At 41.0% G+C, this 51,125-nt stretch overlaps 1 protein-coding gene across 2 annotated transcripts; it reads left to right on the forward strand.

Moving 5' to 3' along the window:
• Positions 1 to 15,776: 15,776 nt before the first annotated feature.
• Positions 15,777 to 42,884, forward strand: ZC4H2 (zinc finger C4H2-type containing). 2 transcript variants are annotated; one of them, XM_062183590.1, is made up of 5 exons: positions 15,777 to 15,939; positions 37,746 to 37,917; positions 39,234 to 39,406; positions 40,195 to 40,357; positions 41,432 to 42,884. In XM_062183590.1, exons 1-5 carry the CDS (start codon positions 15,887 to 15,889, stop codon positions 41,543 to 41,545), a joined length of 675 nt encoding a protein of 224 aa, XP_062039574.1. In that variant the 5' UTR covers positions 15,777 to 15,886; the 3' UTR covers positions 41,546 to 42,884. The 2 variants fall into 2 exon arrangements, with proteins under 2 accessions (XP_062039574.1, XP_062039575.1); XM_062183591.1 differs by lacking the exon at positions 40,195 to 40,357.
• Positions 42,885 to 51,125: the final 8,241 nt, after the last annotated feature.

The raw sequence follows: 51,125 nt of genomic DNA on the forward strand, positions 1-51,125 counted from the left end.
AAGAAACTGAGACTGTGAGAGTGACACATCCACACTCTCACAGTGAGTGAGTTGCTGAGCCTGAGTTAGATACTAGGACTTTCAATACCTGGTATAGGCTTCTTTCCACTGCAGTGGGCTCCTCATATGCCTCTGAAAGAGGTAGAAGATTGTTGATATACTTGGGCTCATAAACTGAATCCAGGCAGCCTCAACAATGTTGACAGTTGATTATGAATGTTGCAAGGGGAGAATAAATATGCAGAAGAGGAGAGAAGGCATGTTGTCTCTCCCTGTGAACATAGCATGACTGAGAATAATTCATCTACAAGGAAGACTTTCAATGTGAATTCACATGTATAGCATGAATTCACTAAGGACTTCGTCTATTCTGGGCCCTGAAGTTACAGAAGAGAAGATGCAGGGCTAAGCAGACAGTGCCATGCCAAAATCTCAGTAACCAAGATAAATGTATTTTCTCAATTAAATATTTTTCACTTGTAGATTTATAAGTGGTTATAAACATGATACAGTACCAGGAATCAAACTAGTGCTCTGATATGGGATCCCGGTGTTGCAGGTGGAAGCTTACCCACTGTACCACAATGCCAGCCCCAGCTTTTTTTACTTTAGTCTTTCTGACAGATATGTAATGATATCTCATGGTAGACTTAATTTGCATTTTCCAAATGGCTAATGCTGTTGAAATCTTTTCAGGTACTTGGTTGCCATCTGTATATTCTCATTAGTGAAATATCTCTTCATAGCATTTGTCATGCTCTAAATTGGACTGGTTGCTTGAGTGCAGGGGCCCAAGCACCTGGGCCATCCTCCACTGCTTTCCTGGGCCACAGCAGAGAGCTGGACTGGAAGAGAAGCAACCGGGACTAGAACCCGGTGCTCATATGGGATGCTGGCACTGAAGGTGGAGGATTAACCTAGTGTGCCAATGGCTCTGGCCCCTCTATATACTTTCGATACTAGTGTTTTATTGAACCTGTAATTTCAAATATTTTGTCCCAGTTTATCACTTATCTTTTCCATCATTCACACAGGAAAAAATTTCCAATTTTAATAAAGTCTTTTTATCAATATTTCCATTTATAGATTATGCTTTTGGATCAACTATAATGCCACTCCCTCATCCAATAGCCTGAAGATATTATCCTGTACTTTTTCTAAAAGTTTTTGCAGTTTTATAGTTTATAGTTAAGTCTATAATTAATTTTTAGTTATTTTTGCACAAGACATGAGATCTTCACACTGGGATTCTTTTTCATTTTTTCCAGCGTATCTTCTTCCTCTAGGATCTTTGTTGAAAAGATCATCCTTTCTTAATTGAATTTTTTTTTTACCTTTGTCAAAAGCCAACTGAGTGTATTTACGTGTTCTATATCTGGGGTCTCCATTGTGTTCCATTGATCCATATGTGTATTCCTCCACCATCACCACAGTCCTGATTACTGTAGCTTTTCTAATAGATGCTGAAATCAGGTAGTGATTCCTCTCATTTTATTTTCTTTTAAAATTGTCTTTGACTATTACAATCCATAGCTTTTTTTTTTAAATCATCTTGTTGAAATCTACCAAAAATATTCTGGATTTTGATATCAATTGCCATTAAACTTGTATGCTAATTTGGATATAATCAACATTCTGCTCCAGTTCTGATCATTAGGCTCCTTCTGTAATCCCTATGCCCTAAATTGCTACCCAGGTTGCCAGGTTTCTCTAAAAGGAGACCTGCTTTTCTCTCACTGGACAATCTACCTACCTTCCTTCATGCTTCATCTAAGATATTAACTGAAGTCTGATGGCTGGAGCCCTTTGTGTCTAAAGACACCCAACCTAGGAGTCAGTTGCCTGCTATGGCCCTTCCACATATGACTCCCTTAGAGCTCTTTTCATTCCAGATCTCCTTCCTGTGAGGATTGCCCTGCTAATTCCTGTCACATTCCAACTGACTTACTGGACTCTAGTTTGTCAGTTAATGTATGCTAGTCCATCCTGCTACTTGGAGCCTAAGTCTTCCTGAGCACTCACTTAATTCAATGTGAATATGCAGTAGCAGGGCAATGCAAGAACGCCTGGTCATAGATTCTGTGCCCTTTCAGCCTGACCTGCCCTCCACTGCTAACAAGGCCATTCTAGGGTCATATCTTGAATTGAAAAGCAGAGATTCCATCTTGGGACTGGTGGACTTAGACTAAAAAGACACATTGGCAGATTTATTTTTAACAAATAAAGGATAAGCATATTGTCTCAATAGTATTTGTTTTTCTTGTTACATTTTATTTGATGTTTGGCCAGGTCCTGCTTTCTCTGATCCTCAGTTACCTTATCTTTACAATAAGGTCAAGTGGGACTAAATCAAACTTTTTAAACATTTTTAAGCAACAGAGCTCTATGTTGAAACACATCTTCCATGAAACTCCCAATATGAAACCAATATCAATTGAATTATAATTGAAGCCGGAGTAGGGATGGCTCTCTTTCATTGTAAAATCTTAGGGTTCTGCCAAACCCTGTTTGAAAACCATTCATGTAGCTGAATTCTGATACTTATATAGATTTCGTAGAATTAAATAGGGCCTGGCACTGTGGTGTAGTGGGTAAAGCTGCTGCCTGCAGTACTGGCATCTCACATGGGCACTGGTTCGAGTCCCGGCTGCTCCACTTCCGATCCAGCTCTTTGCTATGGCCTGGGGAAGCAGAAGATGGCTCAAGTCCTTGGGCCCCTGCACCTGCATGGGAGGCCTGGTGTAAGCTTCAGGCTCCTGCTTCTGATTGGCTGAGCTCTGGCTGTTGCCACCAATTTGGGGAGTGAGCCACCTCTCTCTCTCCCTCTGCCCTTATCTCTGTAACTCTGCCTTTCTAATAAAATAAATACATATTTTTTTTTAAAAGAAACAAACCAAGGGAGTAAGAAGGTCATGAGGAGAATTGATGGTTCACTTTTACTCAAAATATGTTGGTGTGAAGGAATGAGGGTCCTAGGAACCTGCATGCCTTTGCTTGCCACAGGAATCTGCCCAATGGTGCCTGCAGTAGACATGGCTCAGGTAATACCTGATTCGGAAACTCTTCCTGATTTTCCTCGTGGAATCTCTTAGTCACTTCTATGTAATCTCAGAGCATACCCTTCACCCCTCAATTATAACACAGCTCATATTTCATTGTAATCATTTACTTACTGGCCCATCTCTAGTTAGTCTATAAGCATCCTGAAAGCAGAGACTGTTCTTGTTTTCTGGATCTCAACACTCAAAATTGAGAGAGTAGCATGTGTTGAAGTGAGATGTTGGGTCAAGATGGCATCATTTCTTGAATTCTTTTACTCTTCCCCCATTCAAATCATTCCCTTAAAATGTACCTAAGTCTTAAGGAGGCAAAAGTGTTTGTAATAAAGTATTTGAATTGTATTCAGTAGATCTAGCATATAAATTTTAATATCAATGTATATAGAGAATCAATATATAGAGAGTATTTATGGCAATTTTATAGGACTGGGATCATAATTTTTCCTGTTTTTAAATGATATCAGATGTTTAAATTTATGGTATCTTTAAATGACAGTTCGATCATATCAACAATGCATTTATTTGGTATTTTCATTCTTTAGTGGATAGATACTATCTTTCCTTCCAATCTTTGTGGTTAAAAGATAATGAGAACCTGTCTGCTGTGGGAGCTAAAGATCATAGAGACTTTGAGCATAGGCAGGGTGTCTGCAGAGTATTCTGCATACTGCTACTGGTGCTAGGAAAGGAAGAGCTATCTGGAGAAGTCAAGCTGGTAGTTTGTATTCTATACAAGGGATTTTTGAGGCTCAGAGAAGGGAAACTTGCATCTCCACTCACCTTCCAATCTGTTCTCTTGCTGAGTCCTTATGTTTCATTTGCTGAGATCCATCCTTCAATTTAATATTGGTCCATTCTTTATAATGCAACCAACCCCTGGATGGGGTAATACTAAGACTTAAGAATTATTTTTATATCCCAGTCTGTTTCCTTTTTATTTTATGAGTGTCAATTTTCATTGTACAGTCTCAATCTTTATATAGTTGAATCTGTCCATCTGTTCCTTTGGGGTTGCTTATCTGTCATCGTAGCTTTACAAGTTATCATCCTACTAAAGCCTCTACTATAATTAAAGTCATTTTTCCTGAGCTCAGGGGAGATAATGGCTCCAACCTTTACATAAAATGCTGCCGAATTTTGAAATCTCTAAATAAATACTCAGTCATCATCTTCTTAAGCAAAAATCATGACAACTTATTATCACTTTTCATGCTCTGCTCCCATTTCTGTTCACTGAAATATTTCCAAATCTCAGTGTTCAAAATGACTCTGAGAATTAAGGAAAGGGGAGACGAAGATGAAGAGTATTAACACATACTGAATGGTTACTGTATTTTAGTTATTATGCTAGATGCTTTCCCATATAATATCCCTTTTCCTTAATCCTTCAACAGCTCTGTGAGGAGGGGGCAGGCCCTCTGTGTAGTTCCAAAGTACCCCAATCTAAGAAAGATGTGAGAAAAATTTGGCAAGACTATTCCCTCTGCAAGCCGAGTACCACACTAAGTTCTCATGTAACACGAGAATCTGAAGATCACTGCAGACAGACAAGCAGTTTGGATTACTCTTAAAGAGGCAAGAATTGAAGAGGGGGATAGAGGGGTGGGGGGAGGGATGCTGTCCCTTCTCTGTGGGAGAAAGCAGAAATAAAGAAGAGATTCCACTTAAGTATTTTGGGGAATGCTACTATTTTGGAGCCAGGAGAAGGAAAAGAAGCTAAATAAGAAGAGATGCACACAGAGCAGGCAGAGGGAGCAGTACTGTGGCTTAAAAGTCAAGAGAAGAAACTCCATTTCTGTGTAATATCACACTGGGAACATGGTTCTGACCATTTCCCTTGTCTGTGGCACAGACTCAGCCTGGAACCTGTTGCTGCTGTGCTACCACAGATGCCCATAACGACTACGACAGGTTGCAGCCCAAATGAAACATAGGTGAAAGCATTTAGTGTGCAGCAAGCATATTCACACACAAGGGAACACAAAAGTCTCAGAAAATCCTTCTGACCCTTACCAGCTTATGTTTTCGTGGAGAGGGGGAATATTCAAGGAGTCAGAAATTTACAGTTATCTAGCTCCCTTAGCTGCCCAGCAACCCAGAAAAGATATCCAATTAAAGCATCATTGAATCCCAAAATGATAGAGGTAGCATTCCAGACTAGATAGTCCAAAGCCTTCATCTTAAAGATGGCATAGCAGAAGGCCAGGGCAGGGAACAGGTCTGTACAAAGTTAAACAGCAGGTTAATTGCAAAGCTGGGTGGAGACGTTAAGTCTCCTGCCTCCTCCTCCCTGTTGAGTAATTCTGAGTAAATGAGAAATAAATGAGGAAAGGATTGGTGGCAAATGTTCCCAGTAAGTTGATGAATTTTTAAAGCGTATCTGGCAAAAAATAGAATCACAGACTTTAAGTACTGGAGCAGGCCCTAGAGTCCACCACCCATTATGATGTTCGTTTGCATATGAAGTTACTGAGATTCAGAGAATATGCTAGTGGTACAACCAGTCCCTGAACACAGCTCTCCTACTTCCTTAGCCTGCTTCTTTGTAGAAGCTGATCCAGGAAAACACTTTCAGATTTAGAAAACCTAACTATATTTATTTAAGAAACAAATACAAACAAAAGCAGTTGTTTACATGATCTCTTGCCTCTCTGGGTTAGAATGTAAATGCAGTGGAACAAGTGCATGAGGAGAAAGTTCAAGGAAAGGAGAAAATCGCTGCATCCGTTACAACATGATGAATAGGAAAGGACAGTGCAGATGTGTTAAATGACTCACACCTACTGGGGGGTGGGGTGAGGGTGGGAGGATGGATGACATGGAGAAACCACACAGACAGCATTAGGTTCACATCTTTCCAGGCTTATAAAATGGAGCTTTAAGCATGTGTCCTTTGTTAGATATGTTCTTTTAAGTTCCAGAGGACATTAGAGAGTTGCATTCTATTGTTTTACAGATGGGAAAACTGAAGCCTAGTAGGGGAAGAGACTTCCAGGAACACACAGGCAGGCAGTATCACAGCTGGGGTTTAAATCCAAGCTCCTGAACTCAGAAGTCGTTATGCTTTCTCCTTTGAGCTCTGGAGGAAGTGGGCAAGGATATACTAAGATAATTCAGCAGATATACACACAGTTACTTTTTTTTGACAGGTAGAGTGGACAGTGAGAGAGACAGAGAGAAAGGTCTTCCTGTTCCGTTGGTTCATCCCCCAATGGCCGCTGCGGCCGGCGCACCGCGCTGATCTGAGAAGGCAGGAACCTGGTGCTTCTCCTGGTCTCCCATGCGGGTGCAGGGCCCAAGGACTTGGGCCATCCTCCACCGCAGGTGGAGGATTAGCCTATTGAGCCGTGGTGCCAGCCCACACAGTTACTTTTATAACACAGTTTTCACACGAGGGTTTGCAGACTTGGAGAGTGGAAACATGAGACTCCCCTACTTCCACTGTCAACACTTTTTTGATCTCTGGACTTTGGGAGATGCAGGTCAGTCATACTAGAAAATTCAGTGACATAAAATCATCAAAAATAGCAAGAATCTCAACTGAAACATTGCCTGAAAATACCTAACACAATCTCTGTAGGCAGATGCAAATTAATGCTAATCACCCATAACAGCCAACTATGCAAAATCTTAGGCAAGGCTTTTGTTACCACCACCACCACCACCACCACCACCACCATCATCACCACCACCACCACCAATACCACCACGCCCCACTGAAAGGTTGAAGGGATGGAGAACATGAAAATTTTCTGAGAGTGTGAAGAATGAAATTACCTTCCTCAGCCCCTAGCACCCTAATCCACACATGTCAATTACCATTTCTGATCTTCCATTTCTTGATGTGCCACATGCCTTTCTACCTCTAACATCCTATGGTTCTCTTCCAGTCTTCCTGTTTCAGTAAATGCTACTTTCCTGATTACTTAGGCCAAAAAAAAAACCAAGGAGTCATTTATTTATTATTATTTTTATTTTTAAATTAGAAAATATTTTTAAATTATTTATTTGAGCAACAGAGTAAATAGAGGGAGGGTAGAAAGAGAGAGGGAGAGGGCAGATCACCCATTCATTCACTTACTTCCCAAGTGGCTGCAATAGCCAGAACTGGACAGGCTGAAGCCAGGAGCCAAGAATTCCATCTGGGTCTTCCACATGGGTGGCAGGAGTCCAAGTACTCAGGTCATCTTTTGATGCTTCCCAGGCACATTAACTGAAAGCTGGATTAGAAGTGGAACAGCTAAGACTTCATCCAATGCTCCTAGATAGGAAGCCAGTGTCATAGGTGGCAGCTTAACCTGTTGCACCACAATGCCATCATGGCCATTATCCAAATTACCACCATCTCTTCTAGACAAGTATAATAACTTTCTCACTGGTTTTCTGACTTCTGCTCTTGCCCAACACATATAATATATTCTCTTCATAGCAATTATAGTGATCTTTAAAAACAAGATTACGTCCCTCCCCTCCTTAAACTCTCATTGGCTGCTGTTGTAATCAGAATAATATCCAAACTTATCACCATGATTTACAAGATCCTGTTTTTTTCTGCTTGCCTCCTCTATCTACCACTGCTTCTTTCAATCAGCGAGAGGCTTGCCTGCTTTCTTTCATAGGCTAAGCATGTTCCTTCTTTAAGATCATTGCATTCTTAATTCCTTCCTCCAGATCACTGTGTGTCTGATTCCTTCAAGGTCTCTACTACAATGTCCGGGCTGAAGAGAGGTCTTCTCTGACAATGATACCTAAAACAGTCTACCTTCTGCCACAACTTCATCCCTTTATCCTTGTTTAGTATAATTGTGGCTTTATCTCCACCTAATATTATTATAGTTGTTTATTGTCTGGCTCATCTTTCTAGAATGTAAACAAACTGAGGACAAGGGTTTTAGTGAGGCCATAGGACTAGTGGTGGGCGCCATGGTGCAGTGGGTTAAAGCCCCAGCCTACAGTGCCAGCATCCCATTTGGATGCTGGTTCCAGTCCTGGCTGCTCCACTTCTGATCCAGCTCTCTGCTATGGCCTGGGAAAGTAGAAGATGGCCCAAGTCCTTGGGCCGCTGCACCTGTGCAGGAGAGACCCAGAAGAGGCTCCTTGCTCTTGACTTTGCATCAGCTTAGTTCTGGCCGTTGTAGCTACTTGGGGAGTGAACCAGCGGAATGGAAGACCTATCTCTCTCTGGCTCTACCTCTCTCTGTAACTCTGTCTTTCAAATAAATAAAATAAACCTTAAAAATAAGAACATAGTGACTAACACCATGGCTCTTGGGGTCAGACTGTTCTTCCCCTTACTAGCTGTGTGAATCTGGGAAAATCTCTTAACTTCTCTGTGACTCAGCTTCCTCTTTCATAAAATGGGGATAATAGTACTGTATATACTCCATAGAATTATTACAAGGATTAAACTAACCTAATGTATTATATCCCAGGAAGCAAGGAGAGTACCTGACATACACCAAGTGCACAAAAATATTTGCTACTTGATTGCATGAATCAGTTCTTGAAGCTGCTCTTTCTGCCCCTTCCTGACAAGTTTCCTACTAGACTCTTCCTTAAGGAAGCTTTTCTCTGATTGTCTCCTTGATTGCTGCCCAGGACTAAATTGGTTCTCCTCCTGTGCATGCTGACATAACCTTGATTTCTGGGTATAACTATATGAGGGGTCTTCAGAAGGTTCATGGAAAATGAGTATTATGAAAAAAATGCATGAAATTAAAAATGATTTATAACAAAATAAAGTCACCTTTTAATTCCATTTGCTCAAGAATATTTTCAAGTACCCTCAGATTTACATGTGAGTTTCATAATAGCTGGTCTTTCCCACTGAACATAAGATTAGTGAGGCCAGGGACTATGTATGCCTTATCTATGTGGGGTCTCCACTGCCTAACATGGTGCCTGATTAATAATAAGTACATAGTAAATATAGTTTAAATATTTATTTTATTTACTTGAAAGACTGAGTGACAGAAGAGAGAAAGAGATCTTCCATTTGCTGGTTCACTCCCCAAATGGATGCAGCAACTGGGGCTGGGCCAGGCTGAAGACCAGAGCTTGGAACCCCATACTGGTCTCTCACATAGGTTGCAGGGGCCCAAGGACTTGGGCCATCTTCAGCTGCTTTCCTAGGCACATTTGCATGGAGCTATATCTGATGCAGAGCAGCTGAAATTTGAACCAGCACTCCTATATGGGATGCTAGCAGCACAGGTCCCAGCTTGTCCAGCACTTTTGGCTGAATATTCAAAAACCTTTGCTCATTTTTTTAATTTTAGAATTGATGATTAAAAGACATGATGAGGGGTTGGCTCTGTGGTGTAGCTGGTAAAGCCAAAGCCTGCAGTGCCGGCATCCCATATGGGCACTGGTTCGCATCCCGGCTGCTCCACTTCCAGTCCAGCTCTCTGCTATGGCATGGGAAAGCAGTAGAAGATGTCCCAAGGCCTTGGGTCCCTGCACCCATGTGGGAGACCTGGATGAAGCTCCTGGCTCCTGGCTTCAGATCGGCCCAGCTCCTGCTGTTGTGGTCATTTGGGGAGTCAGCAATTGGAAGACCGTTCTCTCTGTCTCTCCTTCTCTCTGTCTATAACTCTACCTCCCAAATAAATAAATAAAATCTTTAAAGAAAAACATGGTGAGAAGCTAAGTATGTAATTTGCACTACTTTTTGAAAGGCAATCCAGAACAAGGGTTATTGTTGCATCTCTGACTCCTTTCTTTTTTCACTGTTGAAGCACCAGGAAAGATATAGGAATTCAAACATTCTGGCCTCTACTTTGAAAATATTGATCTATTACCTGAATGGATAATCATGTGAACAGGAGACTGGCTGCCTTACCTGTTGCTAATTTCTTGCATTTAATTGATATTCACCCCAACATACCTCTTTGCCTGTTTCTTAGCAATACAAATGATGCTGACTCTGATAGAACTATTGTTTTTTTTTATTCTTACCACCTCAAATCAATTAGTTCTTCTAATGAAATCATGCATTAGCACTCACTGCTAACACATCTTTTAAATATTGTCTCATCCATTATAGACTTTGGATCCATTGAGAGCTACTGAACACTTATGATAGAAAAGTCATCAGCTTGGCTTGGAGATGCTATTTTAAGTGCTGCGTCAATAAAAGGGACAGAAAGTTATTGTTTCCTTCTCTTCTTCTCTCTTTGTACATTTCCCTCCTTTACCTTGCTAGCCTGGTTTGCTAAGGCAAACCCATGAAAACTAAGAGGCTTATTACTCTTTCTTTAATGGACATCTTAATTGTTACAAGAGGCACAGACCTTCTCCTAAGCTCCTGATGTTCCCAAGACTCCTTCTCCTAAATTAATTGCCATCTCCCTTTAATATCCATGGATTGGGAACACGGGACATGCTTAGCCCTCTGAAGGCACTCTATATTGGAGTGCACCACCTGGCTGGAGTTAACAGAGCGGGGCAGAAGCAGGTGAATATAGGAAGAGCAGGAGCCTGTAAGTCAGGAGTCCTGGTTTTGTGTCAGCCAAGCTGGGTGACTTTGGATAAATTCTTTGCCTCTCTTGGCCTCAATTTCCTCATCTGAGAACTAGGCTTTTGATGAGGCTTTAAATACAAGATAGTTGCCAAATTACTTTGAAAATCAGTTAGCTTATTAACATACTCAATTTCAACCAATACATAGTCACATCCAGATCCTTACCACATAAGAACATAGCATGAAGTGAGGATTTTTGTAGGGTGTGGATAGTGGAAAAAGGGAAACATTAGTTTTAAAACCTCAAAAGCCATTCCAAAACTGTTTCCCACACAGCCCCCATAAACACCATCTGCTTCTCTTCAAACCAACATTAACTTACACGCTAAAGCACTTTATGTTTGATATATGATGATATTTCAAAAAGTTAATGGAAAATGGAATTAAAAGCTAAGCTTATTTTGATATAAAAATGTTAAAACCATGCATAGGTTTTTTTCATAATATGCATTTCCATGAACTTTTTTTTAAAAAAAAAGATTTATTTATTCACTTATTTGAGAGGCAGAGTTACAGAGAGAGGAGGAAAGACACAGAGAGAGGTCTTCCATCCAGTTGGTTCACTCCCCAAATGGCCACAATGCCAGAGCTGCACTGTTCCGAAGCCAGGAGCCAGGAGCTTCTTCTAGGTCTCCCACATGGGTGTAGGGGCCCAAGCACTTTGGGCCATCTTCTACTGCTTTCCTGGGCCATTAGCAGGGATTTGGGTCAGAAATGGAGCAGCTGACACTTGATCCGGTGTCCATACGGGATGTTGGCACTGCAGGTGGAGGCTTAACCTACCACATCACAGTGCCGGCCTGTCCATAAACTTCTAAAAAGTAATTTAATTATTTTTAAATCAATTTTATTTGAAATGCAGAGAGACATAAGGCCGATATTGTAGTGCAGCAGGGTAAGCCACCACCTGTGACGCTGGCATCCCATATGAGTGCTGGATCAAGTTGCAGTTGCTCCACTTGTAATCCACCTCCCTGCTAATGTACCTGGGAAAGCAGCAGAAGATGGCTCAATTGGCCCCTGCCACCCATATGGGAGACCTGATGGAGTTATTAGTTCTGTTGCAGCCACTTGAGGAGTGAATCCATGGATAGAACTTCTCTCTCCCTCTCTCTCTCTCATTCTCTCTCCCTCTCTCTCTCTCTCTCTCTCTGTGTGTGTGTGTATGTGTGTGTGTGTAACTCTGCCTTTCATACGATGAAGGAGGAGGAGGAGGAGAAGTAAGAGAGAGAGAGAATCAATCTTCCATCCACTGGTTCACTCCCCAAATGCCTGCAAAAGCTAATGTAAAGCCACACTGATGCAAAGAGCTGGAAACTCTATACAGGTTTCCCATCTGGGTTGTAGAAACACAAGTAAGTACTTGCACCATCATCACTGCCTCCAAGAATGTGCACAAGTAGAAAGATAGAATCAGGAATGGAGCCAGGACTTAATCACGAATGGAGCCAGGACTTAATCACAAATGGAGCCAAGACTTGAAGCTAGGCACTCTGATAAGGCATGTGGGCGTCCCAAGTTATGTCATAAGCACTGTGCCAAATGCTTGTCCTCTCCATGGACTGTTTGAAAATCCCTCATATGCATGGATTTTGCATATGTCCACGACTCCTTTTTGTTACTTTTGGTCTCCATATAGTTTTAACATAGATTGCCTTCATTAATTTGCACAAAATTTCCTCCAAATTGAGTTTAGGCTCTAGGTATGTAGCTTACTGTTTAGTATTTACAAATTTGCTTTTCTTAGCTGAGTCGGTTTTGTTCCCTATAAAAAGGAACTACTTGCCCCTTTCATAATGGTTGTGAGGATGAAATGATGGAATGCATATACAGTCCTCAGCACAGTAGCCAGTACACACTAGGCACTTCCATGGGTTTGTTCCTGTGTCCTTGCTCTTATGTGGTGGAGATGGGGTCATTTCTTAGCTCTGGACTCACAGGCTTTCTGATCAATCAACTTGATGGTATTTAAATATCACCAATGGCATATAAGACAGAGACCTTCAAGGCCATCAGGAAGATATTAAACTAGACACCAGCTAGAATTTCCTAGTTATGAAAGTTACTATTTAAGTATCTGGGATTCAAAGAAGAGAGAGGCTTCAAATTCTTCCCTGGAGATTTTTGAAAATCAGTGTGTCTGGCCTCAGAATCAGCCCTTAAGGCATTCAGATCTGGCTGAAGAGCCCATGAGAGTATTTTAGGCATGGAAAGCCAAGACACTCTGGCAAACTAACAAACAAACAAACACCTAAATGAAAGATCTCTGTGAGCGAGATCCCAGTGGAAAGAACGGGCCATCAAAGAAGGAGGTACCTTTCTCTGAAGGGAGGAGAGAACTTCCACTTTGACTATGACCTTGTCTAAATAAGATCAAAGTTGGCCAACTCAAAAGGCTTCCATAGCTTTGGCAGCTCATGACAAGAGCCTAGGGTGATTACTGATGCCATAAACAAGAGTGTCAATTGTTAAGTCAACAACAGGAGTCACTGTGCACTTACTCCCCATGTAGGATCTCTGTCCTTCATGTGTTGTACTATGTGAATCAATGGTATAACTAGTACTCAAACAGTACTTTATACTTTGTGTTTCTGTGTGGGTGCAAACTGTTGAAATCTTTACTTAGTATATACTAAATTGATCTTCTGTATATAAAGATAATTGAAAATGAATCTTGATGAAGAATGGGATGGGAGAGGGAATGGGAGATGGGAGGGTTGCAGGTGGGAGGGAAGTTATGGGGGGGGGGAAGCCACTGTAACCCAAAAGCTGTGCTTTGGAAATTTATATTTATTAAATAAAAGTTAAAAAAAAAAAACCAAAATCAATGTGAACATCCAGAATGGCCTGAGACTCATTTTCCACACAATTTTTTGAGCTCCTATGAAATACCAAGCCCTGTATTCAACACCATCATGGGAATGATCACAAAAACTTTTCATAACAAAGTTTACTAGGTCCATTTTTCAGATGAGGAAACTAAGGCTCAGAAAAAAAAAGAGTAAGCTCAATCAGAGAGAGCTCTGATTCACTTTTTTTTTTTTTGACAGGCAGAGTGGACAGTGAGAGAGAGAGAGACAGAGAGAAAGGTCTTCCTTTTCTGTTGGTTCACCCCCCGATGGCTGCAGCGGCTGGCGCGCTGTGGCCGGTGCACCACGCTGATCCGAAGCCAGGAGCCAGGTGCTTCTCCTGGTCTCGCATGGGGTGCAGGGCCCAAGGACTTGGGCTATCCTCCACTGCACTCCCGGGCCACAGCAGAGAGCTGGCCTGGAAGAGGGGCAACCGGGACAGATTCGGGCGTCCCGACTGGGACTAGAACCCGGTGGGAGGATTAGCCTATTGAGCCATGGTGCCGGCATCTGAGTCACTTTTAATTGGGAATTAGTCAAAGCTCTCCTTTAGTCCAAAGCCCAGCTCCCTTGGCTTTTCTGTGTGCCCTAAATAACTGCTTCTTATCTGCTCTCATCTCCTCTAACTATTCTGTACTTTGCTTACGAAGTCACCTGGGTCCAGCTGCTTCACTTCGCATCCAGCTCTCTGTTAATGCGCCTGGAAAAGCAGAGGAGGTTGGCCCAAGTGCTTGGGTCCCTGCACCCATGTGGGAGATAGGGAAGAAGCTCCTGGCTCCTGGTTCCTGACTTTGGCCTGGTCAACCCCCAGCTGCAGCCATTATAGGAGTGAACCAGTGGCCACAAGATCTCTTTCTCCTCTCTGTATTTCTGCCTTTCAAATAAATAAATCTTTTTTTTTTAAAGGAAAGTCACCTAAGACATTCCTCTAATTTTTTACTCCCATACTTTATTTTTTTAATATTATCCCACATTACTTGGCACAGAGGAATCACTTAAAAATGTGTATTGGATGGGCTGGCACCGTGGCTCACTTGGTTAATCTTCCACCTGTGGCACCAGCATCCCATGTGGGTGCCGGATTCTAGTCCCGCTTGCTCCTCTTCCAGTCCAGCTCTCTGCTGTGGCCCGGGAAGGCAGTGAAGGATGGCCCAAGTGCTTGGGCCCCTGCACCCGCATGGTGACCAGAAAGAAATGCCTGGCTCCTGGCTTCGGATCGGCGCAGCGCCAGCTGTGGTGGCCATTTGGGGAGTGAACTAACGGAAGGAAGACCTTTCTCTCTGTCTCTCTCTCTCTCACTGTCTATAACTCTACCTGTCAAATAAATAAATAAATAAAAATCTTAAAAAAAATGTGTATTGGATAAATGTGTATCTGTAGGTTTAATTCCAAACTCTAGCCTGACATTCAAGGTATTTCACAATCTGGCTCCAACTTACCTCTTCTGGATACATTTTTTCATTTCTCTTTCTCATCTCCATACCCCATATAAGAACCCTGTGCTCTTACTCTTTTCTTTCCCTTCTCATTCTGTGTGTAATATCCTACTCTGGAAAACCCATTCTCTTTTATGGTCTGGCAAATTCTGTCATTTTTTAGACCTAGCTACATCTTCTCTGCTTGGGTTACAGCTTATCTACTCCTGACACCACACTACAGTAATTGGGCTAGTTTTCAGTCTCTCTTGCTCCTCAAATTAAAAAAAGAAAAATATTTTATTTTATTTATCTTTGCCTCATCCAGTGTCTCCCTCAGTACCTCCTTCATCGACTAGCAAAGTCTGAGCTCAGTAACTTAAATAGATGGGTAACTGGAATGAAGGAGGTCCCCCCCCCATCATCATTTCCCCAAGCCATTGTAGCTGCCTACTCCTCCCTTCCTCCTCTTCCCCACCTCCACCACACTTCTATTTGAATAGCAAAGCTACTAGTCCCCAGGTAGCAGCTAGAACACTCCACATCACAAAAACGAATTCCTTTGCAGATTTCTCTCCCAGCCCCAAGGAGTAGAGTATTAGCAACTTCTGGTAACCTTCTGGGGGTGGGTAGGTGTGAGGGTCCCCAGAGGGGTGTGTATGGGTATGTCTCTTGTCTCTCCAGCTGACTTCAAGAGTATTTTCCCCCATTTTTCGGCCAACGGGCCAGAGGAGAATCCTCATTCCCTTATACTCCTCACAACCTTTGACATAATTATCTGTGACAAATTGATTTAAAGTGCGGCTGCAGGAAGAGAAACAGGCATATCTCGCTTGGCCTTCTGGGAGTTGTAGTCCTATAGGGCCCCGGGCTGCCTGGCTGGCCCTGGAGCTGCGGACTACAGCTCCCAGGCCTTCTCCAAGCCCCTATCGCACAGCCTCAGAGCCCCAAGCCGGGAGGAGGTGGCTACATTGTGTCTATTGTATCCCTTGGCTGTTGTATTTGTACATTTCTCGGGACGTGAAATTGAGAGTGAAAAGCATGGCAGATGAGCAAGAAATCATGTGCAAATTGGAAAGTATTAAAGAGATCAGGTAAGTGGTACGTTGCAGCGTCCTTCCCTGCCCCCGCCCCCTCATCCCTCGCTGCGGGAAAAGGCTGAGTTACCAATGAAAAGTATCTATTGTTGGGCTACTCGCAAAGGGGAGCTGGAAAGGGGCCCATTCACCACAGACTTTCAGGTGAGGTGAGGATAAGAGGGGGTCTGGGAACAATCAAAACTGAGTTGAAGAGGAAGGGAAAGAGGGAGGGAGGGGGAGAGAGAGAGGAGCGATGAGGACGGGGTAGGGGGGAGGTGGGTAGAGAGTGCAAGACACTGGGAGAGACTTGTTGACAGGCGAGGCTGAAAAGCGCAGATGGAGGCGTATGGGGTTGGTCCCAGGACAGCTTTATTCTTCTTGGGGTGGGGGTGGGAGTCAAGATCGGCACTCATGGGCACAATTTTTGAAGTACTTATTGGCTTAGAGGTGTCTCTGGCACCTTGCTGTTTAGGAGTCGATTTTTGCCCCCTCCTAGTCTCTCGTTCAACTTCAGGACCTGGAGCCAGGGAGAGCTTTTTGAGGACCAAGTCCAGCGCGTTAGGGCTGTGGCTGAGGGGCGGGCGTGTAGGTTGTTGCGGAGGAATCCCGGCGGGCGGGTGCTGGAAGGATGGCGCGCGCTCGTTTTCCTTTCACTCACTCGCCACTTTCTTCCTATCCTGCGCTCCAGAGGCGGGTGGGAGCGATGGGGACTCAGGATGCGGTAGCGGAGCTGATGATGGAATCCCAACAGCTGCTCAGAGGAGCTGGAGGTGCCGGGCTGGTGTGTCGGCCGAGTGGGAGTTGCCGGCATCCGGCATCTGAGACCGGGTTGCTCTGCTAGCAGCTTAGGCTAGGCAGTGATGTTATCTTTGCTCAGAACACAATAGCGCCGTCTGAGCTGACTGCGTGGGCCAGCACTAGGCCTTCCTTCACCTTCGCTGTTCTGCCCGAGCCTCTGGTCCAGCCCCTACCCTCATTCTGAGTGCCCTGGCTCAGGCCATCTCCTTGGAGTGTTTTCCAGGAATCTGGGGATAAGGTGTGAAGAGTATCAAGTGTGTCTCTTTAAGAAATAAGACTGTCACTATGAGATTTAACCCTTAGAGTGCCTTGTGAGGCCTATAGATGGTGTTGGTGGTGATGAAGCACTGTGGCTGCTTCTTCCTCTGGACAGGTTGTGTCTCTTCTGCAGGGTAGAAAAGGAAGGGGCGTGTAGTTTATTGAGCCCTGGTTTTCCAGGCCCTTTGACTTTCTTGCACTCATTTCATCAAGGAACTTCCTACTCTTCCTTTACAATATGGAGGCTCAGAGAAGTTGGGTGACTTTCCCAGAGCCACCCAGCTTGAAAACGCCACATTAGAGAGCAGAGATCCTGCTCTTCCCACTATGTCCAGCAGAAGGTCTGAGAAAGAGGGGGTTATTATTTAGTTTTTTTTTTCTGCAAAAGCATCAGGAGATAGTGAGACACCTCAGTGCAAGAGGATGCCAGTTGTCACAATAACAATGCAGCTAATAAAAAACTTAGGCTTGCAAGTGGAAAGCCTAATTTTCTACTCATACCTGGCTTTGAAAGAACCCTATCCTATCCCCAGAGAAAGACTATTTGAAAGCAAATTTAATCTCCAACGAACACAGACCTGTCCTAGTGAAAACCAACTGGGGAACCATGACTTCTACCCTCACCAGCGGTAACCAGGAGTTTGTACTCGGCTGGCTAGGATGAGATCAACAGAGAGTTGGAGAGAACTTCCGCCCCCTAACCAGCAGTAACAACCCAATGTAGATGTCAGGAGAGACTTAGTGGAGAGACTAAGCTTCTGCTCTTCTTCAATCGATACAAGAGTGCCAGAGGAGGCCTGCTAAAACAAAACAAATATCCAGAGTATCTAACTTTTGAAATATTTCATTTTATTTATTTGAAAGAGTTACAGAGAGAGAGAGAGAGAGAGAGAGAGAGAGATATGTCTTCCATCTACTGGTTCACTCGCCAAATGGTCGCAATAGCTGGAGTTGGAACAATCTGAAGCCAGGAGCCACGAGTTTCTTCCAGGTCTCCCGTATGGGTACAGGGGTCATATTCTACTGCTTTCGCAGGCCTTTAGTAGGAGCTGCAGTGTCCAACTTTTAATAAAAAGAAACCACTCATCACACCAAGATACCAACTTGAATACAGACAGCTGCCAATACTGAGGTGGCACAGCTGTTAGAATTATCTGACAAGGATTTTAAATTATCCACCATAAAAATGCTTCACTGAGCAATTACAACACACTTGAAACAAATGATAAAATAGAAAATCTCAGCTGAGTCTCCAAATAGAAATATGAAATATAAAAGATAACCAAGTGCAATGTTTAGAACTGAAAAATACAACAACAATGATCCATGAAACCTCAGTGAATGAGCTCAACAGCAAAGTGGATAAGACAGGAAAAAAAATCTAACAGCTTAAGAATAAAACAATAGATTTCACTGTAGGACCATGACAAAAACTTCAGAATTCATACCAACAGATTCTCTGAAGGAGAAAGATGGTATAGACTGAAAAAGTACTTGAAGAAATAAGGACTAAAAGCTTCTCAAAAGACATAAACTTCCACATTAAAGAAGCTGATGAAACACCAATAGGATCAGCAAAAAAGAAACCCTCCACCAGAAACATGGTAGTCAATCTTGTGAAAACAAGAGAAAAAACAAAATTCTTGAAAGCTGACAAAGACAATATCTTACCTATACCTACAATGGAAAATAATTAGAATGACAATTTTCTTGTCAGAAATTGACAGGGCCCTAGCAGGAAGGGGGAGAACATTGTTTGGGTGTTAAAGGAAAAGAACGGTCAATCAAAAATTATGGGCCAGAGTTGCGGCACACGGGGTTAAGGTGCTGGCCTGCAATAATGCCAGCATCCCATGTGAGCACTGGTTCAAATCTTGTCTGCTCCACTGCTAATGGAGCTAATTAGCTCCCTGCTAATGCATCTGGGAAAGCAGTAGGAGATAGCCCAAGTGCTTGGACCCCATGCGGGAGGCTCAGAGTTCCAAGCTCCTACCTTCAACCTGGCCCAGCCCCAGCCATTGCAGTCATTTAGGGGAGTGAACCAGCAGATAGAAGGTCTGTTTGTCTGTTTCTCTTTCTCTGTCTCTCCCTCTCTGTAACTCTGCCTTTCAAATAAATAAATAAATCTTAAAAAAATATGATACCCCTAGTGATAACTAAGGAAAACTAAGGAAACTTCTCAGTAAATCTACCCTAAAAGAATGACAAAAATAGTTTTTTCAAATGGGAAAAAGAGAGAATCTTGAAACACCAGAAAGGAAGAACAAATACAGTAAGCAAAAACATGATTAAATACAGTAGACTTTCTTTTATCCTCTTCAAGTTTCTTAATTATGTTTGACAATTGAATCAAAGTGTATAACATTTTCCAATGTGATTGGAAATATTTATGACATATATATATATATATATATATATATATATATATAAACAGGGAAGTATAAAAGGATGTGAAGAGGAGAGAAAGTTTTCATACTTCACTAAAGCTAGTAAAATGATAACATCAGAAAACTACAGTAAATGATGTATATGTAGTGCAGTGCTGAGTGACAAACACGGAAAAAGCCAAAGACATTATAAAGAAATCAGAATAGAGTTCTAAAAAAAAATTCAAGTTAAGCACAGTAAAACAGGGCAAAAAAAACAAAAACTGAAAACAGAGGTGACAAACAAAGCAAAAAAGGTAGACTTAGTCTGAACATCATCAATAATTAAAAATGATCTACATACATCAATTAAAAGTGCAATTGGCAGAATGGATTTTAAAAAATATAACTTAACTGTATAACAAACTCACTTCACATATAATGGCAGGGGTAAGTTGAGAGTAAAAAGATGGGAAAAGATACCATGAAAGCATTAATCAAAATAAAACAGGAGTAACTACATTATTATCTTATAAAGTAGACATCAGAGTAAAGAAAAACCCCAAGGACAGAGAGATACATTATGTAGTGCAATGGGTCAGCCCACCAAGAATACAACACAATTCCAAATGTGTATGTTCCAAAAGTGATTTAAAGTGTTTCTGACAATGACAAAAGTTAAATCACTTTGTTGAGGATTTTAAACTACAAATATCTACTTATTGTTCACATATGGATGGATAAACACATATTTATCCAGAGGAAAGGAAAAGTACTGCAGAAGGGAACTAACATTTGTTGAGTACCTACTAATTCAAAAGCTGTTGGCTCATTTAATCTTTACTTTTCCTAGTGAAAATCTGTGGTAAGAATTAATATTCCCATTTTACAGATAGGGATACTGAGGCTCAGAGACCTTAGGCAACCTCTCCCTGGTTGCACAGCTAAGAAAGGAAGAATGAGAGATGGACATTCACTCTAGAGATAAATCTAGGCTTGACTCCAGCTTCTGTAATACAGACCCTGGGAGGCAGCAGTGATGGCTCAGGCAATTGGGCTCCTGTCACCCATGTGAGAGACTGGATGCACAGTCCCAGCCAATGTGGACATTTGGGGAGTGAATTAGCAGATGGGAACACTTTCTTTCCCTTTCACATACATAAATAACCATGTTAAAAAGGAAGCAAGAATATATCCTACTATTCACATGGCACATATATTTCATTGCCATTAATTGCCATTACAAATGCTGACAATGTGAATAGCCATTGTTCACAATTCTTCAACTGCTCTAAATTGTAATTATTAATATCTTAAATGTTTTAAATTATCAGCAGAAAAGCTTATTTCTGTTAAAAAATTAATGTTTTCTGGGATGAAGCAACTGTGATGATGGCATTCTTACCTAACTACCTAATGAAGTCAAACTAACAGCCTTACACACACCCAGACACAGGTTCAGAAATAGACATATTTGGGGCCGGCACTGTGGCGTAGCGGGTAAAGCCGCTGCCTGCAGTGCCGACATCCCAGATGGGCACTGGTTTGAGTCCCAGCTGCTCCACTTCTGATCCAGCTCTCTGCTATGGCCTGGGAAAGCAGTGGAAGATGTCCCAAGGCCTTGGGTCCCTGCAAACACGTGGGAGAACTGTAGGGAGCTCCTGGCTCCTGGCTTCGGATCAGCACACCTCCAAGCCATTGCGGCCAATTGGGGAGTGAACCAGTGGATGGAAGACCTCTCTCTCTCTCTTTCTCTCTCTCTCTCTCTCTCTACTCCCCTATCCCTCTCCTTCTCCTTCTCTCTCTGTGTAACTCTGAATTTCAAATGAATAAGTAAATATTAAAAAAAGAAATAGACACATTTATACTCAGCACTCAAGTGTGTCAATGATAGAATTTGTAGTGGCAAAAGCTTCAGAAATGGATTTTCTCACCACAGGTCATTCTGTGCTTCTTCTTGTATCACATGCCCAGCACTGTCTTTCCTCCCAACCAACTCCAAAATCATGGTGCAGATCTCAACCTCCAAATCCCACACTGGTTGATTTTTTCCTGTGTATTCTTTGGGCTTTCAAACAGTGGTGGAAAGGTAAGTGGATAAGAGGAACAGAAATAAAAAGAAGGGAGATAGAAAAGAGGGAAAGCAAGGGCATAGTAATGAGGCTGAGAAAATGAGTGCAGCTACTATTATGTGAATGAGAACACTTTAATAGCTCCCCATGTGCATTCCAATATTTTTTAAAGATTTATTTATTTATTGGAAAGGCAGAGTTACAGAGAGGCAAAGGTGGGGGGAGGGGATCTTCCATCTGCTGGTTCACTCCCCAAATGGCTGCAATGGCCTGAGCTGGGCCTATCCAAAGCCAGGAGCCAGGAGGTTCTTCCAGGTCTCCCATGAAGGTGCAGGGGCTCAAGGACTTGGACTGTCTTCTGCTGTTTTCCCAGGCCATAGCAGAGAGCTTTTTCTCTTCTCCTCTACATTAGCCAGCAAGGAGTAATTGGAAGGAAAGTAGGCAGCTGAACATTTTTTAAAATTTTATTTATTTATTTACATTTTGTTAGAGAGAAAGAGAGAGAGAGAGAGAGAGAGATTTTGCATCTACTAGGGCTACTGGTTCACTCCTCAAATGTCTACAGTTAGGGCTGGACCAGGTCAAAGCCAGTAACTTGATCTTTTTTTTTAAGATTTATTTATTTGAAAGGCGGAGTTACAGAGAGGTAGAGAGAGAGAGAGAGAGAGAGAGAGAGAGAGAGAAAGGTCTTCTATCCACTGGTTCACTCCCCAGATGGTTGCAACAGCCAGAGCTGTGTGATCTGAAGCCAGGAGCCAGGAGCTTTCTCCGGGTCTCTCATGTGGGTGCAGGGTCCCAAAGTCGCAGGCCATCCTCCACTGTTTTTCCAGGCCACAGCAGAGAGCTGGATTGGAAGAGGAGCAGTAGAGACTTGAACTGGTGCCCGTATGGAGTGCCAGTGCACAGGCCAGGGCTTTAACCCACTGTGCCACAGCGCCGACCTGGTATGTTCTATTTTACCCTGAACATTCGTGATTCAGTTGTGAGAACAACTCTTTTGGCTTTTTCCACGACTTTAAGTCCACCACATGTTTGAAAGTTCCTTGAAGTGACAGAAAGGTGATCAAGTTCACAGCACCAGATTTTCTGCTTTTTGATTTTGTGGTCTTGAGCAAGTCACTTCTCTCAGTCTCAAATTCTCCATCTATAAAAATGAAGCTAAATATATCTTCTTACTTAGTTGTGGTGAAGATTAAATTCAATAGCATATAAAGTTCCTATCAGAATTGCTGGAACATAGTAGACACCACAAATGTAATAGCTGTTATTATTAAATAAAATCTTGGGTCCAGCACTGTGGTGTAGCATATTAAGCTGCTGGTTGAGATGCTGGCATTCCATATTAGTATGCTACCATATCAGAGTCTGAATCTGAATCAGGTGCTCTGCTTCCTATCCAGCTCTATGATAATGCACTTGGGAAAGCAGCAAAGATGGCCCAAGCACTTGGGACCCTGTCACCCACTTGAAAGACCAGGATGGAGTCCCTGGTTCCTGGTTACAGTCTGGCCCAACCCAGACCATTGCGATCATGTGAACCAGCAGATGGAAGATTTTGTCTCTCTCTCTTTTTCTCTCTCTGTCTTTGTCTTTCCCTCTCTCTCTTTTCCTCTCTCTCCATTTCAAATAAATAAAAAATAAAATCTTTATTAACACCCAATTACTTCCTAGTTCTTGGCACTTACAGACTGTTAATAAATGTTAACTAGATGAATGAAATTCTCCACACTCAGAGTGATGTGTTTCCTTCTGTGAAGCTACTGCTGTTGTAATTAGTTCCCTGGATTTACCACCTATTTGCACTCAGTTTTTTTTTTTTTCATTCCGTATGTAATTGCTTAGTCCTTCTAATCAACCGTGTGTTGTGATATGTGGTATGGAAGTTGAATAGAGAAAGATGGTAAAGGGCCAATCTCTAGAAGGCTCTAATGTATGTAATTATACTTATTTCAAATTACTTCATATATAAGTCTTTACATTTAGAGGACCCAGAGACCACACACATGTGTTCTGTGCTAGTCTCTTTCCCATTCTGAACCTTTGTTTCTGCAACTCTGAAATGAAGTGGATGTATTGATTGGTGGCTTTGAAATAATGTTCTGAGGATCCCTGGGAGTTCCAGTGAGGTTCATAAAGAATCACTATGGTAAAAACAGGTGGGAGTTTATGTGAAGAGAGAAGAAGGATTTGGGAAACCCCTTTTCCACTTGAACCATGATAGTTGTGATTTTTTTTTATTTTCCATATCGGATCTCAATCAATTTTATTTTATTTTTTCAATCAATAATTTTAGTTGAAAGAAGGGATCTTCTTATTTATCACACACAGGCACTAGCAACACTCTTGGGTAAATAAAACTGGTTTAATAACTTTTTTGAGTGCTTGTTTGATGGGAGTTCTAAAGAGAAGGAAGCCAGTAAGTGTGTATAGCTAAGCAGTGACTGACATAGTGCCCTCTGCACATTTGACAAAGGCAGGTAGTTTTTTATTTAGAGTTAATCTTACCTCAAACAACCCAGTTGCTAGACAGAATATGGAAGACTGGATATTAAGTGTTAAGCCTAAGGAACACAGTAAAGGCAATAATCCCCAAAGGTGAAAATTCTCTGTTTCTTTTTTCATTGTTAACCTCTAGCACATTCTACCCATATACTTCAATCAACAAACTACTCAAAAATCCATTCCTTTTGACAAGTCATTTCACAAGCAGAGGAGTAGAAAGAGTTTAGAATTTGGGTTCAGAGGGTTTCAGGTTTAGATTTAATTCTGGGTGCAATGGAAAGCCATTATAGTACATTTAAGTTGTAAATTTAAGTTGAATCATAACTTACAAACCACAGAATTGTCAATTGTAAGTAAACAATTCAATGATTTTTTAAAAATAAATTTACAGAGGAAGCATTGAGATGATGCAATTTTAGGCTGTTTCTGCCATCCCAAAATGAATCTTAATGCCCAGTTTCAGTCAATTTCTTTTCCCACTCACAAGCACAGGCAACCTGTAATATACTTTCTGGCTCAATATATGTGTCTTTTCTGAAAATTGTCTGGAAATGGTGTTATAAAAATGTGGTTTTCTGTCACTTAGCATGTTGTTTTTGAGATTCATCCATGTTGTATCAGGTGTCAGTATTTTGTCCCTTTTGTTGATAAATAATCTCTCAGTGCATGGGGATAGCACATTTTTGTTGTTCACTCACAAGCTGATGAACATTTCTGTTGTTTCCACCTTTTTGGATCTTATGAATAATGCTACTCTGAATATTTGCATACAAGTCTCTGTGGAAGCATGTTTTCATTTCTTCTGCTTAGATACCCAGGGGTGAAATTTCTATTTCACGTGACAAGTACCTGAATAACTTCTTAAAATACTTAAAAAATATTTTTGAAAATTGCCCCAGTTTCCATCCCCAGAAGCAGTGAGTAGATGTTCTAGTTTCTCTACATCCTCAACAATATTTGTTTCTGTCTAAAAATGACATCAGAGTTATCTTTGTTGTATGAAGTGTGGTCTCATTGTCTGTTTTCCTGGTGACTAATCCTGTTGAACATCTCTTCATTGGTTTATTTGCTTCCCATATATCTACTCTTGGGTAAAGTGTCTATTCAAAAGTTCCAATCAATTTTTTAGTCAGTTTCAATCTACTGATTGTCATTTGAGTGTTCTTTATATTTTGTGACTGTAATTTTTTCAAATGCTTACTTTACAAAGATGTTCTCCAAGTCTGTAATTGTCTTTTGGAATTTCTGATAACTAATGTTGATAAAGAAACCTGATTTATCAGATTTTATTTTGTGGATCACGAATTTTTTAATCGTATAAAATAATTCCTAGGTCATAGTCACAAAGATTTTCATCCTATGTTTTCTTTCAAAAAATTTTTTGAGTTTTATTGTTAGATGTATGATCTATTTTCATGTAAGTTTTGAATATGGTACAAGGTACGGGTTGGAGTTTATTTTTTATTTTTATAGTTTTGCATATTGATGTCCAATTGCTTCAGAACTATTTGTTGAAAATACTATCCTTTCTCCACAGCATTGCTTTTGAACCTTTGTCAAGATTTAGTTGTCCATACATTGGCAAATTTATTTCTAGTTTCTGCTCCATTGATCTGTTTGTTTATGTTTATACCAGTGTTTTGCTGTTTTGTTCACTGGGCTTTTATAATAATCCATGAAATCAGATAGTGTAAGTTCTACAACTTTGTTATTGTTCAGAATTAATTTTGGTATTATATGCCCTTTAAATTTCTTTATGAATTTTTAATTTCACTTATCAGTTTCTGCCTAAAATTTCTTGGGATTTTAATAGGATTGCTTTGGAACTATAGTTTAACTTTTTGGATTTTGCCAATGTGAAATCAAATAATGTCCTATTACTCTTCCAGGATCAAATCCAATATAGCACATTGCATTTTTATGATTCCATTTTAACCTCCTTTATTAACTATAAGTCTTTGTCATTATTTCAGTAGTTGTTTTAGGGTTTATGATATACGTATTAAACATTGCGATTTTTCTTCAGTTGAGCTTATTTTATTGCATGTATAGCGTAAGAACTTACAACACTATTATTTCGCCTTTTCTGGTCTCTGATATTACATTATGTTTTTTAGTTGAACCCATTGGTTACCTCTTTAGTAATTTAAATAATGAAGAAAAGAGTCATCACATTTTTCCATGTAGTTACAATTTTCAGTGCTCTTTATTCCTTTATGCATGGTTTCCTCTGCTATCAGTTTCCCTGTGCTTGTAGGACTTCCTTGAACATTTCTTTTGATGTAGGTTTGCTGGTGATGTAGTATTTCAGCTTTTCTAAGCTCAAAAAGTTAACATTTCATCTTTATTTTTCAAAGTTATTTTCACTGATTAGATAACTCCATGTTGACAAGGAATTTGTCAGTACTTCAAAGTGACCCACCTTTTTTTAAAAAAAAATATTTATTTTATTGAAAAGTCAGAGTTACACAGAAGAGAGGCAGAGAGAGGGAGAGAGAGGTCTTCCATCCTATGGTTCATTCCTCAATTGGCCACAACTGCTGGAGCTGCACCAATCTGAAGCCAGGAGCCAGGAGCTTCTTCTGGGTCTCCCAAGCAGGTGCAGGGGTCCAAGGACTTGGGCCATTTCTACTGCTTTCCCAGGCCATAGCAGAGAGCTGGATCAGATGTGGAGCAGCCGGGTCCCGAATTGGCGCCCAAATGGGATGCCGGTACTGCAGGCGGTGGCTTTACCTGCTGTGCCACAGCGCTGGCGCCGCTTCTATCATTCTTTATTCCTCTGTATATAATATGATTCCCTGCCCCCCACCCCAGTTGCTTTTTACATTTTCTGTATATCAATGGTTATGAACAATTTGATTACAATCTCATTTGTAAGGTTTTTTTTTTCATACTTCCTGTGCTGTGGTTTGTTGAACTTAATTAGGACATATATAGCTTTCACTAAACTGAGAACATTAAAAAGTTTTTATTTGAAGTGGGGGAGAGACAAGGAAAGAGAGAGAGAGGGAGAGAGAGAGAGAGAGATTTTCAATTGGCTGATTTATTTCCCAAATGCTTGCGACAGCCAGGGCTGGGCCAGGCCAAAACCAGGAACCTGGAACTCAATCTGGGTCTCCCGTATTGGTGGCAGAGATCCAATTATTTGAGCTGTCATCTGTTGCCTCCCAAGTATGCAATGGCAGAAAGCTGGATTGGAAGCAGAGCCAGGACTTGGAAACAGGTGTTTTAACTGCTGTGCCAAATGCCCACCCCCAAATTAGAAGTATTTTACCCATTAATTCTTCAAATATTTTTCTTTCTTCCCTCCTTGTTGGTTTTCAGTTACCTGTGTTTTATTTATTTATTTTTGGTTTGATAATCATACTTACTGTGAGATCTACCCTCTTAATATATTGTTCAACTAGAATCATGATATTCTACTGTGGCTCTCTTGATGTTATTCATCTTGCAAAACTGAAATTTTATTTTCTTTATTTTTTTTAAATTTATTTGAAAGGCAGAGTTACACAGAGAGAGGAGAGACAGAGAGAGAGGTCTTCCATCCACTGGTTCACTCCCCAATTGGCTGCAATGGCTGGAGCTGTGCTGATTCGAAGCAAAGAGCCAGGAGCTTATTCCAGGTCTCCCACACAGGTGCAGGGGCCTAAGCACTTGGGCCATCTTCCACTGCTTTCCCAGGCCATAGCAGAGAGCTGGATTGGAAGTGGATTATCCAGGTCTCGAACTGGCGCCCATCTTGGATGTTGGCACTGCAGATAGCAGCTTTACCCGCTATGCCACAGTGCCAACCCCCAAAACTGAAATTTTATACACAGTAAATATTAGCTCTATATCTTCTCCTCTCCCCAAACCCTGGCAACCACTATTCTACTCTCTGCTACTATAAATTTAAATACTTTAGATATCCCCTGTAAGTGAAGCTTTTGTCTTTCTGTAATTTATTTCATATAATATTATGTCATCAATTATTATCTGTGTTGTCACATATTGTAGGATTTCCTTCCTTTTTATTTTATTTTTTAAATATTTATTTTTATGTATTTGAAAGGCACAGTTTGAGAGAGAGAGAGAGAGAGAGAGAGAGAGAGAGATTGATTTTCCATCTGCTATGCTAGTTCACTCCCCAGGTGGTCTCAGTGATTAGGGCTGGGCCAGCCTGAAGCCAGGAGCCAGTAGCTTCTTCCGGGTCTCCCATGTTGGTACAGGTGGTGAAGCACTTGGGCCATCTTCCACTGTTTTCCCAGGCCATAGCAGAGAGCCGGATGCAAAGCAGAACAGCTGGGATGTGGACAGGTGTTCCAACATGGGATGCTAGCATTGCAGGTGGTGGCTTAACCTGCTGTACCACAATCCTGGCCTTGATTTCCTTCCTTTTTACAGTAATCATTGTATGAATATAACACATTTTATCTAGTCATTTGCTAATGGGCATTTGTTTTTTTCCATATTTGCGCTATTGAATACTGTAGTGAACATGGGAGTGCTGATATCTCTTAGAGATCCTGATTTCAATTCTATTAATAAATATCCATTATATGATAGTTCTATTTTAAGTTTTCTAAGTTCTGTTTTATTTTTAGCTTATTCATAATAAATTACACATATTTATGGGCAATAATTTTATGTTTTGATACCTGTATTCATTGTGGAATAATCTAATCAGGGTAATTGAGATATCTGTAAGCTCAGATTTTTATTTTATTTGTGGTGAGAATAAAGTCCCTCCTACCAGCTATTTTTAAATACACAATAATTGCTGTTATTTATTATCACCCTGCCGTGCAATAAAACTCTAGAACTTATCCCACGTATATAACTTTAACTTAGTTCGCACTGACTCAACCTCTTCCCCCACCATCTTCCCCAGCCTCTGGTAACTTTCATTCTGCTGTCTATTAAGTGTCCTTCAAAAGCCTAATGTATAAAGAAAATTGTGGTACACATACACACACACGCAAACACACACACCGGAATACTATTCATCCATAAAAAAGATGTGAAATCCTGTCGTTTGCAACAACATAGATAAACTTGGAGGACATTCTGTTAAGGGAAATAAACCAGGCACAGAAAAACAAATACCACGGCTCACTAGGCTAATCCTCTGCCCCGGTACCCCGGGTTCTAGTCGTATGTTATTTTTGTATCCTAACTTCACTAAATTTGTTTATTAGTTTTAACAAGTTTTTGTTGTTGTTTGAATTGTTTAGGTTTTTACCTTATAAGATCAGGTCACCTGAAAATAGGCATAATTTTACCTGTTACTTTCCTATCTGGATCTTTTTTTTTTTTTGACAGGCAGAGTGGACAGTGAGAGAGAGAGAGACAGAGAGAAAGGTCTTCCTTTTGCCATTGGTTCACCCTCCAATGGCCGCCGCGGTTGGCGCGCTGTGGCCGGCACATCGTGCTGATCCGAAGCCAGGAGCCAGGTGCTTCTCCTGGTCTCCCATGCGGGTGCAGGGCCCAAGGACTTGGGCCATCCTCCACTGCACTCCTGGCCACAGCAGAGAGCTGGCCTGGAAGAGGGGCAACCGGGATAGAATCCGGTGCCCCAACTGGGACTAGAACCCCGAGTGCCAGCACCACAGGCAGAGGATTAGCCTATTGAGCAGCGGCACTGGCCCTATCTGGATCTTATTTCTCTGTGTTACCTAAATTTGGCTAGGGCTTCCAGTACTATGTTAGAAAGAAGTCAGCATCCTTGCCTATTCATGGGCTTTCAGTCTTTTACCATTACATATTGAATCAGTTGTAAGCTTTGCATATGTGGCTTTTATTATGTTGAGATAATTTCCTTCTATGCCTAATTGTTGATGAAAAAATCTGCAAGATCATCTCAGGATACATTCTCCTACAAGTCTCTAATTGGGTGTAACTTTCAATGCCTTCCCATTGCTCCAATTTTCTGAATGAAAACACAGATAGAAGGGCCCAAATGTACTACTAGTAGGAGTGTGAACTGGTGTAGCTATCCTCTTCAGCAAGTTGGCACTGCTTACTCAAAATAAGGATATGCATTACCCTTGTCCATGAAATTCCACTCATGGTATACATCCTTAACCCCAAAGTTACTGAGATAAGTACAATATTCAATTAAGTGCTGCCTTAGAAATGTAGAGATGGAAGCAAAGTGGGACTCTATCCCTCAGAGAACCAGAAGATAAAATGTGGTCAATGGCTATGTGTAGAAGCAAGAAATTGTGGGTCTGGACCTCAGAGTGCTAAGTAAAAACTATATTTTAGAATTATATTTCTATCATTTATATATAAATATATATTTAAAATTTGAAATCCATGCATTTGTGGAACCTTCAAAAAGTTCAGGTAAAAAGCATATTGTGAAAACATTGTGTATGAATTTCAAGTTTCTATTTTCCACAAACTTTTTGAAGTAACAATATATATGTGTGTGTGTTTGTGTGTGTGTGTATGAATGTCTACTCAATGTGTCATAGCAAAATACCACAATATACCACAGAGTGGGTGACTTAAACAGCAGACATTTATTTTCCCACATTTCTGGAGGCTACCAGTCCAGGATCAAGGTTCTGGAAACTTTAGGGTTTTTGAGAATTTTCTTCCTGTCTTGTAGATGGCTACTTTCTTATTGTAGTCTCATGTTCATACTTTGTAAACTCAATATAGCAAAGATATCAATCTTCCCAAACTGATGAACAGACTTAATGATATTCCCATCCAAATCCCAGAAAAAATTTGGTAGATACATAAAAGATTATTCTAAGCTTTGTATAGCACAGGAAGATAGAGCAGCTAAAGCAATTTTGGAGAAAATCTAGTGGGATGTATCACACTCTTGATTTCAATACTTCTTATATAGCTGTGGTAATTAAGATTGTGCAGTATTGGTGAAAGGAGAGACACACAGTCCAATGGAATAAAATTTAGAACACGAAAACTTACCCACAGAAGTATAACTTTGACAGAGGTGCAAAAACAATTCAGTGAATGAGGATAGTCTCTATGTCAAGTAGTGCAGGAGCAATTGGGTAGCCAAAGAAAAAAACTCCACCTAAATGTCACATCTGTTATAAAATTAATTATGAATGAAGATGTAAATCTAACGATATGACTTTTCATAGATAGTGTAGAAAACTCATAGAACCTAAGGCTTGGTGAATAGTCTTATGATAGCAAAGCAGGCTGTATAAAAGAAAAATTCAATAAATTAGACTTCACAAAAAATCATGAATGTTTGCTAAAGGCCCTGTTAAGAGGATGAAAAGGCAAGCTACTGAGAAGGAGAAAATATTTGCAAACCAAATATCTGACAAAGGACTCATATCTAGAATATATAAAGAAGTTTTAAAACTCAAAGGTGAGAAAAATAATGCAATTGGATAATGGGTCAAAGGTCTAAACACATTTCATGGAAAACAACATACAGATGGAAAAGTAGTACATAGAATGGTATTCAGCATTGCTATCCATCAGGGAAATGTAAATTAATATCACTTTGAAGTATCACTGTGTGCCTATTATGACAGTTGAAATAAAATGGCTGGATTGATAGGACGACTGGATCCCTCACACATTGAAATGGTACAGCCATTCTGGAATAGTTGGCAGTTTCTTGAAAAACTAAACCTGCAATTACTTAATAATTGTAATCTTGGTCATTTATACTAGAGAAATGAAAATTTATGGTTACCCTAAAATATGTACATGAATATTCATAGTGACTTTATTCATAATTGGCCAAAAATGGTGTGAACCCACTTGTTCTTCAGTGGACATTGTGTAGGATTTCCAGTGCATGGTGATAATAAAGAGTAGACCAAATTTATTTTGTTCTATTTTTACCTTTTAACTTTCATTTTCAAAATTTAATTTATATTTATATAAAGGGAACCAATTTCATGTATTTCTTGTATGCAATTTTAAGCACATAATGATACTTCCCACTCCCTCCTTCCTTTCCTTCTTTTTTTCCTTTCAAATTTGTGATAACATACTTTCTTTTTTATTTTTTATAAATTTTTAAAAGATTTATTTATTATTTGAAAGTCAGAGTTTTACACACACAAACACACACACACACAGAGAGAGAGAGAGAGAGAGAGAGAGAGGCCCTCCATCCACTGGTTCACTCCCCAAATGGCCACAACGGCTGGAGCTGTGCCGATCTGAAGCCAGGAGCCAGGAGCTTCTTCCAGGTCTCCCATGTGGGCACAGGGGCCCAAGAACTTGGGCCATCCTTCACTGCTTTCCCAGGCCACGGCTGAGAGCTGGACCAGAAGTGGAGCAGCTGGAACTCAAACTGGTCCCCATATGGGATGCTGGCACCACAGGCGGTGGCCTTACCCACTATGCCGTAGTGCCAGCCCTGATAACATACTTTCAATGTACTTTATAATCACAGGCTTAATCATCCACTAAATAAGGAATTCAACAAGCAGAAAGTAGAGACTACTATTCTGCAGAGGTATAGACACAGGCTATAAATAATAATTAAATCTCAAGATGTCAGTTTTGCTCATCTACATTACATGTTTTTGTATTCTGTGTATTAGCTACTGCAAATCAGAGAAAACATAAGACATTAATATTTTGGTGTCTGGCTTACCTTACTAAACATAATGGTCATCATGCACCCTTTATTGTCTGCACACAGGGTAAACTGCTCCCACTGCTCCTGTCCTTGCTACACAACTGCTGAAAAGTAACAGCAGCACCATTGAAGCCTCTGATGATACTGCTGTTCCTCTGCTGAAGCATGAGCAAGGCTCCCCCCTGAGAAAATGACTTTAGAAATAGCAAAATAGAAGCAATTTCTGAAAGCCATCTTCAGAACCTTGTTCCCTTCCCCTAATCAGGAGTCTTGGCCCTTTTGCCCTTTTGTCAGGATCTCTGATCCTTGCTATTTCTTGTCCCAGTGAGCAATTGACAAATGATCCAAAACACCTTGGATAGACATTGCAGCTACCCTGTGCCCTATACCCAAAGAATGAAGCTGTCATCTTGCTGGGGACAGCCCTTCTCCCCATAGAGAGCAAATGTCTTAGGTTGATTGAAGGAGCCTTTGTGCCTTTGATTTTTCCATGTCTACTGCAGCAACCAGCAGGTGAAAGCCTTTGGTGTATTTTTATTTAATTTGGGATTGCACTGACTTCTACCTGACAACATGGGTTGTATAAACAGAAGTAGAGAAAGTGAATTAAAGGTACAAAGACAGTTAGGTCTACACTTCGCTGATTTCTATTAAGTGTCTGTGGGAGAGAACTTTCACCCCGATCTCATTTACTGATAATTGCTGCCATATTAATTGAATTGATTTACAATTTAGGAAGGCTTGGCTCAGCCCTGTGTACTGCCATTGTTTACATTGACATTATGAGGTGGCTTATGCTAATGTTTATTATATTAATTAATTAATTAATTTTAAAGATTATTTACTTGAAAGATTTATACAGAGAGAGAAGGAGAGGCAGAGAGAGAGAGAGAGAGAGAGAGAGAGGCCTTCCATCTGCTGGCTCACTCCCCAGATGGCCACAAAATGTGCTTAATCTGAATCCAGGAGCCAGGAGCTTCTTCCGGGTCTCCCACGTGTGTTCAGAGGCCCAAGGATTTGGGCCATCTTCTACTGCTTCCCAAGGCCATAGCAGAGAGCTGGATAGGAAGTGGAGTAGCCGGGTCTTGAACTGGCACCTTTATGGGCCAGCACTGCAGGCGACAGCTTTACCTGCTATGCCACAGCGCCAGCCCCTATATTAATCTTAATAGCTGATAATAAATGACTACTCATGACAGTGCATGTATATGTATCTGTGTGCGTGCACCACACGTGCATGCATGCACATGCCCACCCACACATGCACACACACTATACTTCCTGTAGGTTCTTTGTAACAAAGTACAAACCACTGTGATGAAGGTGATAACCACGGTATAATTGTTGGCAGAGTGGGAGAGGGAAGGGCACTATCATTTGTTGATTGCCCACTCTGTGCCACATACTCTGCTTGGGAACTTTACATGTCTTAGCTTATTTAATACTCACACATAACCTGTAAAGTAAGTGCAATTATTATTCCTGGGTCACTGATGAGGAAGCCAAGGCTGAGAAAACTGAAGTAAGATGATTATGTACTGTTACTTTCCTGCTGCTTAAAAATCTAAAAAAATTTCTCTTTCTGGTCTCCAGACTGGGTTGCAGCCCCTACAAACCTCCCTAGTTCCATCTAGGCCTCTCTTGCTCTTGCAGTAGATGCTGCTACTACACTGGTCTTTGTGCAATGCCTTTAATGTGACATATTTCCCTGCTTTGTGACCATTGCTCATGCTGCTCCCTCTGCCTAGAATGCTCTTCTCTGTGTCCACTTCCTATCACCAGCTAACTTCTGTTCATTCTCATTGATAAATGTTGGTTGAATGAGTGTATATTTAAACTCTCTATAATTGGTACATAATAGGTGTGCAAATTAAAATATACATATAGTTGTCATTACTATTGCCCAAGGGCAAATACCTAGTCAGGAGCAGAACCTGGATTTATAGTTAGGTATGAATCTAAATCACCTACTCATTTCATGATGTGACTGCTACAAAAATGGGTTCTTGGCCCAGCACTGCCCTAACTGGCTGTCTGACATAGAGTGAGACAGTAAACTACTCTGAACCTCAGGTTTACCATCTGTGGAAGGGTAGGCAAAGTTCAGATTGCTTTGTATGTAACCTGGAATAGGAGGAGAAGTCTGGATTGGAGACTATCTAAATAAATAAATGACCAAATAAATAAATAAATGACCAAATAAATAAATGACCAATTCAAATCAGTATCATCCCTTTGCAAGATAGTTAACCAGGTATACCAAGAGCTGTCCTCAATATTCTTATAGTTCTCAGTATGGTAATTTCAGTCAAAGGCAGTGTGGAGTAAAAGTTGATAATATGTAGGATTTGGTGTTAGCCCTGGGTTAAAATACCCAATTTACTAATTCTGTGATCCTGGGCAAGTTACTAATCTGAACTTCAGTTATCTTCTCTACAAATGGGATAGTATCCATCCTTTTACCCTTTTCTAAGGTAAAAACAGTATAATAATATGTAAAGAATCTTTTTCAGTAATAGAAAGAAAACCTCCCCCCATCCTATCCCCTAACACAGTTCTTTCTCTCGTTCTGTGTCATGGAGGGCTAATTCTCAAGACAGGAGCCAACAGACAATTCCGGAAAAGGAGAGAGGGACTGAAGCCAGGCACAGGCAGATGTCAGAGAGCACAGTCATCTGTGGAGCTAGAGCACCTGTGTGATAGGCTGAGGCAAAGGGGAGGCAGAGAAAGGAAATGCCAAATACAAGTAAGTAGCTAGTGGTGAGGCAAGTCCTGAGATCCAGAAAATAGGGAGCCACTGGGAGGACAGCAAAGTGCTTAGAGGACCCTCCTTACAAAACTTTGTGAGTCTCTCCTAAAGACAAGCTTCAAATGTTCCTAAGGGCCCTTGGGACCACATACTCTGCCACTTTCTTTTCTTGTTTATTCACGTGCATGTGTATTTTGAAATTGCAGTCTTAATGTTCGTTCTTTTTCATTCAGTGTCTCTTCAATATTTTCCATGTCACAAATCTTTACAGGTTGCCAAATATCCTGTTTTTGTCCATATCCAGAAAACACAAGCATCTTAACTTCCTGCTTTCTTTTTTTAAAAATTTTATTTAATAAATATAAATTTCCAAAGTACAACTTCTGGGTTATAGTGGCTTTTTTCCTCCCATAACGACCCTCCTACCCGTAACCATCCCATCTCCCACTCCCTCTCCCATCCCATTCTTCATCAAGATTCAATCTCAATTATCATTATATATAGAAGATCAATTTAGTATAAATTAAGTAAAGATTTCAACAGTTTGCACCCACACAGAAACACAAAGTATAAAGTACTGTTTGAGTACTAGTTATACCGTTAATTCACATAGTACAACACATGAAAGACAGAGATCCTACATGGGGAGTAAGTGCACAGTGACTCCTGTTGTTGATTTAACAATCGACACCCTTATTTAATGACATCAGTAATCACCCGAGGCTCTTGTCATGAGCTGCCAAGGCTATGGAAGCCTCTTGAGTTTACCAATTCCGATCTTATTTAGACAAGTCCATAGTCAAAGTGGACGTTCTCTCCTCCCTTCAGAGAAAGGTACCTCCCTCTTTGATAGCCTGTTCTTTCCACTGGGATCTCACTCGCAGAGATCTTTCATTTAGGTTTTGTTTTCGTTTTCTTTTTCTTTTTTCTTTCTTTTTTTTTTTTTTTTGCTAAAGTGCCTTGGCTTTCCATGCCTAAAGTACTCTCAAGGACTTTTTAGCTTGATCTGAATGCCTTAAGGGCTGATTCTGAGGCCAGAGTGCTGTTTAAGACATCTGCCATTCTATGAGTCTGCTGTGTACCCCACTTTGCATGTTGGATCGTTCTCTCCTTTTTAATTTTTTCAGTTAGTATGAACAGACACTAGTCTTGTTTATGTGATCTTGTTGACTCTTAATCCTTTCATTAAGCTCAATTGTGAACTGAAACTGATCACTTTGGCTAGTGAGATGGCATTGGTACATGCCACCTTGATGGGATTGAATTGGAATTCCCTGGCACATTTCTAACTCTACCGTTTGGGGTAAGTCCGATTGAGCATTTGTAGAACTGTACATCTCCTCCCTCTCTTATTCTTATATTTAACAGGGACCACTTTTCAGTTAAAATTTAAACACCTAAGAATAATTGTGTGTTAATTAAAGAGTTCAACCAAGAGTATTACGTAGAACAAAAAAAAAATACTAAAATGGATAAAGTATTAAGTTGTTCGTCAACAGTCAGGACAAGGGCTGATCAAGTCACTGTTTCTCATAGTGTCCATTTCACTTCAACAGGTTTCCTTTTTGGTGCTCGGTTAGTTGTCACAGATCAGGGAGAACATATGATATTTGTCCCTTTGGGACTGGCTTATTTCACTCAGCATGATGTTTTCCATATTCCTCCATTTTGTTGCAAATGACTGGATTTCATTTTTTTTTACTGCTGTATAGTATTCTATAGAGTACATATCGCCAGTCTTCTGTTAACATCCTGCTTTCTTAACGTGCTTTCTTAGAATAAATTCCTAGTATATTGTAGGAGGATTGCTAAGCCACAGGGTATACAATTTGAACTAAACAAGGAGAAACAGGTTTTTGCTTTTTTATGAAGGGAAAGAAATGACCCACAATAGTTTCATTTCCCTTCTTCTTTCAGAATTGTTGAGTAGACCCTCTAGAGCTGTGCTTTCTATTATAGCAGCAATTAGCCACATGGCTGATTAAATTTAGAATTTAATTGGAATTAAAGCTCAAAATTCATTCCCCCACTTGCATTAGCTACATTTCAAGAGCTCAGTAGCTACATTTTCTTAACGGCTAATGTATTGGAAAGCACAGATACAAAACATTTTCATAACTGCAGAAAGTTTTTTGGACAGTGCTTCCCTAGAGTTTCTCAACAGATCACTGTTGGCATCTTGGATGCGAGTTCTTTGTGGCTCAGGGAAAGCTATTGCACGTGCTCTCCCTTGAATTAATCTAAGAGCTAAAACTTGCTGCATATTTGCAAATGTTATGGGAAAAAGAAATAACCCCATTTGAGACACATGGAGCTTTCATTTTAGAACAAAGCATCTCCTAACATTTTGGGGATGATTTCGCGTTGGCTTTTCCTGAAGAGAGGGAGGCTTGGAAAGATGGCTTAGAAAGAAAACCCTGTCCTCTAGCCTAACTCTTGTATACTATAGTTCCATCTTTCTCCATTCTCCTGTTGGCCTGTTTTCTGCTTTTTGGGAATTACAGGAATAAGACTCTGCAGATGGAGAAGATCAAAGCCCGTCTGAAGGCTGAGTTTGAGGCACTTGAGTCAGAAGAGAGGCACCTGAAGGAATACAAGCAAGAGATGGACCTTCTGCTACAGGAGAAGATGGCTCATGTAGAAGAACTCCGCCTAATCCATGCTGACATCAATGTGGTATGTGGCTGGCTACCTGGAGCCCACCTCTGGGCCCTTTGAGGAAGAGACAGTAGTAAGTGCTATGGCCTTTCCTGGAGATGTGCCTGTGGCCAACCTGGGGGAGCAGGCATCAAGTTGTGGTGAAGTGGAAGAATCTAGAAGTTCTAAGATCCAGCCCTGGCTCTGGGACTGACTTACTGTATATAACCAACAGTTCCCTTCTCCTTGGGCCTCTTTTTCCTTCTCTGCACTATAAGAGGGACTCAATAACCTATAAGGGCTCTTTCAGCTCTGATGTGTTCTCATTTTGGGATTCTAGGAGTAGAAGGCTAGCCCTGGAGCCCTGGAGACAAGCCAAACAGGCAGCTGCTGCTGGGGTATAGCTTAAAGTGCTACAGAGCTTCCAACTAGATTGAACAAATCATCTCTGCCTGCCTACCAAATAAGGGTTCCCTCATTAAAGACTATCCTTGGGAGATTCTTGGAATACAGGAAATTAACTGTTTGTCAAGGTAATAAGCTTCCTTCTTTTGTAGTTATCCAAGCAGGGTCAGAATGGCCACCTGTCTGGGCTGTTGTATTGATTATTCCTTCACCAGGAAGGCGGTTGGAGATGCCGATGTATAAGTTACTTTCCAACCCTTAGAGCCTATGACAATGGGAAGTATTTTTTTTCACTCTTGAAGGAGCTGTTTCTATTCTTGAGATCAAGTCACTTCAGTGGTAATACTCATTTCTGATGTTATCAGGCGCAGGATCTTAAAGAAAATATAAACGAGGTTTGAGCAGTATGCACTTGAGATTTTCTGTTAGAGATCACAGAATTCTGAGTTTCATGAGGAATTGGCAGCTTTGCTTTGCTGCCAATTAGCAAAGGATACAGTGCAAATGAAATGAGCAAGAATGATTGAGAATCTAGGCCACTGTATCCCAAAGAAGTATTTCCCTGGGGAAATCCCTTCTTCCCTCTGAGTCTCCATTCTCTGACCTGTAAAATGGTAATGTGGTGTACTGGCCATTTCATCTCTAAGATACTGCATTGGAACACCACTCTTTACTAAGCCTTTGCTCCATTAGCTCCTATACTGAGTGCTTTATATCTATTTGATCATTGAATATTCACCAAGATTGCATGATGTAAGCATCATTACTATCACCATCATGCAGATGAAGAAATTGAAGTTTGACAAGAGTCACATAGGGAGGACATAACAAATTGTGAACTTGAATATAGATTGATCTGGCTCTGGAGTCTGTGCCATTACTAACTCAGCTGTAGAGCCTTTCGGAGAACCTGGGGATCTTTTCTCTGTCTACCTCACTTTATTTTTCAGATGGAGAACACTATCAAACAGTCTGAGAATGACCTAAATAAGCTTCTAGAGTCCACTCGGCGGCTGCATGATGAGTATAAGCCGCTGAAGGAACATGTTGATGCCCTGCGCATGACTCTGGGCCTACAGAGGCTGCCTGACTTGTGTGAAGAGGAGGAGAAGCTCTCTTTGGAGTAAGTCGACTGCCCCTTGACCCCAGCACATACCCCCCACATGTACACACGTGTATGTGTACAATACCCCAAACCTGGCCTGCATATTGGGGTACTTAGTTCTATCTTGGACCGATCAATGACTCATTTCATGACCCTGGACACATTTCTGCACTAAGCTGTTACACCAGAAGAAGGATGGTTAGACTAGAATCACCAGGTGGCTTTTAAAATCCTTTGTGTGATTTTGACAGCATAATATTATATCTGTGATTCCTGTGAGGTCAATTCAGTCTAGAGGGGGTTTTCAGAAACCTTTGAAAACACAAAAGCTGGAGCTTTCATAGTCCTGAGGACTAGCCCGAGACTTTACCTCAAGACCAAGAGTTAAGAATTAGGCTCAAAGAGACAGAGTTTGGCTGAGTAGAAGGAAGTGTTTCTTAAAAGTATAGCAGGTTGCCTGTGGAAGTTGTGAGCTCCCTATTTCAAGAGGTATGTCAACATAGGCCTGAGGACACTTAATTAGGAATATTGCAAACTAGCATGGGACAAAGAATATGACTAAGGATCTTGCTAGCCCTGGGATTTCTTGATTTTCTGGGTCTGTCAGTGTCAATAAGTAGGAAGAATACCCTTGCCAAGAGACAATGGTCCTAGCACCAAGGGAGAAGAGCCTTGTGTTGGGGGAGGGTACAGGAACTTTCTAGAGTGAGCCATACACAAACCATAGTTCTGTGGCATGGGGTATTTAAGAGGGGCAAGGTTCTCCTTGCTTTCAGAATGAAAGCCAGTGTCTCTCATCTCCAAAGTTACTTTGAGAAGCAGAAAGCAGAGTGGCAGACGGAGCCTCAGGAGCCCCCCATCCCCGAGTCCCTGGCCGCCGCCGCCGCTGCCGCCCAACAACTTCAAGTGGCTAGGAAGCAGGACACTCGGCAGACAGCTACCTTCAGGCAGCAGCCCCCACCTATGAAGGTGAGTGAGCTGGGTAGGGGTCATGGAAGAAGCAAAGTATCCTCCCATGAGAAGTCAGTGGGAGGCTGGATGTCCGGTCTGGGTCTTGTTTATTTTTGGCCTTCCTTAAAGAACTTTTGCTTGTGGCACAGAGGAAGGGGAGGCATGTCTGTGTTATTTTGGACCCTGCATTCCCAGTGGGTTACAAGTACAGGGAGACTGATGAGTCCTCTAAAGTTAAAAACATGACTCTTACCTAAATTTATAATGTGCATGTGTCATAAATTAGGAAACCAGCAGGAGTACAAAGCAGGTTCCAAGGGCATTTGAGGAGCTGATATTTATATGGTCACGAAAGGAATGCTGAAATAAATTTGTAAAGTGAGACACAGACCTGGTTTATGTCCTACCGGACGATAACACGGCAACCTTTGTGATTACCTTTTATTCCTAATAGAATGAATTTGCATATTTTCTGGGGAAAAAATGCAGCCTATCAGTGTAACATCACAGAGTGTGGGCCCTGATCAATAGTAAACGGTCAAAGGGCCTTCTTCTGAGGTAGAGTTCAGCAAAGTATAGCATGCTGGCCAAGTCTCATCTGCTCCCTATTTTTCTTTAAAGTTGTATGCACACATTCATACAAGTTTGTTTATGTACTGTCCAGAGCTTCTTTCACATAATATAGTTAGATTTGAGTAGTTGGAACAAAGACCATGTAGCATAAAAATCTAAAGTATTTAATGTCTTGACCTTTACAGAAACAGTTTGCTGACCCCTGCCCTAGAAAATGAAATAGTTCTTGGATCAACTTCATTAATAATGTTGCAGTAATTGTGAATGGATATATAGTCCTCCTTTTGCCTTATTTCCAAGTTTTTCATATGTTTTCTCAATACTGCTTTCTGACCTGGGATTGTATTTTTCACTCCCATCTTCTATGGCCTCCACGAGTTCTGTTCTCTATTTGGCTCTTATTTATTGATTACCATTGCTTCCTGATAGAAAATCACAATTACTTTCTGGGCCCCTGGGGATCGTAAGTCAGATCTATGATCTTACCACTAATGTTATTTGTCCTGTGCCCTCCACCAGGCCTGCTTGTCATGTCACCAGCAAATTCACCGGAATGCACCTATATGTCCACTGTGCAAAGCCAAGAGTCGATCTCGAAACCCCAAAAAGCCAAAACGGAAGCAGGATGAATGAAGAGAAAGAGAACACATGAAACTCTGCTGATCAGAACCCCTCCCTTTGGCCAGAGTTATTGATGTCCTGATGTGAAACAACCAGTTCCCACCCCCACCAAGTCTCCTATTTAATGTGATGGAAGCACAACTCCTCTCTCACTTTGCTCTTTTTCTTTCTGCTCTTGGGATTTCTGGTTTAGGAAGAAATGTGGTTCAGGTGTTAATGACAGCGTGTCTTTTCTCCCACCCACATTTCAACCCCTGCCATTTGGAGCTAAGAGAAGGGCAAAGATCCTGGACATGATTCTCTGTCTCTCGTGCCTCGGGCCTAGATCCTGAGGAGCTGTAGGGTTGAGTGCTGGGGAAGACCCCTATCTTGCTTCAAGTAAAGGTTCCAGTGTTTCCTCTCCCTGTACTCTTGCCTTAGACTTTGAAGGGACAAGCAGTCCTCTTGCTGGACTTCCCAACAGGCTGGGTGCATATATCTCAAACACTCCTATGCTTATCTCTTTCTTAAGGCCCAGAGGTAGCTTGTACAAGCCCTCCTTTTTGTATTCATTTGGAAGGTCTGGCTGTTACTCTATAGTTCCCTCCACCATGTCCCCTGGATATACTAAATTTCTTGGTTGCCATGCTGTATCTCTGAAGATGCTGAGATCTGCAGGTCTTTGTCCTATATCTCTAGTCCTTGCAGACCCAAAGTAGAAGTTCCCCATGGTGAAATGAGGGAACCAGACCCATTGTACAAGTCTTGTCTAACTCACTGCCTAAGTCACTGGGGATGAAGGCTCTGCTGTAGGGGCTGTCTTAGGCTGAGTGCAGCCCCAGACTAACATTTGTGTTGACTTTTATTCAATGTTTACCTGCCCAGTGGTATTATCATAGAGGGAGAGGAATGGATTTAGATTCAAGTAAGTGCCAATCTCACTTTACCCATGCAAGTGGGTAGGAATTTCCCTCCATTCATCTCTCTCTCTCTCTCTCTCTCTCCCTTTCTCTCTTATCTTTCTTTTTCTCTCTCAGGTCTGCCCTCTTCTGTGGATTGTGCAGGTGGTCTCCCCTCCCAAAAGATGAGAAACTAGGCTCCCCAGACCCTACAACTCTCCTCTCCCCCAAAGCTAGGTCTCCTTGTTATGTCATTCTTGAACTTAAAGGATGGGCTTGGAGACTAGCTAACTGAAAAAATTTTAGGTCCAGGTCTCAGTCCCTGAATGGGGAGGGGAATATTTTTCCTTCCTTTCTTAACTGTAGTTTTAAGTTGTCACAGTGTCTATGTGTTCATAATATAAAATGTTCCTTGGCTCTTTGATAGTAAGAGTATTAAGTCTTACAAATTCTTTTAAATAAACATGTCTTCATTAGAGTAAATGCTGACTGAGCATCGACTGTGTACCAGATAATACAAAAGGTATGTAATGCCATCTACCCTTCAGGGTAGCTCTTCTATGCTCTTACTCCACCTTACAAATGAAAAAGCCAGGCACTGCAGCACAATCACTCACCCAGTTTTCATTAACATCTTCTGTTTATTCAGCACCCACTCTTTGTCATGTTTCTATGTAAGTTACTTTATATAAATGATTGCATTTGAATTTAAAAACAACCTCCCAAGCTAAGTATTCTTATTGCAATTTTCCAAAAAACAAAGCTGAACATTGGAGAAGTTAACTTATACAGAGTTAAACAGCTAATAATAAGAAGTTTTGGGATTTGAAGTCAGATTTGTCTGATTGCAGAGACCATTTTCCCTCCTACTTCTTGTCCATGATCATTTATTTTTTTTTCTTTAAACCTTTACCCCTTTGGGATGACTTGATTGATGATGGAGGTTGTTGAAGTTACTCTGGACCTGACATCAAGGACTAGGTATCCTATGATTGAATGATGCAGGAATATAAAGGCCTCATCCCCTATGAGATTATAATAGAGAAGAACACTACAGAGGCACCCCAACTTCATAGCTCCCCATAGGATAGGCTGAAGTTCCATCAAGACTACATTACAGATAAATGTCTCTCTCTGTCCAATCCTGCTGCTTTATTTCCCTTACCTTTTTTTTTCTCCCCTTCCCTTCCCTTCCCTTCCCTTCCCTTCCCTTCCCTTCCCTTCCCTTCCTTTCCCTTCCCTTCCCTTTTTCCCTTCCCTTGATCTCAAGGACTCTTCAATTAATCTCCTGTACACTAAACTGTCCCAGTGCTTCTCAGGAAACCCAATAGATGACAAAAACCTCTCTGTGCCTCAGTGTCCTCATATGGAAGATGAGGACAATAATAGCAACTCCTTCAAGGGGTTGTTGTGAGCAATTCTAGGCATATAGAAATCACTCAATAAATGTTAATTTCCTTCTCTGACCTAAGCCTCTGGGATTAAGTAGATGGGATGACTAATCAAAAGAGATAGTATTCATCTTGCCTGACATTACACCATCACCCCAGATGTTTTCAGCTTTAATCCTACTTCTTAGGTTGTCCAGGCTCACTCTAGGCAAAGGGAAGACACTCATTTGTGCAACGGGAGGTACACCCTAACCTGTATCAGTCTCTATACATCCCTGTAAAGTATAGGAAGTATAGTCATTGCTCTGCATCATTGTCACAGTGGAGATTAGGTCTGTCAATTCTGTTGTGGTGAAGGTAACAGGTCTTGATCTCTGAGCACCATGTGACAGGCAAATCTGTTCCCAAGGACACTTCTGAATGGAAAAGGAGTAATTATGTGTTGAGTACCTCGCCTTGCCAGCCACTTGCTGGGGTACTACTGTCTTAATTAGTCTTTCTGCTTCATTTATCTATTGTGAGACAAGCCACCTAAAAACTTAGTGGCAGAAAGCAACCACTATCTGTTTGCTCATGACTGAGGTTTTAGTGGGACTGACTGGAAACTGCTCATTTCTGTGCTGTGTGATATTGCCTCAGATAGCTTAGCTGGGGCTGCAGGATCCCAGATAGTTGCACTTGGTCTGGCACTTTCAATGGGGCCCACATGATCTTGGAACATGAACCTACAACCATAAGCCCAAATGAACATCTTTCCTTCACAAGTAGCTGCTCTCGAGTATTTGCTATGGATGAAAAATTGAAAACACATAGAATTTACGTTGTTTGATTGTTTTGGGGATTAAATGAGTTAGCATTCGTAAAGGAATATAAAAGACATTATTTGAGTGTTGGAAGAAATTCTAAAGTCTGTAACATAAGTTGGGTACCTCTAGTCTACAACAGTTAATTTTACATTTCAACTAGAGGAGCAGAGTCTGAAGTTTCTCAATACAGAGAAATGATAATATTTTAGGATATGGGAATTCTGATAACCCTGATTTGATCAATACACATTGTATACATGTATCAAATTATAATGCTGTACCCTATATGTCAATTAGAAACCAAATATTAAAATGCAACTAGACAATAAAATCTTCCTAGCAACACTCAATGTCTTTAAATATACAGACAAGAAAATTGAAGCTGACAGAGGTCAAGTGTCCTCAAATTTGGATCTGACTACTATGCTACAAAAGTGCCTAGAAGAGTACCTGGTACCCAAAAGGTCTTCCATAACATTTCATCTCTTCTAGAGTTGGAGTTTGAAGGCTTGGATGTGAGTCTTGTCTTGCTTAGAGTCAATGAGGAGAGGGAAACCAGGGGAATTGCAAAGTCACATTTCAACAGGAAACCAGTAGGTTTACCCTTCACTACTCGGGGTTCAAGCTAGCCCTGCTTTCTTGGTCATTTGTTGATGATTTTCCTGTTCTGCTTGTCTGCTTTCATTCTGTACTATGAACTAAGCTCCCAGAGGACAGAGCCTGTGGCTCCATCTGCTTAGACAGTTCTCTGCTAAGAGGGGTTGGGCTGCTGAGACTGGGAACACAGCCTTCCAGAAGCACATTCTAGATAAGCACCTTCTCTCCTAATAAACGTTTCTCATTTGACTTGCAGCTGCAGTTTCTATAATTGAAGGTGGAGATAGGAAAGTGAGAGCTTCCAAAGGTCATCTGATGACCCTCCCACCTCCCCTACCAGACAGATTTTACCTAAATTAGGCTGAAAGTGGGAAAGAGAGTAAATAGGGAGATGTAAGAAGGGGTGTCCCCTGCACCCCATGGGAGACCAGGATAAGTACCTGGCTCCTGCCATCGGATCAGCGCGGTGCGCCGGCCGCAGCACGCCTACCACGGCGGCCATTGGAGGGTGAACCAACGGCAAAGGAAGACCTTTCTCTCTGTCTCTCTCTCACTGTCCACTCTGCCTGTCAAAAAAAAAAAAAGAAGGGGTGTCATCAATTGCCCAATCTCATGCTTGCTTCCTTCCAGCTGCCTTGGTACTAGCCAATGACAAGAAAGAAATTCCTTTTCAGGAAAGGTAGAACTAGCCCTAATTCAACATAACTACATGTTACCCTTTTGAAGTTACCCAATGCATTGCTATTGTGCTCCCCCACACACACACACACATGTGCATGAACACATGCCTCTCCTTCACTCTCTGGATCCCCCTCACTCCATACTGCCATTTTCCTCCTCCCTCATTCCCCAGCCCCAATTTCAAGTTTACCACTTATGCTTCAGGGAATTCAGGATGAGAAAAAGTATCCCTATTCCTGCAGTTTGTCTCCCCACAGTTTAACTTAGTCTTCTTTTACTCTTTTTCCTGAAGGCTTAATGCATGTTGATGCATTCCACTTTCCTACCCTGCTGAGCTTTGGGGACTGGAAGGTGTATGAGACGCGTTTCCCTACACCCACACCTACCCTTCTCTTTGGTCTCTGGACCAGCCAAAATCAATCCCTTCACCTTTGTCTGTATCTGCCCTTTCATGTTTCCTCCCTACTCATTCTGCTAATTTTCCATGTTCTCTCCCTCAATACAAAACTTTACTATTGATACTTTTGTTTTGATATGGACAAGGTCAATTAGTTCTCTCATTAAAAAAAAATCAAAACAAAGGAAAGAAAAGGGAAGGGAACAGAAGAGAAGGGAATGGAAGGGAAAGAAAAAGACCACTTTTAAGACTGTCTCTCATATCCCGCCCTCTTTCCTTCTGTCTTTCAGCCAAATTTCTACATAGATATCTAGATATTTTGTTCCCTCTTTCTCCAATTCCTCACTTCCATCCCCATCACTGTAGTTTACTATGATAGATCTCAAATGACTTTCAGTTTGCTAGTGTTATTGGACTTCAGTTGATCTTACTTGATCATTCTTTGCCTTTTGTGTTATTAACTCTTCCTGCACTGTTGACCCTCTTTGGCTTCTTGCAATGTTCTATATAGGTTCTTCCTCCTATCTATATTCTACTTTGTAGGTCCCTGTGCTTCTGTCTGCTTCCTGGGGGATTATCTTCCCTGAGGTGCCAAGCTCAGCTTTCTTTGCATTTTACAAAAAATTCTGTAACATATCATTGGCTCCATGGTTACAACAGCCCCTCTACAACAATTACTTGCATATCTGTACTTTTTCTCAGATATTCCCCCCACAAGCTCTAGACAAACAGAAGAATAACAATAGCCGGCATTTATGGAGCACTTGCAATGTGCCAAGATAGGTGCCTGGTACTTCACATTCATTTTCTTATGAAGTCTTCAAAAAGCTTTGTGCGGGCAGAAATTATTCTTATTATCCTTTCTATTTTAATTATTGATGAAATTAAAGCTCAAATTACTTAATTAACTTGCTTAGTCCCACTGATAATAAGTGCTTGCATTCAGGTTTGAATTCAGGTCTGTTCAACCATTGTCTTTGTTCTCAAACACATTGCTATACCAGATAGAGAATGATACCACAATATTCCAGGGGAATGGTGTGTAATTCTTCGAATGGAGAGGTTGCTTGTGCACACAGGGTGGGAATTAGAGATAAAATTAGGGAGTGATGTGTGTGCTGTGAAAAATTCGGATATGTAGAACTGGAGAATGAAAGACTCACGGCTATGGAAATAGCAACAATCAAAGGCCAAGAAGCAGAAAAACGCATGGTACTCTTGTCAGACAAGAAGACTGTGGTCATTATGTCAAAATATTTTCTCACAGCAATATGGAAGATAGAAGTGAGAGAGATACTGAGGCAGAGAAATAATCTGGGTGGCTACTACAGTAGTCTAAGGAAAAGGCAAATGTATATTGAACTAGAGCCATGTACTGGGCATGGTGTGAGGGGGACAGATTCAGCCAAGTTTTAAAAGGTAGCAGAAGAGCTCCTAAAGGATGAAAGAAAAGAAAAACCATGGCAAGAGTAATTAAGAAGGCTTACTCTAGATCTTGATGCCCAAGATCCTCCTCATTAGGTTCAACAAGGGACAAAGATAAAGTCATGGACAAGAGTATATAGTCTATAGCATTAAGAGGAGGTAAGGGTCGTGTCAGTTCCCTAGGAATCTGAAACTGACTCCCAGCATTGGAGCTAAAAGGTATAGTGATGGCAGAGGTACTTTGCTGACTGGAGACCGATTTCTACAATATATTCAATTTTGAGGACCCAGAGTATCTATTCTAAGAAGTGTCCACTCATAGAAGTTGAATTAATTGGCCAGTATAAGGAAATGAAGACCAGGCCTGGCTGAGGGTTAGTGAGAGAGAGAGAGTTACTCCCTATGCAACTCTGGGATCCCCTTCATGCTGAGTCAGACTTCTCTTCAGAGAAAGGTGTGGATGAATGAACATTCAACTATTCTCAGGGGCCTAAAAATAAACAGTGGGATAGGAATTTGTGGTAGGTGGGGGAAATTACAATTGAGGAACTTTTTTTTTTTACTATGCTTTATTTTAAATAAGAACATTTGACTTTTGCAAACGAAACCAGACTATACATATCACCAAACACCCACTCGAATTGCTAATATTAAAAAAAAACTGATGACACCAAATTTTGCTGAGAATGTGGAACAACGAATATTTTCTTATGTTGCTGGTGGGAATTTGAAAATCTCATAATCACTTTGATAAAAGACCTAGCAGTTTCTTTTAAAATAAAACAATTACCTACACTATGACCCAGAACTATCACTGATGGTTATATACTTAAAAGAGATGAAAACATATATCCACCAAAATTTTATAAATGCATGTTTTTATAGAACTTTTATTCTTCACAACATCAATCTAGAAACAGCTCAGGTGCTCATCAGTAGAAGAACAGAGAAACAAAGGATGGTACGTTCATATAATAGAACACTAATCAACAATAAAAGTGATCCAAGTAATGATACACTCAATAACATGGATGACTCTCCAAAACACATGCTGAGTGAAAGATGCCAAACATGAGGACATACTAAGTGATTATATTTATATGAAGTCCTAGAAAGAGACAAAATAGATCTGTAGTCAAAGAAATTAGAACAACGTTTACTTCTTGAGGTTTAAGGGTGAGGATTAACAGAGAAGGGGAACGAAGAGTTTCTGGGGTGGTTGCTGTATTGGGAATTCTCAAGACCACCCCCATGTTAGATGATTTGGTAGGATTCACAGGATTCAGCATGTAATCATACTCATGGCTATGATTTATTATAGTGAAAGGATACAAAGAAAATTCAGCAATGAGAAAAGACATGTAGAGTGAGAAAATGAGGTGTAAGCTTCCAAAAGTCCTCTCTCAGTGGAGTCACACAGTGCGCATTTAATTCCCCAAGTGTGACAACACTGTGAAATGTTGTCTACCGGGGAGCCCATTAAGGATATAATGTGGAAGTCTTTCATTGGGAACTTGTCAGATAGCCACTCTTTTGTCTAGTATGTACCCAAATCCCACACCTCCAAAAGGAGAGTAAGTATGAAGCATAAACCATATTTATTTACATAAACATGTGAGGTACAGTGAATTACTCATACCATGGAATTGTGGAAACTCTCCCAAAATTTAAATTCCTAGATGCCAGCCATGCGCATCTTTCAAAGGATAACAGTCAGACCTAAGTTAACTATTTTCTGTACAGTGACATTCTTCTACATCTTGATAGATTTGGGTAAAACAAGCATTTGCATTTGTTAAAATTCAGAGAATGATACACTTAAGATTTGTATATTTAACTGTATATAAACTTTACCTCAGAAGAAAAAGAACCTAAAAACAATTTTAATGTTATCATCAATATACATATCAATACTGATGATAACCATATTTAGTGATGCGGTATAATGGTGGGTGGAACTTATTTTGAAATGCATGGAAACTTATACAGATTGATGGATGGATAGAAGAATAAATATCTGATAAATTAGCCTAGCAAAATTCTAATTATAGGATCTAGGTGGGGCATATGAGCATTACCTAGGACATGTGCTGTATTTCATTATATTTTCAAAAATTTTAATATTATTTTCATTGCAATTTCATAATAAAATATTGAAGAAATAAAATATCTATGAAGCAACGTTATTCCCTTTCTAAAAGCCTTGGTTTGCTTCTCAGCATTCAAGACACTCTAATCTGATCCCTTATATAATCGTCAAAAATCTCACTGACCCCAGTAGAATTGGCAAAGCAGCGAGGAGAACAAGTGATAGTGGAGAGAGCGTAAATAGCTCTGTCTTCCCATTTAGGATGACTAAATTGCCCTAGTTTTCTTAGGCCCGGTCTGGTTTAAAAATGAAAAGTCTTACATCTTGGGAAACTTGGATGGTTGGCCACCCTATTGCACTTTTGAATCCAGCTGTTTTGTGAACTTATTTTCCAGGTGTGCCCAAAGCATCTGTCACCTATTGTTTCCAATTCATGTCATAGCAGGTTTAGGGACTTTAAACAGTTTAAGGTCTGGCTCTGATCCACTCATCCTGCTGTCTGGGTAGATTCTGCCCCCTGCTGGTGATAAGGTGCACCTGTTATAGAACCTCTCCCACAGAGCTCTACCTTCAGTGTAGTGGCAGATGTGTCTGCTCCTTTCTTTTCCACACCTCATTGCAGTCCTGCCCATCCGTGCCTGAAATCCCACATCCCCAACATCTCCACGGACACTGAAGCACAGCCCTTAGTCTCTTGTTCCTACTGCCAACTCTGACTACAAACATTTTTTTCTTCATCCTGATAATATAATAACACTGCCCACCAGGAGGCATCTGGGTTCCATTCAGAAGACTGAAAGGATGCCTCCACAGCAGGCAGGGAGCTGTACACATCCCAAAAGACCAAGAAACAGATGCTTATAAGTGACAACACCTGGACAAAAGGAACAACCAGCCCAAGGAGGGTGGGCTCCAAAGATACAAATGGCTGCTTATATGTTTCCAAGAGAGAGGTCCACAGAGAAGTGCACTCTTTCTGCCAAATACTATTCTGGCAGAGTGCCACATCCTTTAAAATATATGACTTTCCAAGACTTTTGATAGCCTTGTAGTTGGCCTTATGCCTTTTGATATATTTCCTTCTGCAACGCATGCACTGGGGGTGAAGACACATCTGAAAGAGCCAAAATATAATAGCTTTAACTATGAACATTTACTATCCTTAAAATGCTGAAATTTGTGCTTCACATAAAGCTCATTTTAACCCACATAGCAGCCCAAAAATGTAAATGAGGTTATTCCCATTTTACAGAAAACTGAAACACCCCGTGGTTAGGTTTCTTATTCAAGGTCATGCAGTAAGTCAAACAACTTGGACTCCAATCTAA

This window comes from Lepus europaeus, chromosome X (assembly GCF_033115175.1).
Source record: "Lepus europaeus isolate LE1 chromosome X, mLepTim1.pri, whole genome shotgun sequence".
NCBI lineage: Eukaryota > Metazoa > Chordata > Mammalia > Lagomorpha > Leporidae > Lepus > Lepus europaeus.

Bases quoted from the DNA above. Each gene is read 5' to 3' on its own strand.
- ZC4H2 (XM_062183590.1), top strand. From the start codon at position 15,887: ATGGCAGATGAGCAAGAAATCATGTGCAAATTGGAAAGTATTAAAGAG. The intron at 15,940-37,745 runs GTAAGTGGTACG...TGGGAATTACAG, and splicing joins GAAAGTATTAAAGAGATCAG to GAATAAGACTCTGCAGATGG. The intron at 40,358-41,431 runs GTGAGTGAGCTG...GCCCTCCACCAG, and splicing joins AGCAGCCCCCACCTATGAAG to GCCTGCTTGTCATGTCACCA.